Source organism: Salvia miltiorrhiza, chromosome 1 (genome assembly GCF_028751815.1).
Source record: "Salvia miltiorrhiza cultivar Shanhuang (shh) chromosome 1, IMPLAD_Smil_shh, whole genome shotgun sequence".
In the NCBI taxonomy this organism is placed as follows: Eukaryota; Viridiplantae; Streptophyta; class Magnoliopsida; order Lamiales; family Lamiaceae; genus Salvia; species Salvia miltiorrhiza.
In genome coordinates this window covers 4,409,879-4,475,900 of record NC_080387.1, presented here as the reverse complement: position 1 = coordinate 4,475,900, position 66,022 = coordinate 4,409,879, and the positions used below count along the sequence as shown (strand labels likewise).

Sequence of the window (66,022 nt, the reverse complement as noted above, 5' to 3'; positions counted from 1 at the left end):
TAATATATATCGATTCTAGCATACCCCTAAGCACAAATATCAAGTCAAAACGATCAAACAAAAATCGAAAGACAAGCTAATATGTGAAAAACGGGGCTGCCCTCATGGGTTTCATAGCTACAGTTCATTCCGTTCTTACTCCCTTCATTAAACATGCTCAACATTTACCCAAGAACAACATACTAAAATTTCACGACGATCCGACGTCGTTTCAAAATAAAGTCGAGAATCGACATTTTTCGACGTCGACGAAAATCGAAAATAAAACCATCAAAACGTAGGTAAAGATCTTACCTACTTAGATACGTGATCGAAAAGATGATCGGCGCTCGTCTCGGTGCTCAAATCGGAGGTCAAAAGCTCCGTTCAAGCTTAAATGGAAAATGGCGTGTGTAGTGTGTGTTTTAGGTGTTGTGTGTGTGAATATGTGAGTTGTGTGTGTGGTGTGGGCTGATATAGCGTGAGTTAGTGAGGGGAAAGGGGTTTTGGGAGGTATGGGGGTGGTTAGGGGTAGGGTAGGTTAGATATTTAGGATATTAACCCGTTAGTCGTTAAATATCTCGTCTCGTCTCGTTTTAACAACTAACAACCCATACTCTTTGTTACTCGCCCTCTCAACCTCTACTCACTTTCATTGCACTCGTAATTCTATATAAATATAGAAAACGCAAGCTCGTTCTCAAAATTCTGATAAACGAGCTCGGTTCGTTTATCGAGAAATCCCGATTTACTATTCACTCGTCGTCCAAAAATAAAAACTTTCATTATTGGACTTGTATCGAAAAACTAAGAATATTTCTCGACGACGTGCACGTAAGATTTTGAAAGTCGACAAAAAGACGAAATAGCAGTATTTTACTATTCATCATCAAAAAGTCAAAATTTTCAAAAACGTCTTAACGGACTCAGATCTCACTTCCGAGTTCACCGTTCTCATTCAAATAATTATCTCGAATTATTCAAATACTCAAACTCAACTACGGATTTAAAATCCCACATCATCCACACATCATCAAAAGAACATCTCAACGTCTTAAAAATAACAAGGGAACTTCATATAACTTCTCATCTCTTTACAAAGTAAATCAAACAAGGAATCTAAACCTTAATTACTCAAACTCAAGCAATTAATCACGTAATCAAAAGCCCGGGTATTACATACCCTCCCCCTTAAAATAAATTTCGTCCCGAAATTTGTACCTCCTGTAAATGTTTCGGGTACTTCTCTCACATCTTATCCTCAAGCTCTCTTTCCACTTCTTTCTAACTATCATATCTCCATTGAACCTTATCCAATGCAATCGACTTATTACTCAATTGCCAAATTTTATGATTTAGCATCATCTGAGGTCTCTCTTCATAACTCAAGTCTGGTTCTAAGATCATTTCTTCTTAGTAAACCACATGGTTTGGGTCGAAAATATATATCCTCTCAATTGTGACACGTGAAACACGTTATGCACATTTCCAAAGCTAGGTGGCAAAGCCAACCTGTACGCTATTGGACCTATCTTTTGCAATATCTCGTAAGGACTTATAACTCTGGGTCTAAGCTGTCCTTTAACTCCAAATCTATTCATCCCCTTTTGAGGGTGAAACCTTCAAGAAAACTTTGTCTCCAATCTCGAAACTTTGTCTCACATCTTATAGGCAAACTCAATTAGTGGCAACACATTCTCCTGATGTACTCCTCTATCAAGGATAGTAGTTCTTATCATATCTTCCATCGTCTGCTATGCTAAAATTCATCCTTGTACCCAACTCTTTCTGTAACTCATCCAAAAACGTGATGATTTTTTTTTTTCGGATCTCTCTCTGAGGTGTGATCTACACCGGTACTCAATGCAATCTTATAATCTCGCGAACGTACAATTGTGCTAACTTATCTGGTCCATACGCGATTAGGATCGGTATGAAATGTGCAGATTTTGTTAGTCGATCTACAATCACCCAAATTGCTGTATTTCCTCTTTGACTTTTGGGTAAAGCTGTCACAAAATCCATCGCTATGTGATCCCATTTCCACTCGGGAATCTCCAACGGTTTTAACTTCCCATAGGGTCGTTGGTGTAATGCTTTCACTTGCTGACAAGCTAAGCATCGCTCTACAAACGAAGCTATGTCTTGTTTCATTCCGTCCCACAAAAATCTCTTTTTCAAATCCCGATACATCTTTGTGCCTCCTGAGTGGGCGGTGTAAGGCGTGTCGTGAGTCTCACTCATGATCTTATTCTTAAGTTCATCATCGCGGGAATGCCTATTCTCCCCTAAAAAAAAAATAGCATTGTCTGATGTTTTTTTTTTTTTTTGTAATTCTTGAGATCTCCTGCTCTTATCCTTTCTCGTAACTTGTTCATTGTCTCATCTTTCCTTGTGCTTCAATCACCATTTTCCTCAAACTAGGCATCGTCGCAACAATACTCGCTATCGTCTCTGGTGGTTTTATCATCTCTATCCTCATCTTGTCAAAGTCCTTTATAAGCTCATCCTCTCTCGTGAGAAGACATCCTAACTTTGACGAGACCTTTCGGCTCAATGCATCGGCTACTACATTGGCCTTGCCAGGGTGATAATTAATGTCGCAGTTAACATCCTTTACTAATTCGAGCCATCTCCTTTGCCTCATGTTAATATGCTTATGCTCGAAAAAGTATTTCAAACTTTTGTGGTCCGTGAAAATCTCACATCTAACTCCGTAGAGATGATGTCTCCAAATTTTCAGGGCATGCACAACGGCTGCAAGCTCTAAATCATGCGTTGGATAATTTATCTCGTGGGGTCTAAGTTATCGTTATGCATAGACTGTAACTCTTCCTTCTTGCATCAAAACACATCCTAGCCCATTCTCTAACGCATCTGTGTAGATGGTTTACTCTTTATCCATTTCTAGGACTATCAGCACTGGTGCTGTAGTCAATTTCCTTTAAGCTCTTAAAAACTCTTTTCACACTCCTCTTTCCAATTGTATTTAGCTTATTTTCTAAGTAATTGTGTCATTGGTCTTGCTATCGTGGAAAATCCTTCAATAAACCTCTGATAGTATCCTGCTAAGCCTAAAAAGTTGAGAATCTTGTTAGGCGTAGTTGGTGATCTCCACTCATGTACAGCTTGTACCTTGACGGGGTCAACTTTAATTCCTTCGGATGATACAACATGTCCTAGTAAAGTTACTTTGTTCAACCAAAACTCGCACTTGGTGAATTTGGCAAAAAGCTTCTCAACTCTTAGTGTTTCCAACATCGTTTTCAAATGTTTTGGAGCTCCTGCTCATTCTTCGAATAGATGAGAATATCATCTATGAAAACTAGGACAAATTTATCCAGTTATTGATGAAAACTCAATTCATGTGATCCATGAAAACTACTGGTGCCTTCGTCAAACCGAATGGCATAACTATGAACTCATAGTGCTCATACCTCATTTGAAAAGCTGTCTTAGGTATATCATTCTGTCAAAATTTGAACTGGTGGTAATATGATCTCAAGTCAACTTTCAAGAAAAATGCGCTCCTCGTAATTGATCAAACAAGTCATCTATCCTCGGCAAAGGATATTTGTTCTTGAGTGTCAATTTATTCAGCTCTCGATAATCTATGCACATTCTCAACGTGCCATCCTTCTTTTTGACAAAAAGGACTGGTGCTCCCCACAGGGATACACTAGGTCTAATAAAACCTAACTCGAGCAATTCTTGTAGCTGAATCTTCAGTTCTTGTAGCTCCTTAGGCGCTATTCCATAGGGTGCCTTCGACACTAGTGCTGATCCAGGTTCTAGGTCGATAGTGAACTCTAACTGTCTTGTTGGTGGTAATCCTGGTAAGACCTCGGGAAATACATTTCTATATTCCCTTACCACTACTACATCCTCAAAGTTTTTACTTGATTCTCCTTCATCATTCAAGTAAACTAGGTAAGCTTGTGCTCCTTTCTTCTTTACCAATTTCGACGCCTGAAGTGCCGAAATGATTGGAATTCTCTTCTTTCTATCAATGTCGTGAAAACATGTTTGTTCCTTCCCAGGTGGTTGGAAAGTTATCCGTCTCTTCTTACAATCAGTCGGGGCAAAGTTCTCTACTAACCAGTCCATCCTTAGAATAATGTCTACGTTCCACATAGGCATTAAGTGCAAGGTTCTTGTTTTCATCTTTAGTGGTCCTAACTCAAACTCTAATTTAGAAATCATGTGAGAAACTGTAGTAGCTCTTCCTACAGGAGTGATTACTCTCAACTTGGGACTAGCTCGTTTTGGTTCGAGTTTGAAGGTAACATGCTTCAAACACTTAAAGAATGCAAGGCTCCTGTATTAAACAGGATTCTAACTGATGCATCCAATAACTTGCCCAATACTACCTTAAAGTCCTGCCTTAAACCGGCACATAAAACTCAGACATCTCATCATCAGTATCCATCTTCTGATGAGCAAATCGTGATAGCTCACAGAATTCTCGGTTATACTCTACAACCGATTTCTTTCCTTGCATCAAACTTCGATAGTCAGCCTCTTGCTGCTTACTGTACTCCTTGGTACATATTTCTCAAGAGTAGCCTTGAATTGTTCTCAGGTGTAGTTTACCAGTTGCTCGGGTGTTAAAGTCCTCTGACGTGCCTCTCACTAGTCTTATACATCAAAAGAATCTACTAGGATAACTCAAAAGTTGTAAGGGTTCAACCCTAGAATGACATCAAAACAAATTGTTCAAGAGACTCAAATGAATGACCAGAGGGTAGAATGAAGTAACTACCAGGTCGAACAAAAATGACCTAGAGTAAGAACCCATCTGGCTTTTCAACCGAAAGTTGAAACACATGGGTTTATAAACCCAAAACACGTCTACTGAGATTTGGATCATGCGGACTGGCCAGGTCCAACATAATCACTCCCCAGTCACACGGGATATACTATCCCGAACTTGGAAATTCTGTGTCTTCTAAACCCTTATAATACTATACATAACAAAACTTAAGTTGATACCAGCAAGCTAAAAGTTTAAACTCAGGGTCCTATGTTCTAGACTCTTGTTTCGAAAGTTCAATATTTTTCGACTCTCCTCTCATGTTGCGGTGGTGGTGGCGGAGTATTATCCCGCCTATCCTTCACATCACACTCTTGATGATATCTTTGAGGCATTTTTGAAATCACAAAAGGAAAACTCAACTCGACCAACGCTCTAAGCATCCTCGAAACTCAAGTTCAATTTACTAACTCAACTTTAAGGAAACCCTCACGGTCACCTTAACATTCATCTGTAAGGCAATAAGCACTCACGAAATGCTAACAAAAAGACCACTCTGATCAACCTAATATATCCATCAGTAAAATGCCTCTTTTTTAGAGGACTTACATAAAGGGGTTATATAAACCCTACAAAAACCATAGTATCTATCGTAATGTCCCTTCTAAACCGACACCATTAATAGTACTATGTCTCGGTCTGGACCTCCTACGGTAATTGCTACCAGTTAACTCATCTAGTTGCTACTTTAGCACATTAGGAACATCCATCTATTTAACATCAGTAGGGTACTATATTCGCATGCTTATCTATCAGCATGTCAAAAGCTCAAGTATCAGTATCTCCTAAGTAAGTTATATACATCGCAATGTAATTGAAACTAATCAAAAACAAAGGTGTACTGCTCATACTCTCAAGATCATCCTTAGCTCTAGCCTACATCGGCTTCTCTTCTCATCCTCATCAACTCTAGCCCTCCTCGGCTACTTCTCATCCTCATTATCGTTTATCATTTTATCATCGTTGGTAATTGATACTCAAGGATCAACTCGATATCTACTACACTCTTCTAGAGTCCCTGGTAGAAAACAAGCATCCGGTCAGTAGATCCGCATAGAAAATCTGGGTATCTGTAACAAATCTCATCTCCTGTGGGTCCAATGCTCAAGACAACATGTCCCATCATATTGAGTGGCTTTCTTCCTTGCTCAATCCTACCACTCGATTGGTAGCACGGGGACTAGGTGCACGATGCCATCCAGTCTAGTAACAACCATAAGACTTTAATCCTTTCATAGTCTATGAACATGTGTTTGAAAATCTGCTAGGGTATCTCTGTACCACATACTGTACGCCTCGTCCTCGTATCCGATCTTTCCTGAGTTCGATCTCACAACAGTCCACTTTCGTGCAGTGCCAACAGTCCTGGCCAACCTATAAGGAGAACTTAAAGGTGACTCTAGGAACTAACTCTACTTGGCTCCAGCAACAGAAATAAACAAAACATAACTTAGCAAAACTCCTATTAAGTAGTACTGTTATCTTAAAACTCAAGCTCAAAACATCTAAATTCTCATCTCGTCCCATCTTTACTCAGTAGGGAATCTCTCTAAACAATGATATTAGATCCCTTAATCTAAATCATCGTGACTCAGTAAGACAACTCAACAATTCTCTCTCAAAGCCATCTCCAAAGACTATGGCTCATGATACCTTCTCAAGTACCATTAAGGTTGCGTGAGCAAAACTCGCGTCACAAAACAACTCAACATATCGTACAATATCTCATTGCAGCATGCTAATAACTCATCATTAATCATGCTATTATACTCAAGCTCATAACTCAAACTCATAACTCAAACCAACAAGTACTTAAAGCAATTGCTAATTCTCTCAAGCTTTAGCTCTAAGTTCTCATTTCATCCTTCTACTTAGTAAAAAAAATCTCTCTTAACAATGACATTAGATTCCTTCATCTAAATCATCGTGACTTATCACAACTACTCAAACAATTCTCATCACAAAACATCTCAAATACATCACATCATAACTCATAATTATGCATCCTCAATCATATAACATCATATGATATAAACGCTCTCATGATTCATCATGTAACGTCAACATATGCTCTTACAACATAATAACTCATTATTAATCATGTTGTAATCCTCAAACTCAAACTATGCATCTTTAAAGTATAACATCATAACTCATCATATAACCTCAACAACATGCTCTTCAAAATTTAACGTCAAACAAACTTTGAAATTTTACATACCTCGTTGAGCCTGGTGTGATGGTGCGCTGAGCTCACGGTTGTTAATAACTATTAGTCTAGTGACTCATTCTAGACTAAACTCAAGACTTCTAATTCAGAGCTTTCCTTCGCTCTGATACCACTCTGTCACAGCCCGCCCTAACTAAGGATAGTTAAGCCGAGTGATCTACGACTAGGGATGGGGTTAAAGAAGAAGGGGAAGAAAAGGGGCGTCATTCATAGCCGTAAAACTTACTCATCATAATAAAACTCGTCATTTTTATTCATTAATACTCAATTGAAAATAGTCTATGAAAGACAGCATAAAACTTAATTAATATCATTAATCAAGTTATACATCATATGAAACCATTCTCTTAAGACTCAAAGTATGACATAACATACTATAACATCAACAACATCTTGCAGCGGAAAGTAGCTAGACATATGTATGAAGACATATTCTAGACAGGTTAACTATTTATTAACAACCCTGGAGACTCCGCTCATTGCAGCACCATCATCACATCAGCTCAACCTGCACATTTAGAAAACATATGCAGGGCTGAGTACAAAAGCACTCAGTGGGCACGTATGCCTAGGTATAAAAATACATGCTTCAAAACTGTAAATTGTCATGCCATCATAAACAGTACAGCAAGGGAGTTTTTCGCTAAAAAGGCCCAAGCTTACTAAGTTCATTTGTGATTCTTAAAGTTCGTCTGATCAGACTAAGTTCTTTTGTAATCTATCATATCTGAAACTGTGTGCCGGAGAGGTGGCCACCTCTCACGGTCACTTGACCGGCCAACCCGCTAGATGACTCACGGTCACTGGTGTACACTAGCCCTGGCAGGATAGCTATCAACTGCTCAGGACCCGAATTCGATTGCATCATTGGCAAAGCCAAAGCAGATAGATATCATACTAAAATTTAAACATTTTATGGCAAGACAACAGTTGTAATATTTTCCAGTTCAAAGATTTGTAACGAAATAACTTGTTCAAAGATAGCATTAAACTCGTTTGATAGATATATAAAACTGAAATTAACAGTTAAATCATCTCATGCATTCATTCGTATAAGAGGCCTACGACACGCAGGGGATCTCTATATACGTATAGTAAAAGTAATGCCCACCTCGTTGTGTCTCTGTATCAATGAGTAACGTCACTCTCTCCCTCAAGTCGTTACTTCCCAAAAGGACATTCATCGTTATGAAGAATTGGTGAGAAGTTATAAAAGAAACCTCGATTAATAATCTAATCTCTTTTATGAAACATTAGTATCTCTAATGTTCATCTCTCTTGATTGTTAATCAATATAACAATTATTATCTCTCGTCATTACTCATTAATTATAACATCCTTATGTTATAATTAGCAGCGCTTCAATTAAAAGAAATATTTAACACATCGAAAAGTCCACTTTCTTAGCAGATCTATTCGCTCTCATCTCGTCTAATTAACCGATTAGAAAGTTAAACTTTCCATTAGGCATGTATTTGAGTCACGGGTCAACAAGAATTGACTATGCTCAAATTCTAATTTCACTAAAAATTTCGGCATGACCTATTCATATATAATGTCAGCCACGAGATTTCAACGCGTGAATCTCACTACGTGAACTCGTCTCTCGACTCAAAACTTAACATCTTGACATCTTTTCAACGCAAACCAAACAATTCAAAATCATCAAAACTCTTTATCAGTAAACTATCATTTATACTCGACACCAATTGTTCGAGTGTCAGATACCAACATTTATGCGCGTTAATCATAACTCTCACAACTCACACCATTTAGTCATATCGTATCATCCATCAAAACAAATATAATCAAGTTGTTTTCTAGAAAGTTTTGCTGTTTTTGTGTCATCTTTAAAAATTCATAACAACCAACTCAATCATCATAAACTCTCATACCAATTGATCTCAAAAACTTCATGAAGTGTAGTTCACTCTAAAAATGGTAGTTAACCAAAAAGGTTAAAGATTTTTGGAGATATTGCTCTTTTAGTGCAGGCTGTCAAAGATTGACAGTTTCTGCCAATTTTGTTTAGGCCATTAGAAACCAAGGCAAACCTTAATAAAATTCCATCAAATTTAATCATCCAAAACTAAAGGTATCCTTGAAGATTTGGTTAAAATTTCACAAGAGAAAACGTTCATATGATCTGCCAAATAAACAATGAAACTCATACACTTTTACTGTTGGACAAATATGACAGCAGAACAGGGCAGTTTTGAAATAATAAACTGCTCTGTTTCAGAGGTCATAAAAATCGAACTCTTATGTTTTTAGAAAAGCATTGAAGTCTAGTTTCGTTTAAAAAAAAACGGTGATGCAAAATCATTCATGGATTAATAGATATAAACGTTTTTGTGAAGTCTACCAATAGTTGACAGATTCTGTCAAGGATTTTTCAAAATATCTTTAAAATAGCAAACATCATCCAAAAGACATGAAATTTTGCAGCAACGAAATACACATATCATAGATAAACATACTAAAATTTCAGAGCCATCAAGCAATGAAAACTCATCGAAACATAAGCTTGAAACTGCTGTAAAATTTTGACAGAATTCCAGTTTTAATTTCGTTCAACAATTATCATCCATAAATTGTAAATCAATTAGCATGCTCATGTGATATCGTAGAACACATATACGCAATAATATTCATTATGCAACGTCTCAAACTTCACGAATTTAAATAATCATACTCTAAAAATTTATACAATTTTCGTGCTTGGAAAAATACGAATTTAATATATATCGATTCTAGCATACCCCTAAGCACAAATATCAAGTCAAAACGATCAAACAAAAATCGAAAGACAAGCTAATATGTGAAAAACGGGGCTGCCCTCATGGGTTTCATAGCTACAGTTCGTTCCGTTCTTACTCCCTTCATTAAACATGCTCAACATTTACCCAAGAACAACATACTAAAATTTCACGACGATCCGACGTCGTTTCAAAATAAAGTCGAGAATCGACGTTTTTCGACGTCGACGAAAATCGAAAATAAAACCATCAAAACGTAGGTAAAGATCTTACCTACTTAGATACGTGATCGAAAAGATGATCGGCGCTCGTCTCGGTGCTCAAATCGGAGGTCAAAAGCTCCGTCCAAGCTTAAATGGAAAATGGCGTGTGTAGTGTGTGTTTTAGGTGTTGTGTGTGTGAATATGTGAGTTGTGTGTGTGGTGTGGGCTGATATAGCGTGAGTTAGTGAGGGGAAAGGGGTTTTGGGAGGTATGGGGGTGGTTAGGGGTAGGGTAGGTTAGATATTTAGGATATTAACCCGTTAGTCGTTAAATATCTCGTCTCGTCTCGTTTTAACAACTAACAACCCATACTCTTTGTTACTCGCCCTCTCAACCTCTACTCACTTTCATTGCACTCGTAATTCTATATAAATATAGAAAACGCAAGCTCGTTCTCAAAATTCTGATAAACGAGCTCGGTTCGTTTATCGAGAAATCCCGATTTACTATTCACTCGTCGTCCAAAAATAAAAACTTTCATTATTGGACTTGTATCGAAAAACTAAGAATATTTCTCGACGACGTGCACGTAAGATTTTGAAAGTCGACAAAAAGACGAAATAGCAGTATTTTACTATTCATCATCAAAAAGTCAAAATTTTCAAAAACGTCTTAACGGACTCAGATCTCACTTCCGAGTTCACCGTTCTCATTCAAATAATTATCTCGAATTATTCAAATACTCAAACTCAACTACGGATTTAAAATCCCACATCATCCACACATCATCAAAAGAACATCTCAACGTCTTAAAAATAACAAGGGAACTTCATATAACTCCTCATCTCTTTACAAAGTAAATCAAACAAGGGATCTAAACCTTAATTACTCAAACTCAAGCAATTAATCACGTAATCAAAAGCCCGGGTATTACAATTCTCTTCTCTACTTGTTTATTTGTTATCATGTCTCATCACTACTACAAAAGTTTACATACATAACAGTGAATAGATAACAGTTTTTTTCAAAAACCGTTATGTATGAGCGCACTTTTAGGAATAGATAACGGTTTTGCGAAAATCCGTTATCTATGTACTGTTGTCTAAATGCATAGATAACGGTTTGAACAAATGCGTTATATTTTTGCGTTATCTATTAGTTGCATACATAACGGTATTACAAAACCGTTGTGCCACCGTTATCTATGACCATCTTTTATAACAGTAATTTACAACGATTTTTGAACCGTTATGTATAAGAGTCATTTACAACGGTTTTTGAACCGTTATGTATGAGCGTCTCTAAAAACTGTTATGTATAAATTTTTTTATTATTTTTTTTAAAATAATTTTCTACATTCTTATATTATATTAAAAAATAACAAATAAAATATTTATCCTAAAATTTGAATTTATTCCTAGATATAGACTTTGAAAAATAAAAAATTCATAACATTTTTTTTATTTTATCAACACTTATATAAAATGTAAATTAAAAATCTAAATTAGAAATCTAAATACCAAAAATTGAATATTAAAAGTGAAAAAAAGAAAAAGACAAAAGGAATAGATTTTGCCCTTATTTCTCTTCAAAATTTTTGCGGCTAACACCTCCAATCCCGCGCTGAATCCAAAACCAACAAGGAAGAAAGGAATAGATTTGCGCATTTTCTCCCCTGCTCGCCCTTCCTTTGCCTGTTGCGCCGCCACCCCTGCAGCCCTGCTCACCAAAGCGCCACCACCGCTGCAGCCCTGCTCGCCGAGGCGCCGCCCTATACCTGCTTCAACATCTGGTCACCGCCTTTACGTCTGCAAAAGGAGGACGGCCGTTCGCCCTTCCTCTGCCAATCGCCTAGGGCTATATCTGCCGCTCTCTCGCCCTTTCGCCTCCACGTGTCGCTGGCGAGTGTACCTCCTCCGGTTGCCGCCCTCTCGCCCTTTCGCCTCCACCTGTCGCTGGTGAGTGTACCTCCTCCGGTTGCCGAAGTCCTGCTCCGCCGCTTTGCTGTCCACACCGAACTTCCTCAACGTGTAAGTATGAACATGAACCCAAGGCTGAAAATTGTGATTGCTAAAATCATTAATTTGGTTTTTTTACTGAGGCATAATTTTGAAGAATTTGATGTTCGCCAATCTAATCTGACACCTAAAATGTGATTCAATATTTATTATTAATAGTAAAGGTTTATTATAAGAAGTATCCATATGAAGTATCCTCGGAGTTAGCATGGCGCAGCCATATGAAGTATCCTCGCACTTTCAGTTCTTTACTAGTTTGAGTGGCCGGAAAAGAATTAAGAAGCTCTTGATGGCTCTTTGGTGTTGTACTACTTCGCTTATCTGGAAAATGCGTAATGAGAGTAGATTTGAGAACAAAAGATGGGAGAGTGCAAACCTGTTTGGAGAAATCAAAGCTAGAGTGTGGAGTTGGGGTAGAATTTTTGGTTTTGTTAATGATGGAGTTGGGATTCATAGGTGGATGTCGAATGATGAATCCCCGATGATTTTGTAATCTTCTTGGTACTACTGGTGCCTTTTCGTTCTATAATATTTACTTTCCTTATCAAAAAAAAAAAAAAAAAAGAGTAAAGGTTTATTATATCTGTGAAACAGAGTTAAAGAAGCAAATAAAAGAACAAGATGGACGCATACTTGTTCTAGATAAAGTGATATACGAGTTAGTAAGCAGAATTGGAAAACTGGAATCGAAGGTGGGTGATAAGGACGATAAGTCTGAAGGATTAGGCAGTTGTTCTGTGATAAAGCCTCAAAAGATGCAGATTGAAAACGATGAAGACATGAAGGTGGTTGAAAACGCTGAAGACATCAAGGTGGTTGAAAAATCAGTTGGGTAATTTTAATTCTTTCTAGCAGCCTATTAATATTAATTAATACTTCTAACATATCATGTGTTGTGTATTTAGAGACCTGATAAGAAGACACGTGGAAAAAAGATTGAAAACGATGAGACATGAAGGTGGTTGAAAACGTTGAAGACATTGAGGTGGTTGAAAAATCAGTTGGGTTGGAGGTATTATGTGAATACTTTTGAAAAATATTTTTGGTCTTTTCTTCCTTTCATCTATTTGAATACTAATAAACCACTCTATTCTAATTGATGTAGGGGAAGGTGGTTAAATTACTTGAAGACGGATCCAAAAAACTTGTAGCTTACGGAACTGTCATGGTTGCTGGAGATGTCCTTCACGGATCTCCCTTTCCTAAAGACTGCTTACGTGTGGCAATTGATGAGGTTGTTGATGATAATGCACGATTACCCTTTCCTATTTTAGATGAGATGGTTACAGTGGGAAATGCATTAGGAACCCATGTAGCATGGCCTACTCATTTGGTGGTGGAGAAATCAATTGAGGTAATTTTAATTCTTTCTAGCAGCCTTTTAGTATTAATTAATACCTAACATATAATGTGTTGTGTATTTAGAAACCTGATAAGAAGACACGTGGAAAAAAGATTTTGAAATAGTCCGCTGTGAAGAATTTGTCATCATTGCCTTCATCATTAGTAGCACTATACTGTATGATGGAGAAGTCATTCGCGAGTGAAGGAATACGTCTTCCAATAGACTTTGAAATGTTTGGGCAAGAGCTACAAATTTGGATTCTCTTGAAGGATGATGTGATTCCCTTTTGTAATCTGGAATCGATTACAGGGAACAACATTATCGCATACATATGGTAAATATCTTATTAAGCTACTATCATTTATAATCGGGATTTCTTATCTAAGTCTGAAATGATTTGTTGACAGCCATTCTTATGGAAAGATGAAGACAGATGGAACTCTTGGGAGGTTTATGTTTGTGAATCCATTTACCGTATCTTAAAATTGACAAGACTCAGCCGAGACAAGAGCCCGCAAACTAGCAGACAGGTTACTTCAGGCTTTATCAAATCAGCTGGTACTCGTTCCTTGCAATGTGGGGTAAGTGAAAATGTTAAGTTAGTAGTTAGTGTGGTATATGTTTTCGCATACTAATCCAATTTTTTTATAAAATAGTGGGCATTGGATTCTGACAATCATTGATCTTGAGAAAGATCGTGTCTCTTTGATGGATCCAATTTCTCATCGGAATAAAGATACCCCATGGAAATTCGTCGTTGACACGTAAGTCTTACACTTTAACTAATCATTTCTATTATCAATTTTTATAGCTAATATGAACTTTATGATTGCCTTTGATTTCAAGTGCGATGAATATTGTGAATGCACGCAAGGGAAAAAAATTCAAGAAAACGGCAAGTTGGGATGTGGTTAAGGTAGGCATAATTTGCTATTTATGGCTATTACAACTTAATTATATGTTTGTTATTTGCCAAGTTCCCTAGCTAATATGTGAACTGCCACTTATTGACTGCTCTTGTTGGCTGAAAATCATGCATATCAAGGGGTAAACTGCCACTTATTGACTGCTCTTTTTCGGATTCTTGAATCTTGATAACTAGGAATTTGTTTACTTTTCTTATGACAGTAAGAAATTTGTATTTTGATTGATAGGGTCCTATCCAGCCTGATGCATCTCAATGTGGATTTTATGTCATGAAGTTCATGAAAGAGATCGTAGCACGCTATGAACTTAATGCCTACACGTCTCTATCATCGATGGTAACTATATATATTATACTCTTCATCATTTAACTTTCTAATAGAACTTTTGTAATTATTCGTAAAATATATTTATGTTTCTATTTCTTTTTACAGTTTAAGAATGTTAAGACATACACCAGAGCTGAAATCGATGATATTCGTGAGGAATGGGCAACATTTGTGATAAAGCATGTGTTTGATTGAACTTTAGGTATGATAGCGACATGTTAATGTATAATTTTTCACTTGAATGTTTTTTATTATCTTATTTTTCTTATATTTCAATCTCTATACGCAGGTGCATATGATCAGTCTCCGTTTTGAGGAATCAATTTTTTGTTTTGTTGTGCATGTAGTAAAACATGTATTGACAAGTTTTTCAGTGTAGCTCGAATTGTTGGATGCTACGTTATATATGCTAATATTATATTCTCAATGTTATTTTATTATTTGAATTTTTTTTCTATTGATTTTTATATATAAATTAAAGGCAAAATTGAGAATAAATAAAAAATATGCGGAAAACTATCATCTAATACATGCAAAACTGTTATCTATAATGAAAAAGACAACAAAACAAAAGTCATACATAACGGTTACTAACCGTTATGTAAGATAACAGTAACGAAAATAATCTGTTATGTATTTGAAGACAAACCGTTATGTATTAGGAAAATAAACAACGAAATAAAAATCATACATAACGGTTAGAAACTGTTATGTATAACAAGGATAACGAACAAGAACCGTTATGTAAACTTCAAAATAACGTTATGTATAACAATTGAAATGCTAAATCATAACGGTTTTCATTGTCTTTCATAACGGTAAAAACCGTTATGTATGAAAGTTATAGATAACGGATGTAAGTGTTATGTATCACAATATAAAACCGTTATCTATGTCCTACAAAGATAACGGTTTAAACCGTTATAAAAAGTATAAAAAACTGTTAACTATAATATGAGAAAAAAAAATATTATATAATACATAACGGATAAATTCTAATACATAACAGTTGTAAACCGTTATCTTTTTCTAACAAAGATAACGGTTTAAACCGTTATAAAAAGTATAAAAAACTGTTAACTATAATATGAAAAAAAATATATTATAGAATACATAATGGATAAATTATAATACATAACAATAGAAAACCGTTATGTATAATCAGTATAGATAACGGTTTCATAACCGTTATGTATGTGCGGTTGTACTGTTATCTTTTTCCTTCATAGACAACGGTTTTTAAACCGTTGTGTATGACATATATCATAGACAACACCACTATACACAACGGTTTTTTTTATCATAGGCAACGGATAGCGTTTTTCTAGTAGTGCATGGTCGTGGTAACCGTGGCAAGTCTATCAATGTCGACCCCGAAGAAGATATTGATAGCACTCCCACTTCTCACGAGTTTACTCAAAATGTTCAAGTTCCATCATCATCCTCTAGGAGAAGGGTGAAAGTGCCAGTTGAACGAGGACCTTTTGGCTCACGCCGGGAGGCTGCCGATTTGGCGGGTGAAGCATATGCTAGACAACTTCAAGAAGCGGAGGATGAAGAATATGCACGTACTTTGCGTAACGAAAAGGCGGAGGAGGAAGCCGAGCAAGCATGTCACAACTTTGAGGAGGAAATCCATCCCACTAGAGGTAAGGGTAAGGGTAAGAGTAAATTACTTGCTTCTAACATTTTCACAAAACATTTTAGGAGGGAACCCGCTCCTAAAAATCCAAAGGATGGTCCAAATGCTCCCAAGAGGTTCATTGCCTATTGCAACTATTGCAACGCTACTTATCAATGGAAAGCGGGAGGGGGTTATGGCACCCTCGCAAGGCACATGGAGAGTAAGCACACTTTCGAGTATGGAATCCATACAACTCAAACTCAACTACATCCCGAAGCTTTCGAACGCCAAGGTAATGAATAAGGTAATGTTTTATGGAAATTTGATCCACAAAATGCTCGAGCGTACATGGCTCGTTATGTTCAATGGAGTATTTGCCTTTTAGATTTGCCGATAAAATGTCTTTTGAACATTCTATGAAAAATACTTATAATCCGGCCGCCAAAAAAATTGGTCGAACTTCTATGTGCAAAAATATTATGCGACAAGCCGAAGAAAAAAAACGTGATTTAAGAAAATATTTTAAGAATTTAAATCATAATTTTTCTATATGTTCCGACATATGGAGTGATTCTTTCCAAAAATATTCTTCTATGGGTATTACTTGTCATTGGGTTGACGAAAGTTGGTTAACTCAAAAACGTTTAATTGCATTTAGAGATTTTAATGAAATACATAATGCTACTAATATTGCTCAATTGATTATTTCTGTTTTAAATGAGTATCGCATGTTAAATAAGATAGTTTCTGTTGGATTTGATAATGCATCCGCCAACACCGCCTCCATTCCCGAGTTAGTTGCCGCATGCGCACCCTCTTTTAATGGTAGGTATTTTCATGCTCGTTGTATTTGTCATATTTTAAATAGATGTGTACAAGATGTTTATTCTCTTATTAATGATGTTGTTGATCCCATTAGACAAGCCGTTAATATGTTGCATAGAAAAGCCGTTATTGGCAAAAAATGGCAAAAATATTGTCGTCACAAAAAAATTCGATATGCGAATTTTGTTAAAGATGTTTCTACACATTGGAATTCAACATTTGGCATGCTTGCATCTACCATGGAACATATTGATCATTTATGTGAGTTTTTTAGATCAACTCCCGAGGCTAACTTGCTTTTATTGCCCTCTTATTGGAAAAGATGCGGTAGTTTATGTCAACTTTTAAAGGTTTTTCAAAATGCTACTACGGATTTATCCGGTGTTTATTATTGCACTAGTATTAAAGTTTTAGAACATTACATGTTCATTGGTATTGCTTTAAATGATTGCTATAAAAAAACGATTTGAAGGACGTATCATATCAAATGATCATTAAGTGGCTTAAATATTTTCTTGAAATTCACGATGTTTTTTTAATTGCTAAGATTTTAGATCCTACAATGAAAATTGGTGGTGTTTATAGCATGTTAGAAATTTATTATGGTACCTTTAGGGATATTTATGAGTCAAGATTAAAAAATAATGAAATGCTAGAATGGTACCTTCCCGCATTAGATGATATTAAACTTAGAATAGATAACACACTTAGAACTTTGTTTAATGACTATGAACAAAAATATATGCTTGCAAACCCCTCATACTCTGCAAGTGGTACTACTAGTTCACAAGGTCAATATGGCTCCACCACCTTAGGAAGTAGTTTTGATCAAAACGAATGGGCTCAAGCCGCTTATTCATTTATGCATACACAAAGGAGCTATACTACTAACGAGCTAGATATATATTTGTCTAGTACATTTGCTTTCAAAAATGTAGGTGGTCAACAATTTGACGTCTTGAGATGGTGGTCCACGCACGAGAGGGAATATCCCATACTCGCCACCATGGCCAAGGAGTTATTCACGGTCACGGCCTCCACGGTCTCCGTCGAGCAAGCATTTAGCGTTGGTGGGCTTGTCTTGGACGAAAGAAGAAGCAACATGGATCCTCGAAACATGGAGGCCACCATGTTGCTTGATGATTGGTCCAAAGCCGGGTTGCGAGCTCAAGAGAATGAATGGGATCAAGCCGACGAGAGCCCAAACGATGAATTCACCGAGTCCGAACGATCCGAGTCCGAGGAGGACTACGATTAGGTAAGTTAAGGTAAGAGAACTACGTGGGCTTTGATTCTTCATTATTCAATGAAGATACGTAGGCAACTCAATTTTAATATTTATATTAAAATTGAGCTCAAGCCCTTAATTATTATTTCCCCCCCCCCCCCTTTTAGACAACTCTCTTTCGGAATTTATTGTAAATTTCTAATGAATTAGTTATTTAGTTAGTGTTAGTTAGCTTACTTATTCAATTTTCAAGATTGTAATTTGTATCATTGTAATATTTTTTTTGTACATAGAATAAATTCAATAAAAATATCAATTTTTATGCATTATTTTGATTGTCAATGTGTTAGAATTATTTTTCTTTTATTGTATTTCAATTTTCAACACAAGTCATTTAATAAATAAAAAACACAAGTATTACTTAAGAATTAAGATGACATGATATTAATTAAAAGCACACGAGTATTACTTAAGAATTAAGATGACATAACAAAATATTATTTTAAAAATATATTAATTGTCATGTTTATAAAATATAAATTTTCAACACAAGTCATTTAATTTAAAAATATGACATAAAAAATATTACATGTTTATATTTTCGATTTCAACACATGTTTATATTTTATATTTTAAGTTGAATTAAAATTTTGAAATTTCATCACAAATCATTTAATTTCATAAAAAAGAATACAAAAAAAATTTGAAAAAAAAGAAAGGAAAAAAGCCCGGAACCGCCGGTTTTTCGGCCCGGGAACCGCCGGTTTCCGACCCGGCCTGGAACCGTCGGTTCAGGGTCCGAAAACCAACCCGTTACATTTCATCCGGGCCGGTTCAAGTTCACAGGATTCTTGACCCTGAACCGGCGGTTCGGGCCCGGAACCGGCGGTTCCTAAACCGGCGGCAACACTAAATTGCGGTATCCTGTCCCATTTAGGGCCGGATCCGAATTTGGTATGTGGGTTGCTAATTGGGTATGTTCAAAGGGTCATGTTTGGGTCCAATAGGCCCGTTTATTGTAATGGGCTCGTTTAGGGCTGCAGGGTTTGAGATTCATGCCAATTCTTTATTTCGTAAATTAATAAATAGTACTCCCTCGTACATAATATCGTTTTCACTTTGTAGACGACAAGAATTTTAAGAAAATGATGAATAATAGTTGATATTAGTGGGTATTAATGTGAGTGAAGTTTGAGTCTCATTATTGTTGTGGCTGGAAATTTGTAAACTCTACTGCTATAAACGAAAGTGGAAACGATATCGTCGACGGACCAAAATAACAAAAGTAGAAACGATATTGTGGACAGAGGGAATAGTATATTTTTATTTTAGTTTTCTGTAATTCAACGTTTATTTCTTTTAATAATAAAGTATTATTTCATTTTTATATTTTCAATAATAATTCTCTATATCAAAATTGAATCATAAACGATACTCCTTTCGTCTCAATTCAGGTCATGTTTCCTTATTTTGGACGTTCTATTTCAATTGGCCACTTCCTAAAATCTATATCTATATAATATATAAAAGAAGAGTTTTTTCCCTCCAATTTTTACCTCCATTTTTCTCTCTCTTCTTTCACTATTTTTCTCTCTATTTTTTTTCTTTAATTTTTTTTCTAAACATCTTCAAATTTAATTCATGAAAAAAAAATACTTAATATACTACTTCTTAAATTTAAGTTTGTGAAAAGATCTTTAATATGGTATAAAAAATCATCAAAAATAAATTTAAAACTAATAAATTATAAAAAATTAAAATTAAAGATATTTTTTTTGTTCTCTCATCATTAACAGTTTATAATTTTTTATTTATATATGTTTATGAAAAATATTTATTTATTTATTTATTATGACACTTAATAATAATAATAATAATAATGTGTAATGTCCATTTTTATTATCAAATAATTTAAATTTATTTAATAACTCTTATCATTATATTTTATACAAAGTTGAAATATATGTTTCAAATTCAAGATTTTATTGAGTAATTGATATAGATTATTTTATTTTATTTTTAAAACATAATTTTCATTTATTTATATTTTAATTTTGTTTAATATTTAAATATATCATTTAATTTCGATGTTCGTCGTGCATCGCACGAATGGACGTTCTAGTAGAAAATTAATATATAACAAACATTCCCAGATAACTCATTATTTACATCAAATTAGAATGACCACCCGCGCGATGCGCAGGCGTGATATTTAAAACTTTGTGAATATTATAAGGTGGATGATGATTAGAATTGTCAAGAAAATTAAATATTTTATAAATAATAATAATATTAATGCAAAATAAAATAGTATTTAATTATAAAACAATAATATTCACATATTCAATATTTATATGATTTTAAAACTCTTAGTTTTAGTTTTTTTTGACTTTGAGAGCATGAAACTTTCGGCGACTAAACCCTAGTCGCGCCGCCTTCATCATGGTCGATTTTCCGACGTCGGAGAATCACGCGCGGACCTCCCTGTCATCGGACAGAGCAGGTCTTCGTCTACCACAAGTTTCTAACAACTTCTCTCCGGTTAATCGGGGGGCTATGTCAAAGGAGCGCTCTCCTACTCGGCAAGTTCCTGTTGACGCTGGAACGTTACCTCACCGGCAAGACTTGATTATCATGGAGACTGATGGACGGATGAGCACAGAATATCAGCAACCCAACAAGGGTTTGGAGACAGTTCATGAGAGCATGCACGTGAATCTTGGAGTTAGGGTTTCGAAGGATTCTGAAAAGGCTGCAGAGGTTACTTCGGCGACGGAGTCTAACCGGCCGATACCTCCGTCCTTTGCAAAAATTATGAAACCACGGAAACTTGAACGTAAGCCAGATGTCTTGGTTCATAGATATACCGCTCTACAACCGGATTTGTCGGGAGCTATACCTACTTTGCGGGTCCCTAAAGAACATCTTGTCACCAAGGTGAATCAATTTGCGCACGCTTTGATTGGAAGACTAATGGTTCGTAAGGGTGAGAAACCAAGGCTTCTCATGGAGCTTAAGCAGGAACTTGAAAATACTTGGAAGGTGGAGAATTCCTGGCAAATTATTCCTATGGGGAAGAGTTTTTACACGATTAAATTTGCCTCGGAGGCAGATAAGGCGGTTGTTCAAAAGAGCACCAGTTGGGAACTCTCGTTTGGGACTATGCGGCTAAGAGAATGGGTTCGTTACTTTGATCCTTACAAGGAAATTTCTTCACTTTGTGAAGTTTGGATGAGGATTTATTACTTGCCTTTGGAGTTTTGGACTTTAGATGTTATTACCGGCATTGGTCGTGCCTTGGGCACTCCTATAAGGGTTGATAATGTCTCTGCGCAAGGAGAAGTAGGGCACTTCGCGAGAATTCTTCTCGAGATTGACCTTTCTAGGCCTTTACCAGAAGCTCTTTTGGTTGATGGGGATGAGAGATCTTTTCATGTGGAATTTGACTTCGAGCAACTGCCAGATTATTGTACGAAGTGCAAAATCACTGGCCACTCGCTTGATAAATGCAAAAAAGTAAAGCGGCAGAACAAAGAAGAAGAGAAGAAGGACTTCGACAAAGGCAAAGCGACCAATGATAATAATTGGCAACAAATAAAGCGTCGGCCTACGGAAAACAAAGAAGTCCAGAATGTTCAACAAACACAGGTTGCTACTGGAAATTCATTTAAGATTCCGGCACAGGATAATGCTGTGGAGGGGAGAAAGGGACAGGCTGATGGTTCTCCATCTGGAAAGAGAGGCAGGGAGCCGGTCGAGCAGGGTATTTCTCAGGAAAGAGAGGATGGGAAACGGATTTTGGATTTGCAGGTCATTCCCACCCCGGTGAATGAGAAGGAGGAGTTTTTGGAAGGCATTGTGGAAGAAATTAGCTCAGAAGAGGAGCTGGAGGATCGGCATGCCGTTTCGGAAAAGGCTTCGACTGATACTACACATACTCACGATCAAGCAAGAGGGAACTCCTTGGTTGATCAAGCAAAGGAGAATTCCTTGGTTGAACAGCGTTTAACGGAGGAAACTCAAAGCGCCGAGGTTCAAGTCAAGAAACGCGGTAGGCCTCCAAAGGACTTCGCGACCAAGAAAAACGCTAATCGCGGAGAGGACAGCATTAAGAATAGGCTCCGTAAGTCGGTGGATCAAAAACCAAACCAGCAGTCAGAAGAGTATATCAAAAACAAGCTGTACCAGGCTTGGGAGGCGGGAAATAAACCAAGGGCTTTTGTCATTACTTCTGGGAGCTCCCCAAGTGACCGGATCATGAACAGCGTGGCTGCCAAATCTTGGGCAGCGGAAGTGGAAGCGGGGGAAAACCCGCCCACGACTTCTCATTCGTACTAATGAATGTTCTCGTCTGGAACGTCCGGGGCATTTCGGACGAATCCAAGCGAGTTTTAACGGAGCATTGTAGTACTTTTGCTCCGGTGATTGTTGGGATTATTGAGCCCAAGTCGGATTTTCATAAAACCAGCACACGGTTTTGGAGAAGTCTTAATCTTGTGCCTTGTTTTCAAAATTCTCGTGTTAACATGCGATCTAACATTTGGGTTTTTTCGCATCCTTCCATGGTTACAGATATCATTTTTTCATCTGGCCAGGTGATTATCATGAACTGCATTTGGTCCAACCATAGCTTCAAAGTGGCAGTTGTCCATGGCGATAATGACTACACGAATAGATGTCAGTTATGGATCGATCTTCTTACTCACTTGACGGGTAATGCCATCATGCTGGGCGATTTTAATGCGGTCAAGGGAGCTCATGAAAGAAGTAGTGACTGCCTCCCTAACGCTACTGCTTGTACGGAGTTTTCTGATTCATTGATGCTAGTGGCTTCATCGAGGCGCCTTCGATTGGCCTTCGTTTTACGTGGTCTGGCCGTCGTTTTATGCCAAGTCATGTGGAATCCATTTTGGACAGGGCTCTTTTTTCTGAGGATTTTGCGGCGCTTTGGCAGAACATTTATTCCCAGATCCTTCCTAGAAATACGTCGGATCATTCCCCGTTGATTCTTCATTGTAGCATTGACGCTCCGAGGAGGAATAAATTTTTCAGATTTCTGGATATGTGGACTCTTCACCCCGACTTCTTGCAAACTGTCGAAAACTCTTGGGAGTTAGAGATGGATATTGCTTGTCCAATTTACAAAGTCATGGCGAAACTCAAACGTTTGAGGCAGGAGCTCAGGAACTGGAACAAAAGCACCTTTGGTAATGTAGACACCATGCTTATGAACACGCAGCAGGAGCTTTTAGATATTCAAATGCAGATTCCCTCGGATGGCTATACGGAGTATCTTTTCGATAAGGAGGTTGTTGCGCAAGCAAGGATTAATACAGCCCTTTGCCGTAAAAACTCTCTTCTACAGCAGAAGAGTCGTATTTCGTGGTTGAAGGATGGAGATAGAAATACTAATTTCTTCCATGCCATGCTTAAGTACAGGAAAAAGCCTCACATTATTTCTCACCTCGAAGTTAATGGTGAACTGGTGTTTGATCAAACTCAGATTGGCAATCATATTGTAGATTATTTTTCTACCCTGTTCAATGCTGATCATCATGGTCTGGAAGACATTGTGGCGGTTGAAGCGGTCATCGACAGCTCTATTTCCGACCTTCAAAACAATCTTTTGGTTCGCTTGCCGGATGAAGAGGAAATCACTGCGGCGGTCTTTGCTATGGATTCGAATAGTTCTCCGGGCCCTGACGAATTTTCTGGAAAATTTTACCAAAGTTGCTGGCAAATTATCAAGAGTGATATTTGGGAGGCGGTCCAGACTTTCTTTCGGCATAGTTATTTGCCCCAAGGTTGTAACTCGAATACTCTTGTTCTGATCCCAAAGAAGGATGTGGTGCGTTCGGTTGCAGATCTCAGGCCTATTGTTTTATCCAACTTCCTCTTCAAGATTGTCTCCAAGGTGTTGGCTTCTCGTCTGAACCAGGTGGCACCTTCTATTGTTTCTCCTCAGCAATTTGGCTTCATAAGTGGTCGTTCGATACACGACTGCATTACTTTGGGCTCTGAGGGTTTTAATTGCATGCGTCGCACTGGTAAAGGTCAGAATATGGCGTGTAAAATTGACATCAAGAAAGCGTTTGACACCCTGAATTGGAGTTTCTTGATTAACGTTCTGCGAGTCGCGGGTTTCCACAACAATTTTATCCGCTGGATTGAAGTCATTCTCCACTCTGCTCGTATATCCATCTTATATAATGGACAGCTTCATGGCTACTTCGCCTACTCTCGTGGTGTTCGGCAAGGGGATCCCCTCTCGCCTATTTTATTCGGCATTGTGGAAGACGTGTTGAGTACTCTTTTCAGCAATTGTGTGAATTCTGGCCATTTGGTGCCGATGTCTTGGAGCAGAAGGAAGAGTTTCACCACTCACCTTCTTTACGCTGACGATATTCTGGTCTTTTGCAAGGCTACCATTAACAATGCTCACACTCTTTGGAAAATTTTGGATTTTTATGGCTCTGTTTCAGGTCAGCTTGTGAGTCAAGAAAAATCTCATATTTTCTTTACGGACAAGGTCCCGTCTTCTACTAAGAGGTCGATTGAGGGCATCCTCAGGTTTGAGCCTGGTAGATTTCCCTTCAATTATCTTGGTGTTCCCATTTTTCAGGGGCGGGCGCGGGCTTCTCATCTCCGTGCCATACATGATAAAATTCTGAATAAGTTTGCACGCTGGAAGGGGCTTCATCTCTCAATGGCGGGTAGGCTCTGCTTGATTCAATCGGTTATTCAGAGCTCACTCACTCACTCTATGATGATATACAAGTGGCCTCGTTCCCTGCTCGATGATCTTGATACCTGTTGTCGCAATTTCCTTTGGACAGGAAACATTAAAAAAACGGCCTCTTGTCCGGTTAGCTGGGCCCGGGTTTGTGCTCCGAAGCATGAAGGTGGCCTCGGTCTTCATTCCTTCAAGTTGCTTAATAAGTGTTTCTTGATGAAAAGGGCGTGGAAGTTAATTCAGGGGCGGGATTTTGGCTTCGACATTATTCGGGATCGCTATCTTGATTGCTTTTGTGGTAAAAAAGAGTGGATTGCTCCTTCTTCGATCTGGTTGGGTTTAAAAGGGGAAATTGACGACCTCGTTGGTAATACTTACACCCATATAGGGGATGGCTTGACTACATCTTTCTGGCATGACGACTGGCTCGGCTACAGCCTTGCTAGCAGATGTAACATTCCTCCGTTTATGGCCCCGTTTTGTCAACAGTCGGTGGCGGACTATTTCCATAATGGCGTGTGGCACTTTATGCAGGCCTTTATTAACAATTTTCCAGAAGTGGTTTGTGACATTTTGTTGCTTCCTTTGGGGGAGGAGAAAGATGTACGTTTCTCGAAGCCTTCTTTGCATGGAAACGTCACGGCGGCTCTGGCCTTTAAGAATCATTGCAGTCGTTTTCCCAGCGTCTCTTGGGGGACTTGGCTTTGGGAAATTTTCATCCCGGTTAGAAGGTCGTTGGTTTGTTGGAGAGTGTTACACAACCGTATGCCCACCTGCGATCGTCTTATTCGACAGGGCATGATTACGCCTAATTTTTGTCCGATCTGTTATGAAGCGGCTGAAACTCTTGATCACCTTTTCTGGAGCTGTAACCGGGTGAGAGATGTCTGGATTTCGTTTTTGGATTGGTTCCATTATCAACAAGGGTTGGATGCGATTGGTATTCACAATTTTTTGGCTGAAGCTTGGAACTATAAGCTTAGCTCCCTTACTACAAGCTTCTGGAAAGCTGGGATCATCACGCTCTTGTGGGCGGTTTGGATGCAACGGAACAGATGTATTCATGATAATCAGCGTTTTGAAGCTTCCCGTATTCTTCACACGATTAAGGTGGCTTTTAATGACATGGATAATAATTTTCAGAAGCTTGGCCATATAGATAACAACTGGAAAGACTACCTCATTCTTCGACATATTGGTGTTAGATCGAGGCCTTCTCCTCCCCCGGATTTTGTAAATGTTTACTGGTCGACGCCTTCTCCGCCTTGGATTAAAGTTAATACTGACGGATCGGCGGCTGGAGCGCCGGGTCTCATTGCTGCGGGGGGTGTCTTCCGTGACAATTGGAATGTGGTTCGTGGGTGCTTTCACTATAAGGGTGGAGTTGGGTTCGCTTTTGAAGCTGAACTCCTGGCTATCATTAGTGCAATTCAAATCGCCCATGCTCGTGGCTGGCTTGATTTGTGGATCGAGGCTGACTCCATTTATGTGGTTAACCTGCTGCAGAAACGCTCGTCTGATGTTCCTTGGAGGTTTGCAGCGGCTTGGAAATCTATCCTCAAGTGTTTGTCATCTTTCAGGCTTAAGGTGACGCACATTTTTCGTGAAGAGAATGCGGCTGCTGATATTATGGCAAATCAACATCGTGTGGAGGGGTGGTGGCCACATGAAATTGATGAAATTTCTATTGCGGTGCGTAAAGATATGGCCTCCCATAGCCATGTTCGTATTGTGAGGTAATTGATGGGCTCGGTTGCTCAGTTGGCTGTTCAGGCCTTTCTTCGAACAGTTGGCAGTCACTACGGGTTGTTTGATGGTTTATGCTTATTTGTATCGAGCATGATGCGATAGGCTGTGGGGAGTGTTAGGCGGAGGTTTGGGCTTGGTTTTCAGCTGCTTCTGATGGTCAAGGATGGTCGTGGGCGGATAGGTTCTTACAGCGGCTTTTTCGCAAACAGTTGGGGGGCTTGTTTGGGGCTGTGTCTCGTGGACTTTTGGCTGGAAATTGTTGGCTGGGGTTGGGATGGACGAGTCTTCGGCGACGGCATCTCACCGGCCGTTTTGACTATCTCTCCTGACCTCTATTCGTGCGATGAGGGGAGTGATCTCGGCGACGGCGTATCACCGGCTGTGATCCTCTTAACTCGCACCACCTGGTTCTTGAGGATGCTGCAGAGAATGAGCCTTCTTGGATGTTTATTTCAGGGCCTCGGCGACGGCGTATCACCGGCCGGGGCTCTTTCTATGACAGTTCTTGTTTGTTGTTTTGAGGCGTCTGATTCTTCCGAGATTTTTTGCTTGGTGGGCGCCTCTTCTTTGGTTGTTCGATGGCTGGAGGAGGGCCTCGGCGACGGCGTATTACCGGCCGGGGATCCTTCTATGACAGACGTCGATGAGGCCGGCTCGTTTCTTCCCTCCCTTTTGGTTTCTTTGTTTCCTTTTGTTTCCTCTTGTGTTGTGAAGCCGGGATTTTCTAGGGGCAATGGTACGGCCGGAGCTTCTGAGATTCTCCCACTTCAGCTTCTAAACACTTTTTCTTTTTTAGACGAGTACTCTTTTTCCTCTCGCTGAGGTTTTAACGAGGCTCGGCCCTTAGTCTGCTCTCTGTGCTTTCAAGGGTTTAGGTTTTTTCTCTTCTTTTTTAATAAATTTCTATTTTAATTAAAACTCTTAGTTTTACTGGCAATATTTACTATAAGCATTTGTATCATGCATATAATATACTTGAGCGGTGGTTTTATTCTTTTATTTTACTCTTATTCGATGGAAACCTTTGTTTTCTTTCCGAAACACACCATTCACGTTGCATGGAAGAAATATTAATATGTATACATAACTATATTGAGTTAATCATAAAATTATTTTTTGTAAGGTTATCTCATTACTTAACTACACCTTATTATTAGTGAAGTTTTAACTTTAAATTGGCCAATAGGAAAACAAATTATATTCTTACAAATTCTACAAATATCAATGAAAAATTGAAACTCCAATAAAATAAAATCGGATATATCAGTTTACCTAAGTGTCTCCCCTCAAACATACTTATTTGATAAAATAGCACCATAAAAAAGATTGATCAGCTAAAGCCTCGGTCAAAATTGGAATTTCTATCGTAGCATTGTGCTATAAACTAAGAAAATAATTATGCGTTTTTAATAACACAATCCATTCTATTCTATGATATATTATATAACAAAAATATTAGTGATAAAACAATGTATTTGTATCCCCACCTAAACAATCTAATAGCTTAAAAATTAATTAATTGCATTACAATAATTTTGACCCTTTCACTATTCCACAACAAAATAGGCACATTTTTTGCTAGTATCATCCACGATCCCACAATGCATATAGTCAATTTGAACATGTGATCCCACAATGCATAGAGTCAATTTAGAGTTATTATAACATAAAAGTTAAATATTAAAATAATACTCTCTTCGTCTCTTCGTCCTATAAAAGTATGCTCTTATTTCTATTTTGGAACATCCCACAAGAGTGTGCATTTGTCATTTTTAGACACTATCTCACCACTAACTCCTTATGTTTTACTCTTATTTTATAATAAAGTGAATCACTTTTTCAACTCCCAATATATTCATCTAGCATTTTATTAAAACTCTTACCACCAAAAGTGATGCACACTCTTTTGGGACGGAGGGAGTATCTAATATACATAAATCTATTCCTTTTCAAGTTAACATAATAGTTAGAATATGCCTGAAATCAATCAATACTGGATATATCTTAATTCACTATCATTTATATAATTTATATTCTTCAACAAAAATATTACTAACTCAATTAGTATAGTATTAAATTTAGTGAGTGTCACATAAGAATAACAACAACAACAACAAACAAAGTAAAACAAATAATAATAATAATAATAATAATAATAATAATAATAATAATAATGTAGAATTTCATTATAGAAAATGATTTTCGATTAAATATTATAATAAACAGTCTATTTTGTATGTTCATTATAGTAAAATAATCAGCATATCATGTATTTGCTTGAACTCTAAATTTAAAACTTTAACATATCAAGTAAAATCGTTAAATTTGTATGTGTATAGATTTGGATGAATAAATTAAACTGAAAAATAGCTTTTTCTCTACATATAAAATAAAGGGTTAATGGTAGAGAATACCCATTTCCAAAGATAAAAACAAAAAAATGCCCACATAAACTAAAACATATAAATTATACTCCTTCCGTCCTAAACGAAATGTCCTATTTCTTTTTAGCACGGAGATTAAGAAATGTGTATAAAGTAGATAAAGTGGGTTGGTGGAAATTATTTAAATATTAAGTATAAAGAGAGAGTGTATTGCCAAAAAGGAAGCAGGACATTTCGTTTGGGACAGCCCAAAAAGGAAAACAGGACATTTCGTTTGGGACGGAGGGAGTACTATTTTTTTCAAAAACTTGATATTTGTACCCTTAAAGAAAAAGAAATTTCCAGGCAAGTTCCCTCCCTCCCCCCCCCCCCCCACCCAAATAGTAGGTTGTGTCTCTTTTCTTTCTCTATCTCTCTATCTCTCTCTCTCTCCACCGCGCCTCCGCACCTCTACCTTCAGTGCCTCTGCCCGCTGTCTCCCACCTCAGTCGCCTAGCCTCTCTTCTACCCAGCCGCATCGCCCTCTTCTCTCTCTCTCTCTCTCTCTCCACCGCTTCCCCCCTTCTCCCACATCTGCCTTCGTCGCGACGCCTCGCCTCGGTGCGCCTCTGCGTCGCCGTGCCTCACCTCGTAGTGGCGCACCTCATCCTCTGTCGATGGTGCCAGTGATAGAGACACTCAATCCACCTGCAAAATTGAGCTCAAGCCCTGGTATTTATGGCGGAAGCACGACTCCGAACGCTTGCCGTCGACGGCCTTGCTTCTGGGCCTTGTTTGGAAGAAAAAATTTTCTGAAAGGGTATAAGTGTCAAGTTTTTCAAAAAATTGGTATTATTTATATGTTTTAGTTTGTGTGGGTATTTTATTGGTTTTATCTTTGAGAATGGGTATTCTCTACCATTAACCCATCTAAAAAATTGTTATAAAATAGAATCCCAAAAAATTGAATCTACACTTTAGTTGCAAGCCAATTATCTTATCCAATAAAAGCAAGATAAATGAATGAATCTCTAAACCTAATCCCACGGAGGCGCAACTCCATTCTACTTCCTCTCACTCATCTAATCAGTAAATACCAATTTCTTCAGCTACAACAGTTCCAGTCATCCATGGAAGCCTCGACAGTTCCCGCATATTGCTTGACCATGGCTATACTGTCAAAGTGTTCTTCTCTTATGCTATTACGTTCTCCATCGGTCAATTCACAGAAAAGAGTGACACAATGGAATTTTCATATTTCAAAATAGTAGAACTAAAATTTCGAACTCACTTATCTATTTTTTATTATTCTTGTATCAAATTAAAGATTTTGCCATTATCTTTAATTTGAGATATATATTGAATATTTTCTTATGAATCAAATTCATTTTTTTTTTTTAAAATCATAGCCGCTTCTTCTCCGTTTTCTCTGCAATTCTCAACGCTATTCGTTTAAAATTCTTGTTTTCTTCTTCTATAATTTCGTTGTTTCTTTATCTTCTACAATTCATCACCTAGTTCTACTCCTTTTTCTAATTTGTATAAATATTAGTGTTTAAATTGTAATGTTGTGACAGCCCCGATTTCCCGGGAGAATAAGAAATGGGCTATGTGTCGAAACTACTAAACTTTATTTGAATTAAATGGGTAATAGGCCAATAGAGTCGGGCATCATTTCATCAATTGAAAAATAGATCATATTCCAAAGGTAATAAGCATGATATTATGATATAATTGTTCTCCCTAACAGGATCGAAAGTTCGAAGGTCTGAGCCCAAAACAACATTTCATATTAGGCATATAATATATATATGCAGAATAACAATCACTTGGGAAAACGATGGAAAATGGAATCCAGATCAAAACGATTTAGAGTATAGTTAGGCATAAGATTATATTCACCAAGTGAATTTATTTCAGCGGAAGTAAAACAGAGTGTTCTTCAATATTACAGCAACAACCTTTCCTCAGCTTCGCACGTCACCACCAGCTGCTCAATCTGCAAAAGGTTTTGAAAACAATTGCAGGGCTGAGTACTAGTGTACTCAGTGGGTTGATGCCATTTAAAAACATTTTAAAAATCATTTACTGAAAAAGATAATTCATGCCTTAAACAGTATAACACAGAATGTTTTTAAAGTGAGTCATTCCATGCATACTAAAATAATCCGAGCTCATATTTTCCTGGCCATCTATTGGGCATGCTATCTACAACTGGTTGTCACCGATCTCTCGAGACAACAGGTTCTGGTGTACGTACACAATTCTGGTTAGCAGAGCTAACAATGTTCTGGTTGGCGGAGCCAACAATGTTCTGGTAGAAGCAGTAACCAATAGAGAGCAAAAACATTTTAAGCATGAACCATCAACTTTAACTTTACATAAAACCGAGCTTATTAGCTCAAACATACATTTCGTAAATAAAGCCTCACCTGATTTGGAGAAAATCCAAACAATATAACTCAGCTGATCAAGAGCCTAAATATCCTCGTTTGTAGGACCTACAAGATAAGTTCTCAACTTAAACTCATAGTCCTAAAATCAAGCTTAACCTTCATGACTTGTCATCATTTCTAACTAGATTCGCAACACCCGGGTTTTCATAAATTCAACATAAAACTTGAAATCATTTTTCTTGGCTAAGGGTTTCAATAATACCCTTGCTCGGCTTTTGCTTTAAAAACTCATCTTGAGCATAAATCTACTTAAAAATATTTTGCTTACAAACATTTGTAAGACTTTAACTTTTTAATAAAAACATATAACCAAACAAATTAACATGCAGCCCAATAGAAATATATGCATGAAGCCCAAGTTATAAAAATGCAGCCCACTAATTGTAGGGCCCAAAGCTGGAGCCCAACTCAACTTCTTCAATCTCTCCTTTCTTCTCCTTTTTCTCAACGCACACACACAGACACACTCTCTCACTCTTCCATTCGGTCTCTCTCCTTTCCTCGCCTCACGCCACCGTCTCCCTTCCCTTCAATCTCGGCGGCTCTGTCGCCGCCAGCCACCACCGCCACTGTACCACCCCTCTGTCTCCCTCGCATGTCCCTCCCTTGCTCGTCCCCCTCATCTCCTCCCTCACCAAAAATTCCCAAATCCGCAACCCTAGGTCCTCTTTCCTACGATTTCCGGCGAGGTTACCGCTGGAACCGCCCCATCTGCTTCAGCCGACAGCAGCAGTCAGCCGGACCGCCGCCATCGCCGCCTCCCTCCTCCTCTGATTCTTCAACTCATCGGCGCCCCGCCCCTCTCCTTGAGAGACGAACGGCAGCAGCCATCAGCTACCACCGATCGACCTCAAAGGCCGAGGCCGCCGTCTCTCTTCCCTTCACCGTCCACCCCCCTCTCTTTCTCTGGATCGACGGGCAGCAGGAGCATCAGGCCACCGCCGCCGTCGCCAATCCCCTCTGCCTCCTCCGTTTTCCCTCAATATCGGACGACGACACGGCCCCTCTAAAACCCACGCACACAGCAGTACACACACCAACATATACATGTAAAAGATAGCTTATTCCCTTTAAAAAGCTTTGATTATCAATTTGCAGAAAATGCATATGTGTATGATATGCAAATCAAATTATGTCTATGTCATCGGTGATGATCTTCTTTGTGAAATGAATGACTGATTATTGAGTGTGTGTGAGTTGGTTTACCTCTTGAAAATAAATTGGTTCCTCCAAATTGTGAATGAGAAAGGATTTCAGCTGAAGCTGAGTTATGGGGTGTGTTAATAACAGGAAGAAGTACAAGCTTTCTTTTTTTTTTTTTGTGAATAGATGCTCTCGGTCATGAAGAACTTGATGATGTAGTAAAATAAAAAATTTGCATAACAGGGAAGAAGATGGAAGGTGGGAAAAAAAATCACGTGTTAAGGGGTGAAGAATTGGGTAACTAATGGAGCCCCTTTTATTGAGGGGAAAAGACGACGTGGAGAAACCCCCACCACCTTGAATCTAAATTTTAAAACCAAAACATACTGTAGCTTGCTTGGAGAGGAGGAAATTATGAAATGGGCCAAATGGCTGTTGGATTTTAACGGGCTGGGCTTTTAAATGGATGCCTGTCAGAAATTCAAAATGGATTAATATGCTAATTCAAATGATTAAAACAATCTATATAATTAAGCTCAATTTGCTTTAAAACTTCAACCAATAATTGTTGGAATTAAAACAATTTTTCTCCGGGGTGCGAATCAATGTATTTCTAAATTCCAAAAATTCTTCTAAAATCATATTAAGGAAAATTCGGGGTATTACAACCCTCCCTCCTTAAAAAAATTTCGTCCTCGAAATTTCGAACTTCTAAGTGTCATTCTCAGCTTATAGCTATCATATACTCATTCTACTTCATAGTGATTCTACTTGAACAACATGCCTGCTTTCAAATTCTAAAATGTTATCCCAAAGGATAGCTTATTGCTAAAATACTTTCTACTACTACGAACTTCACTTATTCTAGTACGTCAGTTCTATATGGCCGTATCCTCTACATCTTCTGGTGCCTGAGCTTCTTGCTGCTGATTAAGTGCATATGCTCTTGCTAGTTGAAGTGGCCTCTGGCCTCGATTTCTTTCATTATTCTGACGTCCTTGTGGTGTTCCTGGGCATTGTCGAGCAAAGTGACCATTTTGTCCACACTTGTAGCAAGCGTCGCTCCCAGCTTTGCAAATTTCGAAGTGATTTTTGTGGCAATTATGGCAAAACGGTACTTGTTGCTGGTCGTTTCGCTCTTCTTGTTGGTTTTGCTGCATTTGTTGATCAGTTCCTTGCCATGCTCTTTTCCGTTTGTTATTGTTGTTTGCACGCTTATTATCAGGGGCATTCCTATCTCGTGTCGTAGACCTCGCTTGAACTTCTCGGATTTTTTTCCTCCTCCGAATCCACCAAATGTGGAGCGTAGCATGATATCTGGACGAACAATCTATCGTACTCAGTGACAGATTTATTATCTTGTTGAATATTCCAGAATTCCGATTATTTCTTGATTCGATAACTCTGAGGAATATACTTCTCGTACAATTCTTCTTTGAAATTTTCCCACGTATACCCTTCCCATTGTCGTGGCGCTAAAGTCCTCTGCACTGATTCCCACCAATAATCGGCCTCGTCCGTTAGTTGAAAGATAACACATGTCAAACGTTCTTTGTGAAGTCCTTGAGTCTTCCATACTTGTAGAATGCGTGAAACCATTCATGCATCATTCCACTTATCTTCGGCTCGTTCATTCGTGTCTTGTTCTTCTCTTTTGTCTTTTCATGATCTATCTTTCTAAATTCTAAACTTCTATGTTCTATCTCTTCGTATGATGTCTTTCTATGTTCTGTCTGCCTTCGTTCTATCTTTCTATTCAAGTATTCTAAGTTTACGTGTTTCCGTTGAGCACTCTAAGTTTTTCTTGATTCTTCTATAGCACTTCATGCTAGCAGTCTATCTCATAAGATTCTCATGCTACTATCTAGTGTATTTCTCTAACTACGAGAAAATTACACCTGTCTGAACTAATAACTGAGGCGACAAACTAGGCCTGCCTACTAATAGCTGTTGGTCATAAAGACGTAAAAATCATTATGACAATTTCACTTACTGTTATAACTGATTCTGGAGTCAAAGCTCAAATGCTGGTCATAAAAATATGACAACTTTCTGGTCATGAATATGACAAACTTTCTGGTCATATAAATATATATGACAATCTTGCTGGTCATAAAAACATGACAAACTTTCTGAACTTTCTGGTCATATAAATATATATATGACAATCTTTCTGGTCATAAAAACATGACAAAACTTTTCTGGTTATTCAAGCTAAAACTCGAAATAACATCTTTCTGGGAATCTAGTTGTAAAATAATACAACAAACTGAAATATTTTCTTTTAACAAGAACTCTTACTTTTAAAACCACTTTAAATACTTGTACGCACTTTAAGTAAAATTTGTTAAAATCGCGTACCTTTATTTCTTGAGAGCGGTGTGAAGGCGAGCTGAGGGTTGCTGTGTAGCTTAGAAGTCTAGAGATGCTATTCTAGACTCATCATCAATGAAATAGCAGTCTCAGAGCCAAGAACTTTTGCTCTGATACCATTTGTGACAGCCCCGATTTCCCGGGAGAATAAGAAATGGGCTATGTGTCGAAACTACTAAACTTTATTTGAATTAAATGGGTAATAGGCCAATAGAGTCGGGCATCATTTCATCAATTGAAAAATAGATCATATTCCAAAGGTAATAAGCATGATATTATGATATAATTGTTCTCCCTAACAGGATCGAAAGTTCGAAGGTCTGAGCCCAAAACAACATTTCATATTAGGCATATAATATATATATGCAGAATAACAATCACTTGGGAAAACGATGGAAAATGGAATCCAGATCAAAACGATTTAGAGTATAGTTAGGCATAAGATTATATTCACCAAGTGAATTTATTTCAGCGGAAGTAAAACAGAGTGTTCTTCAATATTACAGCAACAACCTTTCCTCAGCTTCGCACGTCACCACCAGCTGCTCAATCTGCAAAAGGTTTTGAAAACAATTGCAGGGCTGAGTACTAGTGTACTCAGTGGGTTGATGCCATTTAAAAACATTTTAAAAATCATTTACTGAAAAAGATAATTCATGCCTTAAACAGTATAACACAGAATGTTTTTAAAGTGAGTCATTCCATGCATACTAAAATAATCCGAGCTCATATTTTCTTGGCCATCTATTGGGCATGCTATCTACAACTGGTTGTCACCGATCTCTCGAGACAACAGGTTCTGGTGTACGTACACAATTCTGGTTAGCAGAGCTAACAATGTTCTGGTTGGCGGAGCCAACAATGTTCTGGTAGAAGCAGTAACCAATAGAGAGCAAAAACATTTTAAGCATGAACCATCAACTTTAACTTTACATAAAACCGAGCTTATTAGCTCAAACATACATTTCGTAAATAAAGCCTCACCTGATTTGGAGAAAATCCAAACAATATAACTCAGCTGATCAAGAGCCTAAATATCCTCGTTTGTAGGACCTACAAGATAAGTTCTCAACTTAAACTCATAGTCCTAAAATCAAGCTTAACCTTCATGACTTGTCATCATTTCTAACTAGATTCGCAACACCCGGGTTTTCATAAATTCAACATAAAACTTGAAATCATTTTTCTTGGCTAAGGGTTTCAATAATACCCTTGCTCGGCTTTTGCTTTAAAAACTCATCTTGAGCATAATCTACTTAAAAATATTTTGCTTACAAACATTTGTAAGACTTTAACTTTTTAATAAAAACATATAACCAAACAAATTAACATGCAGCCCAATAGAAATATATGCATGAAGCCCAAGTTATAAAAATGCAGCCCACTAATTGTAGGGCCCAAAGCTGGAGCCCAACTCAACTTCTTCAATCTCTCCTTTCTTCTCCTTTTTCTCAACGCACACACACAGACACACTCTCTCACTCTTCCATTCGGTCTCTCTCCTTTCCTCGCCTCACGCCACCGTCTCCCTTCCCTTCAATCTCGGTGGCTCTGTCGCCGCCAGCCACCACCGCCACTGTACCAGCCCTCTGTCTCCCTCGCATGTCCCTCCCTTGCTCGTCCCCCTCATCTCCTCCCTCACCAAAAATTCCCGAATCCGCAACCCTAGGTCCTCTTTCCTACGATTTCCGGCGAGGTTACCGCTGGAACCGCCCCATCTGCTTCAGCCGACAGCAGCAGTCATCGGCGCCTCCCTCCTCCTCTGATTCTTCAACTCATCGGCGCCCCGCCCCTCTCCTTGAGAGACGAACGGCAGCAGCCATCAGCTACCACCGATCGACCTCAAAGGCCGAGGCCGCCGTCTCTCTTCCCTTCACCGTCCACCCCCCTCTCTTTCTCTGGATCGACGGGCAGCAGGAGCATCAGGCCACCGCCGCCGTCGCCAATCCCCTCTGCCTCCTCCGTTTTCCCTCAATATCGGACGACGACACGGCCCCTCTAAAACCCACGCACACAGCAGTACACACACCAACATATACATGTAAAAGATAGCTTATTCCCTTTAAAAAGCTTTGATTATCAATTTGCAGAAAATGCATATGTGTATGATATGCAAATCAAATTATGTCTATGTCATCGGTGATGATCTTCTTTGTGAAATGAATGACTGATTATTGAGTGTGTGTGAGTTGGTTTACCTCTTGAAAATAAATTGGTTCCTCCAAATTGTGAATGAGAAAGGATTTCAGCTGAAGCTGAGTTATGGGGTGTGTTAATAACAGGAAGAAGTACAAGCTTTCTTTTTTTCTTTTTGTGAATAGATGCTCTCGGTCATGAAGAACTTGATGATGTAGTAAAATAAAAAATTTGCATAACAGGGAAGAAGATGGAAGGTGGGAAAAAAAATCACGTGTTAAGGGGTGAAGAATTGGGTAACTAATGGAGCCCCTTTTATTGAGGGGAAAAGACGACGTGGAGAAACCCCCACCACCTTGAATCTAAATTTTAAAACCAAAATATACTGTAGCTTGCTTGGAGAGGAGGAAATTATGAAATGGGCCAAATGGCTGTTGGATTTTAACGGGCTGGGCTTTTAAATGGATGCCTGTCAGAAATTCAAAATGGATTAATATGCTAATTCAAATGATTAAAACAATCTATATAATTAAGCTCAATTTTCTTTAAAACTTCAACCAATAATTGTTGGAATTAAAACAATTTTTCTCCGGGGTGCGAATCAATGTATTTCTAAATTCCAAAAATTCTTCTAAAATCATATTAAGGAAAATTCGGGGTATTACAAATGTTCAAATATCTCATAAGGTGGGTTGCATTTGCAGACAGTAAAACCAAAATATGGGTTTTTGTTGTTCATAACTGTAGCGATGGATTCCGGGTAGCAGTTGGAGCAAAAATTCTACTCCATTTTTTATTTTGGTTCTTGATTGGAGATGTGATTTCTTCTGATCTGCTTTTTATTTTGTTCCTCTACTTTAATTTCTGGCTTATCAGAAGAAGAATAGAAGAATAGGCAGATAGATTAAATCATTTTGGAGAGAGGTTGAACGATTTTCTTTAGTAGAGATGATGGATAGATGGTTTTGAACAATTGAGAGATAAAATTGCTATTGTTTTCTATGAGCAAGAGAAAATTTGAAATAAAGTGGAGAGAGTTCGTGTTTTGCATATGAATAAGAAGAAAAACTTTGATATTAGATTGAGAGAAACGTGGGAGAGAGAAGAAAAAGTTTGATGGAGTATTAAATTAAGAGAAATAAGGAGAGAGGAAATATGGTGGTAAAATTTTACCGTTATACTGCTATTTTATATAATATATAATGAGTCAATATATAAGTCAATATATAAGAATACCCACTTTCATATAATAAAAATAAATTTTACTCATTCAAATAAAACCTTTAAAAAATACCCACTTTTTGTGTTAAATGACTAAATTGCCTTTTAAATTAAAATTAAAAAATTACCCACTTCTAATCTCTCTCTTCACTCTCTCGGTCTCTCTCTCTCCTTCTTCCCCAACATGCGCTCTTTCTCTCTCTCTCTCTCATCGCCCGTCTGCCGCCACCTTCATCGTCCGCAACAGAGTTGGCGATTCCGGCAGCTTAGTGGTTGCAGCACCACCGCTGGTGAGGTACAGGCGGCGCGATCTGAAGAATTCAGATTTGAAGAGCCTGGCGGCACTGCTGCTGGAGAAGGATCTGAAGAATTCAGCTTCATGCTTTCGTGTGCTTTGAGATCGGTAAGGTTTTGAATTTGCATCCTCGACAGATCAAATTCTGGTTCCAAGACAAAAGAACTCAAATGAAGGTGTGAGTTTTTATTTCCATGAATTCTAGGATGGATTCTGATCTTGATTGATGTGAAAAAAAAATGTTTAGGTACAACACGAGAGAGCGGATAACTCTGCATTGAGAGCATAAAACGATAAGATTATATGCGAAAACATAGCAATCAGAGAAGCTCTCAAGAATGTGATCTGCCCTAGCTGTGGATTTTCTTATTTTGGGGATTTTTGATGTTTACAAGCGATGTATTTCGTTTTAAGAAAGGAAATGTAATAAATTTTCTGCATAAGCTTTGCTTTGATTGAATACTAAGTATATTGGATAACAGATTGAAGAAATTGATGAAAATCGCTCAATTTTGTACAAATGTTCTTGAATTCACAACCAAGTTTATGAATTCACAACTGAATTATCGGCGTTGGTTGTGAATTCACAATTGAAATAGTGTTGATTGTGAATTCAAGTTTTATTGGTTGTGAATTCACAACTTGAAAAAAATGTTGGTTGTGAATTCACGCGAATTCACAACTAACACTATTTATAGTTGTGAATTCAAACTTTAAAACTTGAATTCACAACCAATACTTGTCATTCAGTTGTGAATTCGAGTTTTAAAGCTTGAATTCACAACCAAAATAAAATTTGGTTGTGAATTCACTGGTTGTGAATTCGTGGGTATTTGTAAAAAATTTATATGCAAGGGTAAAATGGTAAATGTGGGTATTTTTTAAGTTTTTATATTAGTGGGTAAAATTTATTTTTGCTATATAAAAGTGGCTATTTTCAAAATCCACTCACATATAATTATCAATTCTTTATTTTTCTCTCATATTTTTTGAATAAATATATCCATAAAAAATTACTTTCTATCTTCTATTTTATTATAAATTATTCGTTTCTTAACATCCGTACCCAAGCCCTTGCCTATTGAATTGGGATGAAGGGAGTATAATTTTTTTAATTTATTTTTTCACTTTTCTCTTTTCTTTTTCTTTTTATTTTTCTTTTTTCATTACCTTTTTTTCCTAAAAACTTGCACTTTGGTTAATGATAAAATATTCGATATACATATCATATTAAAGATCATGACAGAAATTTAAGTTGATATATAAATATAAATAATACTCACCACGTCCACAAAAAATAGTCTTACTTACCTTTTTTTTTGTCCATGAAAAATAGTGTCATTTTCCACTTTTTGAACCATTACATCATACACCCTCTCTTATATTTAACTATAAATTGTACTTTTATTCTATTTTTTTAAGTAATAATGTATCTTTATTCTACTTTTTTATACTAACATTACCCCTACAAATTATACCTTTATCCTAGTTACAACAACTTTATTAAACACATGTGTTCAACCTCAAATGGAACTCTATTTCGTGGGCAGAGAGAGTATATTTTAAATAAAAAAATTATACAAGTCAAAAATTTTAAAATAAAATATTCCTCTATCTCCTTGACACAATATAGTTTTTATATCATTTAGAAATTAAATATAACTATTTAATTTATAGAATTGTATTCTTTTAGAATGAAAAATACAATTCAAAATAAAATTTCACCAATTACATCAATTCAAAATAAGATTTCACCAATGAAAAACACAATTCAAAATAAAATTTCCTCAAATATAACTATTTTATTTTGAATCTCATATTATTTTCTATGAAATTTCACCAATTCAAAATCAATATAAAAGGATAATTTTTGTACAATTACAACGATTTTTCAATTAACTTCGTTTATTGAAAATCTTAATAAAATAATACATATCCATTTTTCATTAGATTTCACTACGAAGTGATATATAGAATCTGTACAATTCATTTTAAAAGGACAATCAAATATATGTCAACAAATATTATTATATTTAGGGTCCGTCAGAGAAGAGGGCTGTTATGAGCCGAGCCTTGAACTGATGGTTCGGGGTTCGGTTAAAAGGCATCGGTTCAAGGGCTGAATTGTCGATTATTCTGAATTTTATTTATTAATTTTATATTTAGTTTGAGTATTTTATATTTTTTTTGTCACACCCCAATTCTTAAAGGAATAAATATAATCGAGGTGCGAATAATTCATAGAAATAAACAAGGACAAACCTTGTTAAAACCCGAATAATAAGATAACGAGTTGGGCTATGCCCCTTTGAATCACAAGTTTTGTTTCGTGCTTCTGACAACCGACATTCATTAGCATAAAACTAGAAATTTCAAATTGAAGCTCCACATGAAGTCATTCAAAGTATAGTATAGGATTCTTAAGTTGAGATAACAAAAGACGTATAAGAGTTATTGCTATAGCGGGAGTCTATATAGAAATTGAACCCTAGCCTCAGCTTCGTCCCATCAGCACCAGCCAGCCAACCTGAAAATATTTGAAAGTATTTTTGGGCTAAGTACTAATGTACTCAGTGGGCAAGCATTTTCTAAAACATTTCATATTTTCGTAAAGGCAGTTTATCCAATCATACTTGACATGACTTAGAAGGTTTTAAATTCAAAGAACTTCTAAGCATGTTAAAATAATTTCTTTCATTTGTGCGCACATGTCACACTCTCTTTCCGTTACTCGCTGTGATCCCGGATCTTTTAGCCACCGACGAATCCATTTATCCTGCTTACTTGAACAGAGGGCGTAACCCAGCCAAGTTCCTATTTGGGACCCAATGCTCCGGAACACATCCCGTCAGCTAATAGGTGTACACAATTCTCAAATAACGTGTTAGGTCAAGAGAGAACCTCTATCGATTAACTTATATGAGCCCTAAACAGAGCAGAGTGCACAAAATATTTTATTGGATAAACGATTTGTATTTCATTTGTTGGGAACCTTGTGGAATATCCTAACCCTTGTTTTGATGATACCAAAATTCATAGGACCTAAATGTAATAGACTAGAATCGTTTTGAACTCAAGTGTTAGAGTTCGTTTCTAGTTTAGTTGCGGTGTCGAAGACTGAAGACTGGAGTTACCAACTGAAGTATCAGTTGAAGAATCAGTTGAAGACTGATTATTTAATGCGCGCCATAGACTGATACTAAAGTCAAGTATCAGTTGAACATTCCTCCTAGGACTGATCTTCCAACGTTCAGAGGAAGCCACGTACGCTCAAAGTACAGCCGCATTAAATGCAGAGATATCTCAATATCTTATCTCTGCAGAGGTCATTCCTATCTGGTGGCTACTTTTCAGAGATGTCACATCTCCTGTCCTTCAAAGAGAGCCGTTTCCACACAGACAAGGAACCTCGAAGATTGAAGCCTCAGCCCAAATTTGAATTTCTCTCCAACGGAAGAAATCTTGAAGACGATTTACGCCAACAGATCTATTCAAGAGTTCTCCTACAAATAGCGCTCGAGGATCACTTCAATCTTCACCGATTCAACGACATAAGCTGAAGCTCTGCCGAAATAGCTACTCAGCCTAAAGCTTAACCGCTCAAAGCTTGAATCGAAGAAGAGAATTCCAAAGCCAAAATCAGTCACTGCTGATTACATACATTCTCTTAGACCCTAGGCATATATTCTGTGTACCCAGAAGCCAAAGGTCAAACTTGCTTCAAAGAACTTGTTCTTTGTAAGTATAGTTGACACTCGTTTAAACCTTCCCCCCATAAGAGTGTTTGAGTGACTCGGAGATTCAGGAAGGTACTCTGAACTCTGAAAGGGAAGTCTGAGCACGAGGTGTGCTTAGTAGGGAAACCCTACGCGAGTTGTGTAGGTGCTAAAATCCTACGCGAGGTGTGTAGGTGGGGAAACCCTACGCGAGGTGTGTAGGTGCTGAAGAGAGTTTATCTTCAGTTTACGGTTTGCAGTGCACCAGGCAAGCACTTGCGGAGTGGATTGTTGGTATGATCAACCAGCCGTGGATGTAGGAAAGAGTTTTTCCGAACCACGTAAAAGTCTCTGTGTTATTTACAGCTTTCAGTTTTACATTCTTAACTGTGCTATTTCTATTGATAAAACTGAACACTGACTAACAGCAAGAGAAACCCTAATCCAACTATCTGCTCCACTGAGGCTATTCGAAACTAAGTTTAATTTCCGCTGCGTATGATATCACTCTGACTCACTATCCTCTGATAGTAAGGAAGAAAAATATCACCTCCATCTTTGCAAACACGACTGAAGCCCTTACGTGGATCAGTTAAGTTCTAGTGACTTAATTGATAACTCTTTACTGAAGATCTTTCAGTATCAGTCGTCAACCCTGTTGGTCAAAAGTAATTTCGGTTAAACAGGTGTCTGGTTGGCATGAAAAGTTTCTTTTCTATCTTTGACTGAGATCCCTTTGATTGAGGTTGGTAGATAGATTAAAAATAGCCTATAGGTGTATTCCCCCCCCCATACACCTATTCGAGACCCCCCGGACCTAACAATTGGTATCAGAGCAGGTTGTTCGCAAGAACTATCTGTCTCTGACTAGTTCCTACTTGAACTAGATCCTCTCTTAAAGGTCTCGAAGAAGTTTTACTCTTTCTTATTTTTGTGCTTGCTATTTGCTCAATCTGCTGTTATCTGTTCTCTCTTTTTTATGGAGACTAACCACAACAGATTATCTTCTCTACCTGTGTTTAGTATTGAAAAATACGACATATGGAAGTTTCGGCTTGAAAGCTTCCTCACCGCCCAACATTGCAGAATGTGGGAAGTCATCACCAGCGGTCCGATCATCATCACCGAAACTGTAAAAAGGGTTCCTAATGACATCCATCAGGAACCTTACGATGAGGACCAGCCCAAGTCAAAGGCAGACTTCACCACAGAAGAAAGGAAGCAAGATGAGTTAGACAACCTCGCCAAAAGCATCATCTCCGGCACCGTTCCTGACAAACATGTCATGAAGATCATCAAGTGCAGAACAACAAAGGAGATGTGGGACATTCTGGAAAGAATGTGCGTAGGTTCTGAGGAAATCAAGAAGAATAAGCTATCCATAGCTTGCCAGAAATTCGACTCCTTCCTCATGCTCAAGAATGAATCTGTCGAGGAAATGGAACAAAGATTCAATCTTATATTGAATGAAGTTCAATCCATTTCCAAAGACAAATACACTCAACGAGAAATCAACCTGAAGATTCTTCGAGCACTGCCACGTGGAGAATGGCAGATCTACTCAGTTGCTCATCAGCATAAGCCAAGATTCAGTCAGCTCCCGACAAACAAGCTTTTCTCCGATCTCATGGCAAATGAGTTCGACCTTATGAGAAATCTTGGTAACAAGAAGGCTGGAGGATCAGACGAAGATGGTCCATCAACCTCAAGAGGAGTTGCACTGAAGGCCTCGATCAGAGAAGGCAAGAAGCAGATCAAGGAGCCAACGGAACTCAACCCTGAGGATTTCTTCAGTCAATATGCCCTATTGACTGACAGATTCAACAAGATGGAGTCCAAGTTCCGGAAGTACAGAAGGTTCCACAAGCAGCACTACAAGGGAAAAGAAAGAGAAGGGGACTCCAGACATTCCACAGATCGAAACGGAGAAAGGAAGTCAGCCGCTTACGACATCAAAGAATTGGAATGTTTTGGATGTAGAAAGAAAGGGCACTTTCGACATGAATGCCCTGAATTGACTCCAGCTGAGCGCTGGGAACTGAAAGCGAAGAAAGATCGCAGATCTTCGAAGAAGAAAACGATGGTTGCTGATGATGCTGATTCTTCCAACGACACATCAGAATCATCCGACTTCGACAGTTCCAGCTCAGATGATGAGAGCCGAGCCCTGATGGCCAACGAATCAGAAAGTGTAGCCGACAACAGCTACGACAATGGAATGAATGGCCCAGAGGTAAAATCTCTCACAAAAACTCCATATACTGATAACTTCCTGATGCTTTCAGGAGACCACTCAGAATCTGGTAATAGCTCATCCGTTGAAACTGACGAGTTTGATCAGCTCCTGACTGATCACTGTCAGCTGAGGAAAATGTTCGAAGATCTCCTTAAGCAGAATCAGAAAATGGACAAGGAGATCAATGATGAACGAGCTAAACATCAGACAATCATCTACTTTCCGGATGAAACTTGTCTTGATCAGCTAATCATGGAGAACAGCCGACTGGAAGAAGAGCTCAGAGTCTCCAACTCAGAATGTGAAAGAGCATCTCATGAAATCAAGAGGCTCAATCACAAGCTGGAAGAAACAGTCAAGAACTGCATGATGCAGTCTCCCATGATGAGCAACTTTCCATCGAAAGGACTGGTCAACAACATCGGAGAAAAGGTTGCAGCTGCCAAAGGAAAGAATATCATGATCATCTCTAAGAATGATCCTTCTGAAATCACAACCTCAGAAGAATCAAGAGACCATGATATGGATGAAGTTCACAAGCGCAGACTGATGGCCAGATCAAATGTTCCACCTCCACGAAGCTACAGACGAGCTAAGGAGGCTCCCAACCAGATCATCTTATTGAAAAGGCTGGAAAGCAGATTTCAGTCAAAGATCCGGGAAGGAACATCAGGAGCCAAGAAGAATCTTCCTCATCAATCCAGGGGGAAGAAACGCCACATCAGTCAGAAACTGACATCCTCATTTCAGTTTCAGAAGGAACAACATCCATGGAGATCAAGCAATGCTGAGTCCAGTCGAGCCATGCCAATTCCTCGACGACAAGCCACTGGACGTCAGACAAATCTCCATAAGTATGCAAAGACTAAAGTATCTCAAGGAAGATACTTCGCCGAGCAAAGAAGACCTCAACCACTCATCAGACAGAACTGCTACAAGAGTGAGGCCTTCAAAAGGATTTCTCAACAGAAGAATGCTCACGTGCCACCTGAAGCGCCAACGACATCGATCAGACATCCAACAATGCGCAAAAGATCAGCCAGACCAATTCTGAAGCAGATTTGGGTTCCAAAGGGAACTCGAACTAACATTGAAGGACCCAAAGTTTGATTGGGTGCCTGAAGCAACTCTTCCTTGCAGGTCAATGTCAGGAAACATAAAAAGAAGGAAGAGGCCAAAGCTTCAATCAGAACGTGGTATCTGGACAGTGGCTGTTCGAAGCATATGACGGGCTACAAAGAATATCTATCCCAGTATGTTGAGAAAGCTGGATCCAAAGTTGCATTCGGAGACAACTCGATTGGAGAAACAAAAGGCTACGGTGTGCTCAACATGGGTAACGCCAGTATCAGTAATGTTAGCTTTGTTTCTGGTCTTAAACATAATCTGTTGTCTGTGAGTCAATTTTGTGACAGTGGTTTCACAGTGAAAATCAAAAAGGATGAATTCACTGTTAGAAACAATCAGAAGAAGGTGGTTCTGAAGGGATTCAGACAAGGGAGTCTCTACGTCGTTTCTTGGAAAGATAGCCCACCAGAAACGTGCCTCATCAGGAAGAGCAGCTCGGAGCTCAATTGGCTATGGCACAAGAGACTCAACCATCTCAACTTCAAGACGATCAACAAACTTGCTAAACATCAACTGGTAGAAGGTCTTCCTTCTATTGTATTCCAGAAGAAGCAAGAATGTGAAGCATGCCTCAGAGGAAAGCAGACGCGGACGTCATTCAAGTCAAAGACAGGACACTCCTCTGGAAGGATTCTGCATCTACTTCACATGGATCTGTTTGGCCCGATCACTCCAAGAAGCTACAACGGTAGGAAGTACACCTTGGTAGTTGTGGATGATTATTCACGATATACTTGGGTTATCTTTCTCTTCAAAAAGAAGGAAACACTGGAGGAACTGCCAAAGCTGCTGAGAAGACTGAGCGTTGAAAAGGAAGTCAACATCATCAGCATCAGATCAGATCGTGGGACTGAATTCCTCAATACTGTCATTCGTAAGTATTGTGATGAACAAGGAATCAGTCATCAAACTTCTGCAGCAAGAACTCCACAGCAGAATGGAGTTGCAGAAAGAAGAAACCGGTCTCTAAAGGAAGCAGCCAGGACGATGCTAGCCGAGTCAAAACTCCCCTTGAAGTTTTGGGCCGAAGCAGTCAACAACGCATGCTACACAAAAAATCGCTCCTTCCTCACTCAGAGACATGGAAGAACTCCATACGAGTTATGGAAGAACAGAAAGCCATCGATTGCCTACTTTCATGCTTTCGGTTCTAAGTGTTTCATACACAACAATGATAAGAAGAGGTTGAACACCTTCGATAGCAAGGCTGATCCAGGAGTCTTCATTGGATACTCTGGAACAGAACATTCAAGCAAAGCCTATCGAGTGTTCAATACTCAAACTCTTTGTGTAGAAGAAACACCTCATGTGATCTTTGATGAGTCTACAGATGGTTTCAGGGAACAAGATGCTGAAAAGGGTGTTCAGATCACGGAAGGTTCCAAAGCTGAAATCCACACTGTCGAGCCCTCTACTGTCTTGGTGTGGGGACCTGACAAACATGAAGATACTGAGATGCTTCAGTATCAGAAGATCAACCAACGGTCTGAAGTCCAGACTGGATCCAATACAGATGGCATCAGTCAAGGGGGAACTCCAGTTGCTGAAGTTCAAGTTGAACGCGCAGAAGCCGCCCCAGCTCAACTCACCCCTGCTCCAGAAGGTGCTCAACATCCCAGAGCTATTCTGACCGAAGAAGCTCCACCATCCCCTGAGGAGATCAAGAAGTATCGAAGATGGTTTGAACTCCACTCTAAAGAGAACATCATTGGAGAACCATCAGATGGCGTCAAGACTCGGAGATCAATGTGCAACCTCGTCTTCGACATCAACCAGAACTGCATCAACGAAGATAAGAATTTCAGATGTTTCTTATCAACTACAGAGCCCAAGGATATTGAAGAAGCTCTGAAGTCCACTGAATGGGTCATCGCAATGCTAGAGGAACTCAATGAATTCAACCGGAATTCAGTTTGGGAGCTTGTGGATCGACCAGACGATGCAAAGGTGATTGGCTTGAAATGGATTTTCAAGAACAAGGAAGACAAAGAAGGAAACGTTGTGAGAAACAAAGCAAGGATTGTGGCTAAAGGATACAGTCAAGAAGAAGGAATCGACTACGACGAAACATTCGCCCCAGTTGCCAGATTGGAAGTAGTCAGACTCTTCTTAGCCTTCGCAGCTCACAAAGGTTTCAAGGTACACCAAATGGATGTCAAGTGTGCATTTCTTAATGGAGTGCTCACAGATGAAGTCTATGTAGAACAACCTCCTGGATTTGAGGTTGCTGGACCAGAAAAGGTGTACAAGCTGAAGAAAGCGCTCTATGGGTTGAAGCAAGCACCAAGAGCGTGGTATGATACTCTCTCTGAGTATCTGATTGAACAAGGCTTCAAAAAGGGATCTGTGGACAGAACCTTGTTCACTTCAAAGAAGGAGAAGATCTCTTGCTTGTTCAAATTTATGTCGATGACATAATCTTCGGATCCAAATCCGAACGCATGTGCAATAAGTTTGCTGACATCATGACGAACAAATTCCAAATGTCCATGATGGGAGAAATGAATTTCGTTCTCGGATTGCAAGTCAAGCAGACCAAAGAAGGAATACTGATCAGCCAGTCCAAGTATGCCAAGGAGCTGATAGCTAAGTTCGGTATTCAGCACATGAAATCAGTCAAGATCCCAATGAACACAAACTGGAAAGTTGATCCAGGTTCAGAAGGAAGCTCTGTCTCTTCGAAGAAGTACAGAGAAATCATTGGATCTTTGCTGTATTTGACTGCGAGCAGACCAGATATCGCATTTGCAGTCGGGGTTTGTGCAAGATATCAATCAGATCCTAAGGAAGCTCATTTGGATGCAGCTAAGCGGATTCTGAGATATCTCAAGGGCACACCCAATTTAGGATTGTGGTACCCAGCAGACGACGACATCAAGCTCACCGGATTTTCAGACTCCGACTTCGGTGGATGCAAGCTTGATCGCAAGTCAACCTCCGGAACATGTCAATTCCTAGGCAACAAGCTCATCTCTTGGTTTTCAAAGAAGCAGACTTCAGTCGCCACCTCTACAACTGAAGCTGAATATGTTGCTGCCGGAAGCTGCTGCTCACAAATCCTGTGGTTAGTCCATCAACTAAAGGACTATGGGATCGAGGAAAAGGAAGTTCCTATCTATTGCGACAGCTCCAGTGCTATTGCAATCTCCCAGAATCCAGTTCATCACACCAGAGTCAAACATATTGAGATTTGACATCACTTCATTCGTGATCATGTCGAAAAGAAGAATATCTCTGTGGAATGGATTCCCACTGCTATTCAGAGAGCGGACCTGCTGACCAAGGCTCTTCCAGAAGAAAGGTTCAATGATCTTTGTGCAAAGATCGGCCTCATCAACCCTGAAGAGTGATGCTGTGTTTGAAGATTTTCTCAAACAGTCTTGCAGACTGGTGGTCAACCAACTGCTGCTTCTACGATCGCCGACGTGGAAAGCAATGAAGTCCAAATGTTCATCTGAAGAAGAAGTCATCCTGATGATTCAACCAGGATCACGTGGTATCAACTGACTACTATGTTCAGTTGATCAGTAAGTATTTTAAATGCTTACCTTTTCAAAAATCAGTTATTTCAGTTTAGAGCTTTAAATGTTTAGTTCAAAACCTTTTCTCTAACTGATCAGTTTCTTTCAAAAACTATAACTGATTGATTGGAATTGTTGGAAAATGGAATATCCGAAAAGGACAAGAATTTTATAAAAGAGAAAATCTGTTTTGATTGAACTTGTCCTGATCTTTTTTGCCAAAAATCCTTCCAACCTTTTTGCCTCTGCAATAAAATTTCTTAAAACGCTCATTGACATGACATATGTAATGATGCTTTTCGAAGTCCCTCGCAGTGACGGCGGACGCGAAATTTTTCTTCAATTGCATTTTAGGCACAGTTTTCGAAAAACCTTTTCATCTTCTACATGGTTCACATCTTGTCTATTTTTACACCATGCCGTCTTCACGATTTTTCTGCATCAACTAACAACTCTCCACAGCCTTCACTGTGAGAAAAAGTTTCAATTTTTTCAAAGTTGCAGAGAAAAATTGTTCCGACTAAAGGAGAAATCTATGACTGTAAAGTCATGGAGTGGAAGAATGACGCTCATAGTCTTGGTCTTCACCGGACCCTTCCACTGGATCTCAACGTCTCTCCGACGTCAAAGTTTGCTATACCCTCACTTGTATCCAGCGAAGCGAGTGTCTTCTATCCTCATGCCCGGTGCATTGGTTTGTAGTACCTGTCTGAAAAAGGACAGACTTCATCGTCTTCACCAAAAAGCTTCTTGCTCTTTGTGGAGAACCGATGCGGAGCAACAACAATGAGCTGGAACTCATTGTCAACCGGCGCGATGTCAACAGGGAGACCCTCACAATCTCCTCTGTTTTGACAACCCCTCATCTCTCAAAACCTCTGCTTCTCTTCTTTTTCCTCGTCATCTGTTTCTTCTTCCTAACCTCCTTCTAAGCCTTCGCCTTCTTCATCCCCCATGACCCCAATATCTTCCTCCTGCGAACTTACCTTCGCATGGTCCTCGCTTCCCTCTTAGGTTCGTCCTTCTTTTTGATGTTTCCAAAAAGGGGGAAAGTTGCACAATCTTATGAACTTAAGTCGGTCAAGCAACATGATCATCCTTTCATCCGATGATCATGAGGAAGATTAACCGGAGGATAAGACCTCAATTCAACGGAAAACAAGTGAGAGTGGAACAAGCTTAGGAACATGAAGACACGAAGACAGAAGATGAAGATCAAGAAGTTCAAGGCGCAGCCAAGCAGACTGCTGGAGTCCATGGTTTATCCATGATGTTTTTTTGTTTTTTGTGTTACTCCAATGTAAGTCTTGCTCTGTACCTCGACTGATGGCTTATCAGTCCTTTTAATGAAATGAACTTCTTATTGATCTCACCCTGAAGACAATTACTCTTTGTCCAGGCTCTGATTTATGGTTTTTCTGTCTTCTTTAAAGTTCTGTGTTTAGAACTGTTTTCGTTCTTGCTCTAAGTATAAGTTGTTTAGGTTCTATTGTTAAGGGGGAACTATTTTCTCTCCTTGTCTAGAACTTGTACTGAGAGCTCAGTCTTTTTATTGTCTAGAACTGCTGTGTGGTTTTGGCATCATCAAAAAGGGGGAAATTGTTGGGAACCTTGTGGAATATCCTAACCCTTGTTTTGATGATACCAAAATTCATAGGACCTAAATGTAATAGACTAGAATCGTTTTGAACTCAAGTGTTAGAGTTCGTTTCTAGTTTAGTTGCGGTGTCGAAGACTGAAGACTGAAGAATGAAGACTGAAGACTGAAGACTGGAGTTACCAACTGAAGTATCAGTTGAAGAATCAGTTGAAGACTGATTATTTAATGCGCGCCATAGACTGATACTAAAGTCAAGTATCAGTTGAACATTCCTCCTAGGACTGATCTTCCAACGTTCAGAGGAAGCCACGTACGCTCAAAGTACAGCCGCATTAAATGCAGAGATATCTCAATATCTTATCTCTGCAGAGGTCATTCCTATCTGGTGGCTACTTTTCAGAGATGTCACATCTCCTGTCCTTCAAAGAGAGCCGTTTCCACACAGACAAGGAACCTCGAAGATTGAAGCCTCAGCCCAAATTCGAATTACTCTCCGACGGAAGAAATCTTGAAGACGATTTACGCCAACGGATCTATTCAAGAGTTCTCCTACAAATAGCGCTCGAGGATCACTTCAATCTTCACCGATTCAACGACATAAGCTGAAGCTCTGCCGAAATAGCTACTCAGCCTAAAGCTTAACCGCTCAAAGCTTGAATCGAAGAAGAGAATTCCAAAGCCAAAATCAGTCACTGCTGATTACATACATTCTCTTAGACCCTAGGCATATATTCTGTGTACCCAGAAGCCAAAGGTCAAACTTGCTTCAAAGAACTTGTTCTTTGTAAGTATAGTTGGCACTCGTTTAAACCTCTCCCCCATAAGAGTGTTTGAGTGACTCGGAGATTCAGGAAGGTACTCTGAACTCTGAAAGGGAAGTCTGAGCAGGAGGAGTGCTTAGCAGGGAAACCCTACGCGAGTTGTATAGGTGCTGAAATCCTACGCGAGGTGTGTAGGTGGGGAAACCCTACGCGAGGTGTGTAGGTGCTGAAGAGAGTTTATCTTCAGTTTACGGTTTGCAGTGCACTAGGCAAGCACTTGCGGAGTGGATTGTTGGTCTGATCAACCAGCCGTGGATGTAGGAAAGAGTTTTTCCGAACCACGTAAAAGTCTCTGTGTTATTTATAGCTTTCAGTTTTACATTCTTAACTGTGCTATTTCTATTGATAAAACTGAAGACTGACTAACAGCAAGAGAAACCCTAATCCAACTATCTGCTCCACTGAGGCTATTCGAAACTAAGTTTAATTTCCGCTGCGTATGATATCACTCTGACTCACTATCCTCTGATAGTAAGGAAGAAAGATATCACCTCCATCTTTGCAAACACGACTGAAGCCCTTACGTGGATCAGTTAAGTTCTAGTGACTTAACTGATAACTCTTTACTGAAAAGCTTTCAGTATCAGTCGTCAACCCTGTTGGTCAAAAGTAATTTCGGTTAAACAGGTGTCTGGTTTGCATGAAAAGTTTCTTTTCTATCTCTGACTGAGATCCCTCTGATTGAGGTTGGTAGATAGATTAAAAATAGCCTATAGGTGTATTCCCCCCCCCATACACCTATTCGAGACCCCCCAGACCTAACATCATTGAATAAACAATTTGCATTCATTAAAACATTTAGAGCTTAATAACTCAATCATACTTTATACATTTGGAAAGTAAGCCCACCTGGATAGGCAAATGAAGATCATACTCATATAAACCGATGTAACACCCCGTTCTTTTCTTACTAAATTTAGAGTATCTTTTGAACTTGGAAGTTGAGATGATTCACGCCAAATAAAATGAAAATGAAGTATTTTAATTGCAACAAAATTATTTACAAAGTTAACAAACCAGTCGAAGAAAGACCTTAAGTGCGGATTCTGTTTTAACTCAAACGTTTCTAGATGGATAATTCTTCTTCGGATACAATAAACGTTTTAGTATGGGTGTGCAATAAGAGAGTAAATTGGAATCCTTTCTATCATTACAGACTCAGTATTTATAAGTGATGAAAATAAGGGTACAATTGTCTTTTATTCCTTTGCACGTACTCGATCATGCACGGTACGATCCTGGTGTCACTATCACATTTGGTTGTCCTTGCTTTAACGGACTTGCAGCCTTTCACTTTTATCAGAAGGTAGTTGTGAGGATCTGTGCATGCAACTCCTCAGTGGGCAACGTAGTCTTTCTCGTATGGCTGTGTAGATACATCTCCGAGTAACCGTGGAGGTTGAGTTCCCCGGGCTGCGCTGTCTTTAGTGGTGAGGGTTGAGTTCTTCGGGCTGCGCTGTCTTCAGTGGTGAGGGTTAGGTTCCTCGGGCTGCGCTGTCTTCAGTGGTGAGGGTTGAGTTACTCGGGCTGCGCTGTCTTCGGGACAGACTCGTTTTAACACCTTTGGTTCTACTTCCTTACCTGCACTGTTAGTACTTCAATATGTACAATAATCAACATGGGAAGTGGATATCATTTAACTATGAGGTGTTTATTGACTCCTGCGCTGATGAGGATCCTATCCCTCATCAGCTACTCCCCCTAGTCTATGAAAAGAAGTGAATTTTCAATATGAATTTTTGTAGACGGGAATTACTAACCTTGCCAGCGCAGTATTTTAAACGGGAGTTACTAACCTTACCAATGCAGTGATATAGCACAGGATTTTATACGGGAGTTACTAACCTTACCAATGCAGTGATATAGCGCAGGATTTTATACGAGAGTTACTAACCTTACCAGCGCAGTGATATAGCGCAAGATTTTATATGCACAATTGTCCCGTTGCATTTAATGCTCTGACATTTTCCCTCCCCTCGAGTCTCCGTTTGTCCTTCCTTGCCTTTTGAAATGCTTTGATCTCCTCCCTTCATTTGTAACCGGCAATTCGAGACACGATCGGACCGTTCTTATCACGTCGCACATTCCCCAACCCTAATCATTTCCCTCTCTCTCTTCTTTTGAAAACCTCTTATAAATATTTGAGCCTTCCCTCTTCCCTTCTTCTTTGTTCTTCTTCCTCCTGCTTTCCGCCATTGACGAATAATTTTCTTCTGCACTTTACGATCCTTCAATTCGTCGTTGTTTGCTCCGCTCCTTACTCTTCATCTGACTACTTCTCATCCCAGGTACTAGGCTTCATTTTTCTCCTCATTCCTTATTGTTTTTCTTTTAGGTTGTTCCGCCCCTCTCTTCCCCTTCTGTAAACTGTAAGCCACCATGGATTTACCACTAGCTAGTCTAGTTGTGGGCACAAGATATTATATTTGCGCGAAGCTCAAACGACAGCTTCGTCAATCCTGCAGGTTGATTAAGTTCAGGTGCAATAATAAGGTTGAGTGGTACTACTTAAGGAATAATAAGAAATTAATTAATATAAGCTGTCAGAAGCTTTAATTAATTAATGGATGTTGGATATCTTAAATAGGAGGGTTCGATAAGTCTAAATACAAGCCCCGACTCATTATCGGCAATAAAGGGGTACGTCAATATTGATTCTCTGGTGGAATGAATTAATTGTGATCTGGGCTGATCATAAGAATTAATTCATTTCAGACCCATCTTTATTCCTTGTATTTGATCCCTAGGCTGGCCCAAAGACTCCTGAGCCCAGTAGGAGAAAAATAGCCTAACTCACAAGTCTGGCCCATATCCTGTATTTATAATTATAAATACACAGCAACTCTCAGAACAAAAAAAAATAAGAGATTTAGGTAATTTAAGATTACAGAAATTAGGTTTTCTGTGAGAGTTGAGCGGGTAATTTCTCCGGGGAATCCTCGAAGATCGTCGTCCATCCGACGTCGGGGATTGAGCGGGATACAGTCCAGAAGATCAGAACTGGAGTCAGATTTTCGCAGGAAATCAAGTTCTGGCAGTTTGCAAAGAACGGCCATAACTACTTCTACAGAACTCAGATTTGGACGAAACAGGTGGCCACAGAAAGCTATTTCGAAAAGAAAGAAGTCGTATTTCTTGGCAAAATACGATTGGAGGACGTTTGAGGCTTCAAAAAAAGGGTTGAAGTTGGCTGACCTGTTCAGCGACGAATTGATAAATTCTTAAGAATTCTTAAGGTATTTCTGAACTCCTCGGTGCAGTATTTAAATAAATAGGAGCATGGTAGGTTTAATCTATGTATGGTGAATTTAGATAATCCAAGAAACGATCCTCAGGCAAACCGAGTATTAATTAAGTTTAATATTCCTTCAAAAAGATCTCCCAGCAAAATACACTCAGAATCACCAAAAGAAGATCTCCACACAAGAACTTATTCAGGACAAATCCACAATGTCATGAAACCATTTCCAGATAACATATCAGAAATCACCTAAATTTATCATTTTCAAAATCCATCACATAACGGAAATTCCACCCTGGCAGTACCCAAAGAATTTTTCATGGAAAGATTTCAAAGAACTTCAGATTCAAGCACATACTAAGAGATCTACTCATGGACATGTTCATACACCTCAGATCCACATAAAAAACAAGAAACAACAAGAAGGACAGAAAATCAAAATTAACTAAACTCACGCCTTAACACAGTGTTCCCACAGACGGTGCCAGTAGGTGAAGAACAAAATCATTCATACCCAACAAAGTTAACTAACCAGTCGAAGAAAGAACCTGAAGTGCGGATTGTATTTTAACTCAAACGTTTCTTGATGGATAATTCTTCTCCAGATACAATAGACATTTCAGTATGGGTGTGCAATAAGAGAGTAACTCGGAATCCTTTCTATCATTACAGACTCGGTATTTATAAGTGATGAAAATAAGGGTACAATTGTCTTTGATTCCTTCACACGTACTCGATCATGCACGGTACGATCCCGATGTCACTATTGCATTTGATTGTCCTTGCTTTAACTGACTTGCAGCCTTTCACATTTATCATAAGGTAGTTGTGAGGATCTGTGCAGGCATCTCCTCAGTGGGCAACATAGTCTTTCTCGTATGGCCGTGTAGATAAATCTCCGAGTAACCGTGGACGTTGAGTTCCCCGGGCTGCGCTGTCTTCAGTGGTGAGGGTTGAGTTCTTCGGGCTGCGCTATCTTTAGTGGTGAGGGTTGAGTTCCTTGGGCTGCGCTGTCTTCGGGATAGACTTGTTTTCACACCTTTGGTTCTACTTCCTTACCTGCACTGTTAGTACTTCAATATGTACAATAATCAACATGGAAAGTGGATATCATTTAACTATGAGGTGTTTATTGACTCCTGCGCTAGTGAGGATGCTATCCCTCATCAACCATCGATACACAATTTGTAAATTTTGGGCCCGTAATCGGCCCTTACTTTCGGTGGTTTCAATTTCGGGCCAATCGGTGGTCAACGGTTCCGGGCCCGAATCGTTGATCGTTGAGCAGATTTCAGGTCCAAACTGCCGATTCTAATTAATTTAGACATATCTATGAGGGTTATAATTAGGGGCATACTTACTAAAAATTGAAATATAAATAAGTATTCCCTTTGTCCGACTTCAAATGACCCAATTTCTATTTTAGGTTATCCCACTTCAAATGACCTAACCCAAATTTAAAAATAAAAATGGGCATTTAACACTATTTTTTGGATTGTTCCACCACCACTTTACACCTTTATCACACATTTTTTAATCTTCGTGTCCAATATTTTTTGGTCATTTGAAGCAGGACGGAGGGATTATATTTTTTGTCGATGTATTAAAATTGTAAAATGAGAATTTTAATTTATTCATTTGAAAAAGGAAAAAGATGATATCATCAAAGAATAAAACTAAGAAGTGAAAGTACATAAAAACACAATTGCAATACATGAATTAAATGAGTCTATGTGTCCTTAACACTAGAATAGAAACACTATCACAAATAAATTAATGTAGCAATTTTTGGCAAAAATAATCAAAAAGTAAAATGAGCCGCAAACGGTGATCGGAGATGATGGGCAAACGACAACTATACATGGGTGAGTGAAACATGAGATTTAAGATTTTGATTCTAAATTTCTAAGTTTATGTCGTCAATTGATTTGTGAAACTAGTTATGAATACAAATTTATATAATATTCTTTACTACTACTACTACTACTAATAATAATAATAATAGTAATAGTAATAATAATAATAATAATAATAATAATAATAATAATAATAATAATAATAATAATAATAATAATAATAATAATAATATGATTTGCCATTTAATTTAATTTTTATACTTCTTAAAAATCAAACCAAAATTGTAAATCATAACTTCTTAAGAGGATAAATCAAATTATACTTTTCAAATAATAAAACAAACTACACAAAAACTTGAGTACAATCGGGTGTATCGTATAATCAGGTTGCACTGCATTCAAAATAGTATTATTTACACGGTTTGAGTCAGAATGCGAATTCGGATCAGGGTATAGGTCACGATCTGAGTAAGAGTGCAAACTAATTATATGGTACACCTGGTTCACTACAAGAATCTGGCCGATTACCGACGAAAAATTCGGTCGGTAAAGCCATAAACCGACGGATCACCGACGGTCGCCGTGAAAGTGGATCGTCCGTAGGCGAGCACGGGACGACGCCGGCGTCGTCTGAAATCAGCGACGAAAATGATCGTCGGTATTAGCGACGGAAATAAATTTCGTCGCTAATTTCTTTTTCTTTTTTTACGAAAAAATAATATATATATATATATATATATATATATATATATATATATATATATATATTAATCAATCTACCTTTATACCCCACAAGTATTTTTGTATTTATATTGTATTTTGAACTTAATTGCATTCGTTAAGACGAACTTCCCAGTGGGTCACCCATCTTAGTTGTGCTCTAAGTCAAGTACGTTTAACCTTGAAGTTCGTTTCGAGTGGTCAACAATATAGAACACGCGTATTATTGATATAACTAGCACCTATTAATTCATTCAAACTCTATTTCAATATACAATATCATTTATTAATAACCTTAGAATATGTCGAGATGATATATAAGACTTGTGGTGCCGACGAAAGAATGACGTGTTGGAAATATGGTTTTGGACCATATCTGAATTTAATTATTTAATTAAATATTCATTATTTAATTAAAATAATTATTGGATGTTAATCTACGTCTCGAGTAGATGAACGTAGTATACTTGAAGTCTCAAAACCGATTTCCGGTGAGTGAGATATTGTATATCAAAGTTTGGGTGTTGAGAAGGGAAATAACAATTGTAATGTGTTGTTGTCCCACATTGGAAAACAAGGGAAGAATACTCTTGTATAAGAATAGCAATGCTCATGGAGCTAATAACTTGTGGGCTTGCTAGTGGGCTTGGATGAAGGCCTTGGCCTCGCGCGCACACACACACGCGCGCCGCCGCCGACGATCGATCGATCGATCGGACGGACGACGCCGCCGGACGGGCGGGTCGGGTACGGGCCGCGGCCAAGGACTTGGATCTTGGCAATTGGTGCTTTGGGTGGTGTTTGGGTCCAAACTATATAATTTTTTGGACAAAATATTTTTGGGCTTTTGTGGACTATTAATTTTTCGGCCCAATTGTATTTGTGTTCTCAGCCCAACTAAAGCCCACCCGTTTCAGCCCAAGCCTTGAAGAGTTGCAGCAGTTTCGAAAACTGCACAGGAGGTTGATTTCTGCCATTGATGCAGAATCAATATGTAACAACAAATTCAAATACTTTTGAATTTGTAACACCCATAACAGTCCATGGTTTTAATCCTCTTCATTGAGGATTTAATCTCCCTAATGAGCTTGAGCAGCCTATAAATAGTGAACTAGAAGCATGGCATTTTTTGCTCCACGAAAATCTGCATTTCTCACTCTCTCTCACTGCATACTGCTCAGTTCTCGATCCGATTCAGTTCGCCGGAGCTCGCCGGATTGTGGTGCTACATCCGACGAGACGTTCGTCGTTTTACCTTTGGGGAAGATACGCCTACACCGTGAGCACTACCGGGGCGATAATCTTCTTGCGGGAAGAGTTCCACCTCGACTCGACGCTTTCATCTAGTTTGTTTTACTTCATTGTAATTTCGTTCTAGTTTCTTGTTACTTCTAATTTGTTTATTTTCTTAGTTCAGTTTCTAGTTTCGATTGTTTCGTTTTTGAGTTGTAAAGTTCTTCGATCGTGCATCCCGTTTGTAACAATCGCAAGAAGATTATTCGCTGCTGCCGCACGTTCGTGTTTGGACTATAATTTACTCTAAAATTTTCGAAACCTAAATCCTTTGCTTGGAGAAATGGCGTCCATCCCTGCTGCCGGCACCGCCACCAACGGCTCCACCGCCTCTGCCACCATTGGCTCAACCTCCTCCGCCACCATTGGCTCCACTGCCTCCGCTACTGTTGGCTCCACCTCATCCACTTTCATTGGTTCATCATTTGGCTCAACGGGTGGTTCCACTTCCACCATGGCCCTGTTGCAAACGTCGAGGACGTTGGGTCTTGCCGAGAAACCCTCTATTTTCTCGGGCAAGAACTTCAAGTATTGGCAAGAAAAGATGTTGTTCTACCTCACAACCGTGGGGTTTGCCGGTTTCTTGACGGAGGATGCGCCTCCAACCCCGAGTGAAGGGGAGACGAGCTTCGAGGTTCGTGCCGGGTATGCGAATTGGTGCCAAGGCGACTACTTGTGCCGCAACACCGTTCTCATGTCCTTGGACGAGCGGCTCTACAACGTCTTCAAGGTCCATAAGACCGCGAAGGAGGTGTGGGAGGCACTTGATCTCAAATATCAAGTGGACAAGACGAATACTACAAAGTATGTCGTCGCCAAGTGGTTGGACTACAAGATGGTCGACTCCCGCTCCGTGATGGACCAAGTGGAAGAGTTCCAAACTCTCTCACACGAAGTTCAAGCCGAAGGAATGCCCTTGGCGGATGCGCTACTTGTAGCGATCATCATCGAGAAGTTGCCACCAAGTTGGAGGAGCTTTCAAAACCTTTTGAAGCATGAGCGCTCGGAGATGTCCGTGGCGAACTTGGTGTCAAAGCTTCAAATGGAGGATCACGTGAGGAGTCGTGATCAAAAGGGCAAAGCGCCGATGGATGCAAAGGCCAATCTCACCGAGAAAGGCGGTCCTTCCAACAAGCGTGGTCGCCCTAATCCCAACAACAAGGGCAAAGGGAAGCAAGGTGGAGGACAACCATCAAAGTTCGATGGAGTGTGTTTCAATTGTGACAAGCATGGTCACATGGCTAAGGATTGCCGCAAGCCAAAGCGGAAGAAGGCGAAGAACAACGTCAACAACGTCGAGAAGAACTTTGGCGATTGGGACCAAGATGACTTTGCGGCGATGATTTCCGAGGTGAATCATGTTGATAGCCCAAATGCTTGGTTCGTGGATACCGGCGCTACCGTCCACATTTGCATCAATCGTGAGTTGTTCCACAACTACAAAGAAGTGGAAAACAAGACGATCATGGAGGCTAGCGAGCGGACTTCTCAAGTCCTTGGCATGGGAGATGTGGTTCTTCAACTTACTTCGGGCGTGGAGATCACCTTGAAGGATGTGCTACATGTTCCCACTGTCCGAAAGAATTTAATTTCAGGCATTAAGCTCACTAAGAAAGACTTTGAACTGTTTTTCAAAGCTGATTATGTTGTAATTCGCAAGTGGGGAAAGTTCCTTGGGAAAGGCTATGCCTCCGAAGGGCTTTTCAAACTTGGTGTGAGAGCTTGTAAGCCTGCCAAGGCAACTATCAATAAGAAAGAATCTACTTCTTCTGCTTACTTGATTGAGTGTTCCGATTTATGGCATTGTAGACTTGGACATGTTAATCTAAATGCTATAAAAAGATTAGTAAAAATGAATTTACTAAAAATTGATGAATATAACTCACAAGAGAAGTGTGAAGTTTGTGTTGAAGCCAAAATGGCTAAGTTGCCGTTTAAATCGGTTGAAAGGAGCACTAAACCATTAGAACTAATTCACACCGACGTTTGTGATTTAAAGTTCGTTTGTAATTCACACCGACGTTAGAGGCGGTAAGAAGTACTTTATCACCTTTATAGACGATTGCACAAGGTATTGTTACCTTTGCTTATTGAAAAGTAAAGATGAGGCGATTGAAGCTTTTAAGAACTTCAAAAATGAAGCCGAGAATCAACTTGGATGTCGAATTAAGATGGTTCAAAGTGATAGAGGTGGAGAATATGTAGCTCCGTTTGCTGAATTATGCAATGAAAGTGGTATAATCCATCAAACGACGGCTCCTTATTCACCACAATCTAATGGCGTTGCTGAACGCAAGAATCGAACTCTTAAGGAGATGATGAATGCCTTGTTGATTAGTTCAGGATTACGCCAAAACATGTGGGGGGAAGCTGTCTTAACGGCTAACTATATCTTGAACAAAATTCCACTCAAAGGGAAAGATGTAACTCCCTATGAGCTATGGAAAGGAAGGAAACCTTCGTATAAATACCTCAAAGTGTGGGGGTGTTTAGCTAAGGTAGAAGTGCCTTTACCAAAGCAAGTTACAATTGGACCTAAAACGGTGGATTGTACCTTCATTGGTTATGCACTTAATAGCAGTGCCTATCGCTTCATAGTGCACAAATCAGAGATACCCGACATACATGTTGGGACAACGATAGAATCAAGGAATGCTATATTCTTTGAAAATATCTATCCCAATAAGGATAAAGGTGTGTCTAACTCAAACAATAGAGTTGAGAGTGAAGCTACGAGTTCTAAACCTCTAGACGTAGCTAGTAGTTCTACACAAGTAGATGATGCCACGAGTTCTAATCCTGTACCACCTAATAGGAAAAGACCAAGGTCTAAACCTGTGGATGTAGAACCAAGACGTGGGGAACGGGTTAGAAAAGCTAAGGTTTATGGACCGGATTATGTTGTCTTAATGTTAGACGGCGAACCGGTGACGATCAAAGAAGCTTTATCTGGCTCGGATGCAGCTCTATGGAAAGAAGCCATAGATATTGAAATCGATTCCATTATGCAGAATCATACTTGGGTGTTAGTGGATCTACCACCTGGAAGTAAAGCTTTAGGATGCAAATGGATCCTATAGAAGAAGTACAAATCTGATGGTACTATAGATAAGTACAAAGCCCGACTTGTCGTTCAAGGTTTCAGGCAGAAAGAAGGGTATGATTTCTTTGATACCTATTCGCCTGTGACTAGGTTGACATCTATTAGGATGCTTCTCGCTATTGCTGCTTTGCACAATCTCGAGATTCACCAAATGGATGTGAAAACTGCATTCCTGTACGGCGAGTTGGAAGATGAAATATATATGAAGCAACCTGAAGGATTTGTAGTGCCTGGGCAAGAGCACAAAGTATGCAAACTCCAACGGTCTTTATATGGATTGAAGCAAGCACCGCTTCAATGGCATTTGAAATTTGACGGCGTAATGTTGTCAAATGGATTTAAAATCAATGAGTGTGACAAGTGCGTCTACATTAAGAATACCAATAACGACTATGTTATTGTTTATCTTTATGTAGATGACATGCTCATCATGGGGAGTAATTCCCGAGTGATCCAAGAAACGAAAAATATGCTAAGTAAAAACTTTAGCATGAAAGATATGGGCTTAGCTGATGTAATTCTTGGAATTAAAATTCTAAGAAAGCCTGATGGTATTGCTATAACACAATCTCACTATGTTGAGAAAGTGTTAAAGAAGTTCAATGCTTTTGACAAGCCAATAGCTAAGACTCCATGGGAACCTAGTGTACATTTGAATGTACATAAGGGAGAACCTGTTGATGCGATAGAATATGCTAAGATTATTGGGAGCTTGATGTATCTAACAAACTGCACTCGTCCCGATATAGCATGCTCGGTCAACAAGTTGAGCAGCTTTACAGCCAATCCTAGTAATGAACATTGGAAAGCTCTTGAAAGGGTCTTGAGATATTTGAAATATACTAAGAACTATGCAATTCATTATACTAGGGAGCCCCCTGTACTTGAAGGGTACTGTGATGTAAATTGGATATCTGATGCCAAAGACTCGTTCTCAACGAGCGGTTATGTATTCACTGTGGGGGGTGGTGCTGTGTCTTGGAAATCCAAGAAGCAAACTTGTATTGCTAGATCGACCATGGAATCCGAATTCATAGCTTTGGATAAAGCTGGTGAAGAAGCCGAGTGGCTTAGAAATTTCCTCGAGGATATTCCATGTTGGTCAAAACCTGTGTCGTCCGTAATAATTCATTGTGATAGTCAAGCTGCTATCGGACGAGCACAAAATAATTTGTATAACGGTAAGTCGAGACATATTCGTCGACGACATAATACCGCGAGACATTTGATCACGAGTGGTGTTATCACAATTGATTATATAAGATCAATTGATAATATAGCCGATCCGTTGACTAAAAGTATCCATCGAGATCAAATGTATAGACTGTTAGGGGGAATGGGTTTGAAATCCACATCTTAAAGATGATCATAGTGGATACCCAACCATGATGACTGGAGGATCCCAAGAACTTGGTTCAATGGGACAACTAAGCTATGAGAATCTGTGTGTTGAACACTCGAGTTGCCTATTCCTTGTAGAACAGTGAGTGTTCGAGAACCTGCATGTGGTGAGGTTAAGTCTTTGACTTTTAATAACTCTAGAATTCCTCAATGAGGACAAGTATAGCAGGATACTTGAGTTAAGAGTTACCTATATAAGTGTGAAGAGTGGCCGCTTCGATTGAAACACTTATGAATCCAAAGGGGTGTTCCAAGGCCTGTAATGGACACAAACGTAAGAATGAATGAGGATTGAAGCAATATTGTGTCAATATTATTGACTTAGTATACACCGAGGAGGACTAGTTCAAGGAACCATATCCACTAGGCCGCCGGTATACTCGATAAGATTGACTATGGTAGGTTCAAAGCCACAAGCTACCTTTCCAAATGCAATGTTGTTTCTTAAGAGGACTGAGCTAAGTGTCTGCATACATCTGCATACGGCTTTCTCACTCATGTGGGGGATTGTTGGAAATATGGTTTTGGACCATATCTGAATTTAATTATTTAATTAAATATTCATTATTTAATTGAAATAATTATTGGATGTTAATCTACGTCTCGAGTAAATGAACGTAGTATACTTGAAGTCTCAAAACCGATTTCCGGTGAGTGAGATATTGTATATCAAAGTTTGGGTGTTGAGAAGGGAAATAACAATTGTAATGTGTTGTTGTCCCACATTGGAAAACAAGGGAAGAATACTCTTGTATAAGAATAGCAATGCTCATGGAGCTAATAACTTGTGGGCTTGCTAGTGGGCTTGGATGAAGGCCTTGGCCTCGCGCGCACACACACACACGCGCCGCCGACGACGATCGATCGATCGATCGGACGGACGCCGCCACCGGACGGGCGGGTCGGGTACGGGCCGCGGCCAAGGACTTGGATCTTGGCAATTGGTGCTTTGGGTGGTGTTTGGGTCCAAACTATATAATTTTTTGGACAAAATACTTTTGGGCTTTTGTGGACTATTAATTTTTCGGCCCAATTGTATTTGTGTTCTCAGCCCAACTAAAGCCCACCCGTTTCAGCCCAAGCCATGAAGAGTTGCAGCAGTTTCGAAAACCGCACAGGAGGTTGATTTCTGCCATTGATGCAGAATCAATATGTAACAACAAATTCAAATACTTTTGAATTTGTAACACCCATAACAGTCCATGGTTTTAATCCTCTTTATTGAGGATTTAATCTCCCTAATGAGCTTGAGCAGCCTATAAATAGTTAACTAGAAGCATGGCATTTTTTGCTCCACGAAAATCTGCATTTCTCACTCTCTCTCACTGCATACTGCTCAGTTCTCGATCCGATTCAGTTCGCCGGAGCTCGCCGGATTGTGGTGCTACATCCGACGAGACGTTCATCGTTTTACCTTTGGGGAAGATACGCCTACACCGTGAGCACTACCGGGGCGATAATCTTCTTGCGGGAAGAGTTCCACCTCGACTCGACGCTTTCATCTAGTTTGTTTTACTTCATTGTAATTTCGTTCTAGTTTCTTGTTACTTCTAATTTATTTATTTTCTTAGTTCAGTTTCTAGTTTCGATTGTTTCGTTTTTGAGTTGTAAAGTTCTTCGATCGTGCATCCCGTTTGTAACATGACGGTAAATATACGATCGAATTTAAAATAATAATTTTTTTTTATAATATCGCTAATGATGAGGAGTAAAATATGCATCAGCGCTGTACACCATGGAAATCCCACCTTCGGCCGGATCACCCGTGAAAATGCCAGCTTTGACCTATAGCTATGAAGGGTGCCAGCTTTGGCCGCCAACTGAAGGAATATTAAATTGAATTAATACTCGATTGCCCGATGATCGTTTCTTGGATTATTATTAATTCATCATACAACGATTAATTCCTAACATGCTCCTATGAATTTAACAGCTGCACATAGGTGTTAGGAAATACTTACTTGAGAATTGGATGCACAGATGATTGATGATCGCGTCGAATGATTCAGACTCCAGCTCTGATCTTCTCGACTGTATCCCGCTCAATTCCCAACGTTGGATGGACAACGAGCTATGAGAACTCCCAAGACAGAAGGCCAATCACGTTCCTGTGCCTCCCTCTGCTCTCAAAACCCTAATTTTTATCAGTGTGTTTTCCTGAGAGCTGACAGCTGTATTTAATAATACAGAAAAGGGGAGGAGGCGCCACTTTCTTAGTGAGGGCCGAAAATTCTGTCTTCTTGGGCTAGGAGACATTGGGCCAGCCCAGGGACCAGATACAAGGAATAAAGATGGGCCTCAAATAAATTAATTCATCTATGGTCAGCCCAGACCATAATTAATTTATAAATATCAGTTCATTCCACTAGAGAACCGATACTGACTTACCCCTTTATTGCCGGTGATGAGTCGGGGCTTGTATTTAGACTTATTAAATCTCCGTATTTAAAATATCCGACATCCATTAATTAATTAGAGCTCTGACAGCTTAAATTAATTAATCTCTTAATAATTCCTTAAGCAGTACCACTCAAACTTTATTATTACGCCTGAACTTAATCAACCTGCAGGGTTTAGCGTAATAAACTTTATTGAGCTCCTTAAGGGGATGTCATTATCCTATACCGGATACGGGTACTA

The 66,022-nt window shown here is 39.0% G+C and overlaps 1 protein-coding gene and 2 long non-coding RNA genes across 4 annotated transcripts; 1 reads left to right on the top strand and 2 right to left on the bottom strand.

The window, feature by feature from the left end:
- Positions 1-14,036: 14,036 nt before the first annotated feature.
- LOC131007325 (uncharacterized) lies at positions 14,037-14,979 on the top strand. The gene is made up of 5 exons (XM_057934461.1): positions 14,037-14,111; positions 14,194-14,263; positions 14,502-14,609; positions 14,706-14,802; positions 14,890-14,979. The coding sequence occupies exons 1-4, from the start codon at positions 14,056-14,058 to the stop codon at positions 14,793-14,795; spliced, it is 324 nt and encodes a 107-aa protein (XP_057790444.1). The 5' UTR covers positions 14,037-14,055; the 3' UTR covers positions 14,796-14,802; positions 14,890-14,979.
- A 16,477-nt stretch (positions 14,980-31,456) lies between these two features.
- Positions 31,457-33,055, bottom strand: LOC131007328 (uncharacterized). The gene is made up of 2 exons (XR_009096033.1): positions 32,785-33,055; positions 31,457-31,623 (listed from the first exon to the last, which is right to left on the bottom strand). It is a non-coding gene; the product is annotated as an uncharacterized LOC131007328 (long non-coding RNA).
- A 2,286-nt stretch (positions 33,056-35,341) lies between these two features.
- On the bottom strand, positions 35,342-37,567 carry LOC131007327 (uncharacterized). Of its 2 annotated transcripts, XR_009096032.1 has the most exons (3): positions 37,293-37,567; positions 36,079-36,147; positions 35,342-35,645 (listed from the first exon to the last, which is right to left on the bottom strand). It is a non-coding gene; the product is annotated as an uncharacterized LOC131007327 (long non-coding RNA). The 2 variants fall into 2 exon arrangements; XR_009096031.1 differs by lacking the exon at positions 37,293-37,567 and having other exon boundaries at positions 36,079-36,334.
- Positions 37,568-66,022: the final 28,455 nt, after the last annotated feature.

Bases quoted from the DNA above. Each gene is read 5' to 3' on its own strand.
- LOC131007325 (XM_057934461.1), top strand. From the start codon at position 14,056: ATGGATCCAATTTCTCATCGGAATAAAGATACCCCATGGAAATTCGTC. The intron at 14,112-14,193 runs GTAAGTCTTACA...TTTGATTTCAAG, and splicing joins TGGAAATTCGTCGTTGACAC to TGCGATGAATATTGTGAATG. The intron at 14,264-14,501 runs GTAGGCATAATT...TTTGATTGATAG, and splicing joins CAAGTTGGGATGTGGTTAAG to GGTCCTATCCAGCCTGATGC.